Genomic DNA, 72,089 nt, shown 5'->3' with positions numbered 1-72,089 from the left:
CTTTACACAGATACCCATGCATATGTAGTGTAGATCCTTGCTTGCGAGTACTTTGGATGAGTACTCACGGTTGCTTTGCTTCCCCTTTTCCTTTCTCCCTGGTTGTCGCAACCAGATGCTGCAGCCCAGGAGCCAGATGCCACTGTCGACTATGACTCCTACTACACCGGAGGTGCCTACTACTACGTGCAGGCCACTGACGACAACCAGGAGTAGTTTAGGAGGATCCCAGGCAGGAGGCCTGCGCCTCTTTCGATGTGTATCCCAGTGTGTGCTAGCCATCTTATGGCAACTTGTTTAACTTATGTCTGTACTCAGATATTGTTGCTTCCGCTGACTCGTCTATGATTGAGCACTTGTATTCGAGCCCTCGAGGCCCGTGGCTTGTATTATGATGCTTGTATGACTTATTTTATTTTTAGAGTTGTGTTGTGATATCTTCCCGTGAGTCCCTGATCTTGATCGTACATGTTTGCGTGTATGATTAGTGTACGATTGAATTGGGGGCGTCACAGAGATTGAACTAGGTATGAAGATACCGACGATTGAATCTCGGGCAAGTAACATACCGATGACAAAGGGAATAACGTATGTTGTCATAAAGGTTCGACCGATAAAGATCTACGTAGAATATGTGGGAGCCAATATGAGCATCCAGGTTCCGCTATTGGTTATTGACCGGAGAGGTGTCTCAGTCATGTCTACATAGTTCTCGAACCCGTATGGTCCGCATGCTTAACGTTCGACGACGATTTGTATTATATGAGTTATGTGATTTGGTGACCGAATGTTGTTCGGAGTCCCGGATGATACCATGACATGACGAGAAGTCTCAAAATGGTCGAGAGGTAAAGATTCATATATAGGACGATAGTATTCGGACACCAGAAGTGTTTTGGGGTTACCGGGTACGTACGGCACCCGGCAAACTATATGGGCCTTATGGGCCAAGAGGGGAAACACACCAGCCGCTAAGGAGCTGGTACGCCCCCCCCCCCAAATATGGGTTGGCCAAATTGGAGAAGGAAAGGGGAAGGAGGAAAGGAAAAAGGGAATAGGATTCCCCCTCCCCCTCTTCCCTTCCTACTCCGAATAGGAATAGGAAAGGGGGAGGCCGAATTGGGAGGTGCCCAAGTAGGATTCCTCCTACTTGGGGCGCCCCCTTGGCTGCCTCTCCTCCCCTCCAACCTATATATATATATGAGGGGGGGCACCGCTAGAACACACAACAAACATTGTTAGCCGTGTGCGGCGCTCCTCCACAGTTTACGCCTCCGGTCATATTCACGCAGTGCTTAGGAGAAGCCATGCGCGGATCACTTCACCATCACCGTCACCATGCTGTTGTGCTGACAGAACTCTCCCTCGACACTTTGCTGGATCAAGAGATCGAGGGACGTTATCGAGCTGAACATGTGCAGAACTCGGAGGTGCCGTACGTTCGGTGCTTGATCGATCGGAACAAGAAGAAGTTCGACTACATCAACCGCGTTGTCAAACGCTTCCGTTTTTGGTCTATGAGGGTACGTGGACACATTCTCCCCCTCTTGTTGCTATGCATCTCCTAGATAGATCTTGCGTGAGCGTAGGAATTTTGTTGAAATTGCATGCTATGTTACCCAACAATTCGGACACCGGAAGTGTTCCGGAGGGTACCGGGTACATATCGAATCACCGGAAGGGGTTCCGGGCACCCCCGGCAAAAGATATGGGCCTTATGGGCCAAGAGGGGAAACACATCAGCCACAAGGGGCTGGTGCGCCCCTGATGAGGACATCAATACCATTGTTACACCCACAGCCCCTGCTGCTATACATACTGGACCAATTACTAGAGCTCGCGCACGCCAATTAAATTACCAGGTACTTTCGTTTCTTGGTAATGATTCTAATTTTAATGAGAATATGATGCTGCCTAAATTGGATACATTTGTTTTGCTTACAAATGTAGGGCCTAGCTTTGAGAAGGATGAACATTGGAGCAAGAACAAGCATGGAGATGATGGCATGCGCATGGGGAACAAGAACGGAGTTACAAGTGATGATTTCAGGACGTTGAAGCCACCATAATGCGTGCATGAAGCCTTGGACGAAATATATAAGATGCTACTTCATAACTTTCGTCCAGAGGCTATTCTAGGTGCTGCGTCACCTTATTATTGGGCCAGGCCCATGTAATTTCGAAATACTTGACTATAGGCTGTTTTTAGAGTCCGTATGTGTGGGGAAACAAGAGATAGGGTTGGTTTCGGACCCCTTCCCCAAGGGCCACGAAATTCCCCCCTCTTCCTCCATATATACAGCCCTTAGGGCGTCGTTTAGACTTTGGGTTTTGTTTAGATTAAAAGTTCGCCATAGCTGCAACTTCGCGTACTTCGTTTGTGTTCAACGACCAGACAAAGGCGTCACAGAACCCCACCTTGATCAATAAAGCTTTCATCTTATATTCGCAATATCCAGATTGCAATCTCAGTTTCTTGCTTGTTCTTCGTTTGCTCGCAGGAAACAGACCCTCGTGGTCAGGTTGATCGTGCTCCGGCGTGGTCAATAACCTCTCGGAGTTGGTTTAGCGATTGCTAAGGCGCGACGTCATCGCACGTTCGTAGTCGGATCGTCAAAGTCGACTTCCACCAAAGCGATATCCATCATCTCATCGAAAGACGGGACACCTTTGCCTCTATCAAGTGGTATCAGATTTCCAGGTTGCTCGGTGAGATTTTACAGTTTTTCGTAGTTTAGATCGAGTTTGTTCTTCATACCTATAGTCCACGAAAAAGCCAAAAAAAATTAGGGTTAGTTCATCCTATCCGAACCAATCTGAGCCTTTGCATAATCTTTTCTGTGTTTGCTTTGTTGAATTTGCGGTTGCATCGTCGTGTCAAGTTGCTGGTCTTAGCGTCTAGTCCTTTAGAGTTTCGAGTTCTGTTCACAGGTTGTCACGTCGCCGCTGCCATATATCACCACCGCATCATCATCATCGCTGCTGCCATATACCACCACCGCACCAACTTCATCGCCGCTGCCATATACCACCACCACATATTCACCGCCAATCCGAGTCCATATACGCCACCACATATCCGCCGCCATCACGCCAATCCGAGTACACCTGCAACATATATCCGCCACCAGTCCGAGTTCCACCAGATTCATCTCCGCCACCAGTCCGAGTTCCACCAGATTCATCTCCGCCACCAGTCCTAGTCCAAGTCCAGTATTTTGTTACTCTGTTTTGGATTTCCAGATCACGCCATACTCCGAGTCGTGACAGAGAAGGACTCCCAAACTTTTGTGTTACCCGCAGTAGAAAAATAGTTCCAGTTTCAAAAAAAAACTAAGTCTGGAAAATTCTGGCTAGGCAGTTTTTAGACCATTTGTAGACTTTTTCGAAAAAAAATTGTTGCGGAGCAAAAAAAAGAGGAAAAAAAGTGCAAAAAAGTGAAAAAAAATTAGATTGTGCTCCTCCCTTGTTTACGTGCAGCGCCGTGATTTTGTTAGTGTTCTAGGCTCGCGTCTCTAGCACGGTCTAGCCTAGGACCAGCACAGTACCGTCGTTGAGCGTTTATTCAACTTTGCATATCTGAATTGATTATTGCTGACCCTTTTTGCTACCATATTATAAGCCTTCCCAGCTCCACATACATCTACGTCGTGCGTTTGACTCTCCCTGGTAATCGCTCTATCCAAGCTTTGAGAGTTTTGACTACATCGGTTGCCGATCACCGCCTGCTGCTGGGTAAGAACTGGTAAGAATTTGAGATTCGCTTGAAGGATTTGTGACACACCACCATCACCACAACTTCCTAGTAGTCTGTAGGATCATATTCTTTTGTGTTTCTATTGCTGCTAACCATGGCAGGATCACAAGCCGATGAGACTGATTGGGAGAACATGACGAACAAGGGGTTGCATGATAAATATCAGCAAATGATGAGTGGCCAGGTGGGAGATGTGCTAAACAGATTTGAAGAGGCTATGGAGAAGATAATTGCCATGGAGAAGTCGTTTGAGACAAAGCTGGATAACAGGTTTAATGAATTGCTCAAGCGTCTTCCCCAAACACCACCGGCTGCACCTGTCGCACCTCTACAACAACAACAACCACATCTCCAACGCCGCCTTCCAAATCAAGTGGGACGAGCACAGCGCGTTCCAATTGAGACTGGTCAAAATTCGGGTGCCGCTGCACCTACTGTTGATGCTTCTTTGGCTCCTGCTGATTATGCGGGCGATTATGAGGATGAGGTTTATCAAAATCAGAACTACGTGCAGCCACCAGCACCACCTCCAGCAGGTCGACCTCAGGTATATATTCGCAACGGTAGGCCTGCACCACCACCTTAGGTACGAGATCATGACCATGTTCCTAAACTGAAATTGAATATTCCACCGTTTGAGGGTAGATACATTCCTGATGTATATCTTACTTGGGAGTTAGAAACTGAACAACGTTTTACATGTTTACAATATCCCGAGGAGAGACGGGTTGCTGCTGCTGTTTGTGCTTTCACTAGTTTTGCATGTGTATGGTGGTCTGAACATTGTAGATTATATCCTATTCCAGCTACTTGGGCTGCTTTGAAAACTGCTATGCGTACTCGTTGGGTTCCACCATATTATCAACGTGAATTGCTTCAAAAACTGCAGCGTTTACGACAAGGGAAAAATTCTGTAGAAGAATATTATCAGGAATTACAAACTGGCATGATTAGATGTGGTATTGTTGAGGAGAATGAAGCTATGCTTGCACGTTTTATGGGTGGTTTAAATAGAGAGATTCAGACCATTCTAGAGTATAAGGAGTATACTAATATCACTCGTTTATTCCATCTTGCTTGTAAAGCTGAACGTGAAGTGCAGGATCGACAAGCATTGGCGCGAACTAACTTTTCTGCAGGTCGACCTTCATCATGGACACCGCGTGCATCTTCTACTTCCACTGCACCAGCACCTCCATCAGGTTCCACCTCCAGCCGTGATACAAGAAAGCAGGCACAACCACCACTATCTGCCAAGAGCGCACCTGCCGGGCCTGCACAGAGCTCTTCTTCTTCCATGGCATCAACAGGGCACACAAGTGATATTATTTGTCGTCGTTGTAAGGGAAGAGGACATTATGCGCGAGAATGCAAATCTCAGCGTGTAATGATTGCTACTGAGGATGGTGGGTATGAGTCCGCTAGTGACTATGATGAGGAGACTTTGGCTCTTATTACACGTGAAGAACATGGTGGAGATGATTCTGAAAATGAGACGCAATACATGGCTCCTGAAGACGCTGACAGGTATGAATGTTTAGTTGCTCAACGTGTTTTGAGTGTGCAGGTCACACAAGCAGAGCAAAATCAGAGGCATAATTTGTTCCATACAAAGGGAGTTGTGAAGGAACGTTCTGTTCGCGTCATCATAGATGGAGGGAGCTGTAACAACTTGGCTAGCATGGAGATGGTGGAGAAACTATCTCTCACCACAAGACCACATCCACATCCTTACTACATCCAATGGTTCAACAACAGCGGCAAGGTTAAGGTAACACGTACTGTTCGTGTGCATTTTAGTATCTCTACATATGCTGATTATGTTGATTGTGATGTGGTACCCATGCAAGCATGTTCCTTATTACTTGGTAGACCATGGCAATTTGATAAAAATTCTGTACACCATGGTAGAAACAATCAGTATACTCTTGTTCATAAGGATAAAAATATTACTTTGCTTCCTATGACTCCTGATTCCATTTTGAAAGATGACATTAATAGAGCTAATAAAGCAAAACAGGAGAAAAATAAGAGTGAAAATCAGATTGTGGCAAAAGAATTTGAGCAACAAATGAAACCTAATAATAAACCATCTAGTGTTGTTTCTGAAATTAAATTGAAAAGTGCATGTTTACTTGCCACAAAATCTGATATTGATGAGCTAGATTTCAACAAATCTGTTTGCTATGCTTTTGTGTGCAAAGAGGCATTATTTTCATTCGAGGACGTGCCTTCCTCTTTGCCCCCTGCTGTCACTAACATTTTGCAGGAGTTCGCTGACGTCTTTCCACAAGACGTGCCACCGGGATTACCACCTATTCGAGGGATTGAGCATCAAATTGACTTAATTCCCGGTGCATCGCTACCCAACCGTGCACCATACCGTACCAATCCAGAGGAGACGAAGGAGATTATGCGTCAAGTACAGGAGCTGCTCGACAAAGGTTATATACGCGAATCTCTTAGTCCTTGTGCTGTTCCTATTATACTTGTGCCTAAAAAGGATGGTACATCGCGTATGTGTGTTGATTGTAGAGGCATTAATAACATTACTATTCGTTATCGTCATCCTATTCCTAGGCTAGATGATATGCTTGATGAATTGAGTGGCTCTACAATATTTTCCAAAGTTGATTTGCGTAGTGGATACCATCAAATTCGTATGAAACTGGGAGATGAATGGAAAACAACATTTAAAACTAAGTTTGGTTTATATGAGTGGTTAGTCATGCCTTTTGGGTTAACTAATGCACCTAGTACTTTCATGAGACTAATGAACGAAGTTTTACGTGCTTTTATTGGACGATTTGTGGTAGTCTATTTTGATGATATACTGATTTATAGCAAATCTTTGGAAGAACATTTGGAACATTTACGTGCTGTTTTTATTGCTCTACGTGATGCACGTTTGTTTGGTAACCTTGGGAAGTGCACCTTTTGCACCGACCGAGTATCTTTTCTTGGCTATGTTGTTACTCCACAGGGAATTGAAGTTGATAAAGCCAAGATTGAAGCTATTGAGAGTTGGCCGCAGCCCAAAACGGTCACACAAGTGAGGAGTTTCCTTGGCCTCGCTGGTTTCTATAGGCGTTTTGTGAGAGATTTCAGCACCATTGCTGCACCTCTCAACGAGCTTACAAAGAAGGATGTGCCTTTTGTTTGGGGTACCGCACAGGAAGAAGCCTTCACGGTATTGAAAGATAAGTTGACACATGCTCCTTTACTCCAACTTCCTGATTTTAATAAGACTTTTGAGCTTGAATGTGATGCTAGTGGAATTGGATTAGGAGGTGTGTTATTACAAGATGGTAAACCTGTTGCATACTTTTCTGAAAAATTGAGTGGGCCTAGTCTGAATTATTCTACTTATGATAAAGAACTATATGCTCTTGTTCGGACTTTAGAAACATGGCAACATTATTTATGGCCCAAAGAATTTGTTATACATTCTGATCATGAATCTTTGAAACATATTAAAAGTCAAGCTAAACTGAATCGTAGACATGCTAAATGGGTTGAATTCATTGAAACTTTCCCTTATGTCATTAAACACAAGAAGGGTAAAGAAAATGTTATTGCTGATGCATTGTCTCGTCGCTATACTATGCTGTCACAACTTGACTTCAAAATATTTGGTTTGGAGACCATCAAAGATCAATATGTGCATGATGCTGATTTTAAAGATGTTTTGCAGAATTGTAAAGAAGGAAGAACCTGGAACAAGTTTGTCGTTAATGATGGATTTGTGTTCCGTGCTAACAAGCTATGCATTCCAGCTAGCTCTCTTCGTCTTTTGTTGTTGCAGGAGGCGCATGGAGGAGGATTAATGGGACACTTTGGCGTGAAGAAGACGGAGGACGTACTTGCTACACATTTCTTTTGGCCAAAGATGAGACGGGATGTTGAGCGTTTTGTTGCTCGCTGCACTACATGTCAAAAAGCTAAGTCACGACTCAATCCTCATGGTTTATATATGCCTTTGCCTGTACCTAGTGTTCCTTGGGAGGATATATCTATGGACTTTGTTTTAGGTTTACCTCGAACAAAGAAGGGGAGGGATAGCATATTTGTTGTCGTGGATAGATTCTCAAAAATGGCACACTTTATACCATGTCATAAAAGCGATGATGCTGTTAATGTTGCTGATTTGTTCTTCCGTGAAATTATTCGTTTGCATGGTGTGCCAAATACTATTGTTTCAGATCGTGATACTAAATTTCTTAGCCACTTTTGGAGATGTTTATGGGCTAAGTTGGGGACTAAACTGCTTTTTAGTACTACTTGTCACCCCCAAACTGATGGACAAACTGAAGTAGTCAATAGAACATTGTCTACTATGCTTAGGGCTGTTTTGAAGAATAATAAGAAAATGTGGGAAGAATGCTTGCCTCATATTGAGTTTGCTTATAATCGTTCATTGCATTCTACTACTAAGATGTGCCCTTTTGAAATTGTGTATGGTTTCCTACCTCGTGCACCTATTGATTTGTTGCCTCTTCCATCTTCGGAGAAGGTTAATTTTGATGCTAAACAACGTGCTGAATTGATCTTAAAAATGCATGAGTTAACTAAGGAAAACATTGAGCGTATGAATGCTAAATATAAACTTGCTGGAGATAAGGGTAGAAAACATGTTGTGTTTGCACCTGGAGATCTTGTTTGGTTACATTTGCGTAAGGATAGATTTCCTGATTTGCGCAAATCAAAGCTAATGCCACGTGCTGATGGTCCTTTTAAGGTGTTAGAGAAAATAAATGATAATGCATATAAACTTGAGCTGCCTGCAGATTTTGGGGTTAGTCCCACTTTTAACATTGCAGATTTGAAGCCTTATTTGGGTGAGGGAGATGAGCTTCCGTCGAGGACGACTTCATTTCAAGAAGGGGAGGATGATGAGGACATCAATACCATTGTTACACCCACAGCCCCTGCTGCTATACATACTGGACCAATTACTAGAGCTCGCGCACGCCAATTAAATTACCAGGTACTTTCGTTTCTTGGTAATGATTCTAATGTTCATGAGAATATGATGCTGCCTAAATTGGATACATTTGTTTTGCTTACAAATGAAGGGCCTAGCTTTGAGAAGGATGAACATTGGAGCAAGAACAAGCATGGAGATGATGGCATGCGCATGGGGAACAAGAACGGAGTTACAAGTGATGATTTCAGGACGTTGAAGCCACCATAATGCGTGCATGAAGCCTTGGACGAAATATACAAGATGCTACTTCATAACTTTCGTCCAGAGGCTATTCTAGGTGCTGCGTCACCTTATTATTGGGCCAGGCCCATGTAATTTCGAAATACTTGAGTATAGGCTGTTTTTAGAGTCCGTATGTGTGGGGAAACAAGAGATAGGGTTGGTTTCGGACCCCTTCCCCAAGGGCCACGAAATTCCCCCCTCTTCCTCCATATATACAGCCCTTAGGGCGTCGTTTAGACTTTGGGTTTTGTTTAGATTAAAAGTTCGCCATAGCTGCAACTTCGCGTACTTCGTTTGTGTTCAACGACCAGACAAAGGCGTTATAGAACCCCACCTTGATCAATAAAGCTTTCATCTTATATTCGCAATATCCAGATTGCAATCTCAGTTTCTTGCTTGTTCTTCGTTTGCTCGCAGGAAACAGACACTCGTGGTCAGGTTGATCGTGCTCCGGCGTGGTCAATAACCTCTCGGAGTTGTTTTAGCGATTGCTAAGGCGCGACGTCATCGCATGTTCGTAGTCGGATCGTCAAAGTCGACTTCCACCAAAGCGATATCCATCATCTCATCGAAAGACGGGACACCTTTGCCTCTATCACCCCCCATATGGGCCGGCCAAGGTGGAGAAGGAAAGGGGAAGAAGGAAACGAAAGAGGGGGAATAGGATTCCCCCTCCGATATATATGGTATGGGACGGCTAGGGAGGAGCCCAAGTAGGATTCGGTCCTACTTGGGGCGCCTCCTGGCCTTTCCCCTCCCCCTCCCACCTATATATATGAGGGGGGAGGGCGCCTAGCACACCCGAGACAATTGTTTAGCCGTGTGCGGCGGCCCCCTCCACCGTTCACAACCCCGGTCATATTTTTGTAGTGCTTAGGCGAAACCCTGCAAGGATCACTTCACCATCACCATCACCACGCCGTCGTGCTGATGGAACTCATCTACTACCTCGACGTCTTGCTGGATCAAGAAGGCGAGGGATGTCACCGAGCTGAACGTGTGTAGAACGCGAAGGTGCCGTGCGTTCGGTACTTGATCGGTTGAAGCGCGAAGAAGTTTGACTACATCAACCACGTTAAGAAATGCTTCCGCTTACGGTCTATGAGGGTACGTAGACACACTCTCCCCCTCGTTGCTATGCATCTCCATGGATAGATCATTGCGTGTGCGTAGATTTTTTTTCCATGCAATGATACCCAACAATAACTGCTATGGCTCTCGTACATGCAAAAACCAAGAGCTTTAGAGGAAAACACATGTGTTGCCTCTAGGACTAGCTCAAGTGTCACATGATGGTTCTGTTTTCCTGATCATGGGCATACGTAAGTGTAACAATGATGTCGACAACATCGAGGGCACAATGGTAGAAGAACATTCGTGTTGAATTGACCCAAGTTGTATGTTATACTAAGAGATGAAACCGTCACAAGTTTCTAGTCCATAACATGAGAAAGTTAACGTACGCACAATTCCTAAGACCATGAGAGTATCGAGTCACTCCATACTGAACGATTGAGGGAGTCCTAGATTATGGGATCCTCGAGCATCCGGCCTATGTGACATGGGCCGGACTGATGGGCCGTGAAGATACAAGATAGACGGCCCTCCCCCGTGTCCGGATGGGACTCTCCTTTGCATGGATGGCAAGCTTGGCGTTCGGATGTGCAATCTCCTTTCTCTGTAAACCGACTCTGTACAACCCTAGGCCCCCCCGGTGTCTATATAAACCGGAGGGTTTAGTCCGTAGAGGCTATCACAAATCATACAGGCTAGACATCTAGGGCTTAGCCATTACAATCTCGAGGTAGATCAACTCTTGTAACCCCTATACTTATCAAAGTCAATCAAGCAGGAAGTAGGGTATTACCTCCATTAAGAGGGCCCGAACCTGGGTAAACATCGTGTCCCCTGCCTCCTGTTACCTTTGATCCTCAGATGTACAGTTTGGGACCCCCTACCCGACATCGGCCAGTTTTGACACCGACATTGGTGCTTTCATTGAGAGTTCCACTGTGCCGTCAACAAAAGGCTCGATGGCTCATTCGATCATCTACAATGATGCTGTTTCGAGGGAGACTTTTCTCCCCGGATAAATTTTCGTGTTAGGCGGCTTCGCGCTACGTGCCAACTCGGTTGGCCGCCTTGAACAGATCGACAGCTAGGCCCCTGGTCGTCAGATCAGTTTCGGAAATCTGAACTATGTCGCCGATATCCGAGGAGACTTGATCTTCGAAGGGTTCGTGGCCTCGATCACCGCTCTGGCCTTAGATCCGGAGCAAACTATCAGGTCCGAGGATGGGAGTTTGGAGCCCACCGGACTCTTCGCTGCAAACTGCATCATCGAGGATCCGGAGGCGACTGTGTCCACGGCGAGCTCGGAATCAAACCGGGTTCTCCCTAGCATTGAAAGGCTAGACTCGCCCCCGAACTCCAGATCCGAACTCTCGAAGTCCATGCCAAGCAAGCATGGCCAGGAGGCCTTCGCCCCGGCCAGCCCCGCGGACTCTCGTTTCCCCGTCCAAACCTCGCTCTTAAACGAGGCTCTGGACTTAATGCGATCCCTCGCCATTACAGAGGAATCACTTCCCAACTACGCCCAGCCCAAACTAAGGGCTGAGAGCGGGGAATTTTACGTCCCACCCACCACCCACTTCATAGCCACTGTCGAAGATTTAACCGACATGCTAGACTACGCCTCCGAAGACATCGACGGCATGGATGACGATGCCGGAGACCAACAAGGCCAAGACCCGCCGATCACCGGACGTTGGACGACCACCTCCACATATGACGTGTATATGGTGGACACACCCAAAGAGGATGACGACGGCGGCAGGAAGGATCTGGTCGAGGACAAGCCTGCCGAGGTGCCCCCAAAGCATCGACGTCAGCGGCGCCGCCAAAAATCACGTCGCGAAAAAGACAGCAATACCGGCACCGGAGATAATAACACTCCGGAGAACGCCGAAGACCTCGAAGCCCCTATCGAGCCAACATCCGAACATGATGATTGGGAGGATGGGCAAGTTAACCCTGACGATTCAGTCGGGAACAAGGACTCGAGGATAGTAACTATCTACCACCCTCCGAGGATGATGTGAGCCTCGGCGACGAAGACTTCATCGTGCCAGAGGAACCCCTCGAGCAAGAGCGCTTCAAGTGCCAGCTAATCGCAATAGCGAGAAGCCTCAAAAAGAAGCAGCAACAGCTCCAAGCCGAACAGGATACACTCAATGATAGATGGACCCAGGTCCTAGCTGCCGAAGAGTATGGCCTTCAGCGCCCAGCAAAGAGTTATCCGAAGCATCGGCTACTACCACAGTTTGATGACGAGGCCCTCGATCCAATACCATCAAGACATGACCGCGCTGATGAACCAGACCGGCCACCACATGGACGGGACAGAGCGGCCACTCAGGCCGAACACCAGCCCGCACCACTCCGCCGTGGAGGCAGAGAGACAGCGGCCCCAGGATACACCTACAACCTACGGCAGGACCTAGACAATAGAGAAGGCCAAGCCAGATCAATCTATGGATCAAGTGGGCGTGCCCCAACGCGAGAAGACGGCCATCAGGCCTGGCGCGACAGGCACAACCTCACCTAGGCCGAAAACCACGTACAGACTTCATCCGAATTGCGTTGTGACGTCGCCCGATACAGAGGCGCCGCACACCCCTTATGCTTCACCAATGAGGTAATGGAGCACCAGTTCCCAGAGGGGTTCAAACCCGTGAACATTGAATCGTACAATGGAACGACAGATCCTGTGGTATGGCTCAAAGATCTTCTTCTCCACATCCACATGGCTCGCGGTGACTATCTCCACACCATCAAGTACCTCCCCCTAAAACTCAAGGGACCAGCATGGCACTGGTTAAACAGCCTCCCAGAAAACTCTATTGGTAGCTGGGAAGAATTGGAAGATGCCTTTAGAGACAACTTCCAAGGTACCTATGTTCGGCCCCCAGACGTCGATGACCTCAGTCACATAGTCCAGCAACCCAGACAGTCAGCTCGGAAACTCTGGACCAGGTTCTTAATTAAAAAGAACTAAATTATCGATTGTCCGGACGCTGAATACCTCGCGGCCTTTAAACACAGCGTCCGTGATGAGTGGCTCGCCCGACAGCTCGGCCAAGAAAACTGAAGTCCATGGAAGCTCTCACCGCACTTATGACCCGCTTTTGCACGGGAGAGGATAGCTGGCTAGCTCGTAGAAGCAACAGCACCAGCGACCCCGGCACCTCCGAAGCCAGAGACGGCAACGGTAGGCCACGATGCAACAAACATAGGCGTCGAAGCAACAATGAAAATACTGAAGATACGACGGTCAAAGCCGGATTCAGTGGCTCTAAACCCGACCAGCGGCATACGTACCGCGCGTACATAATTACGCACTAAAGATACCATGGGCAAAGACGGAGGCGCAATAAAAACAAGGTCCTCAATAAAGGCTCGACCCTATCCAGACCCTCATATTCTCCCCTTTTTTTCTTCTTATTTTTATTTTTCAGGTTCTTTACAAACCGCACCACTTTTTGATGGTACCAAGGGCCCTTTTCCAGGCCCCTTATGTATACTTGATCGTTGATCCTCTCAAAGGATCATACACCAAGGCAAAAAAGCGGCACATACGTGCGGCAGAGTATCCAAAGGATCTTCAAGATCATCTTTTCCTTCTTAGGACCTGTATACAACTTTCCCTTGTTCTCGGCATGTAAAATAGCCCCGATGCTTATGGCATCTTCTGTAAAAATACGTTTTGACGTATCAATTAGACTATAATGGATACAGATTCGCCCAATCTTGTTAGGTATTGGCTTATTTCTTACTCTATATTCCCTCTTTATGTTGGATTGGCGTATACAGCCCGACACGATTTAAATCGCCAGGGGCTCTATTAAGCTATATATAAAGCGGAAAGCCCGAACACTCTCAGAGTAGACTTCGGCGTCCCGAATACTACATTATATGCATCGGCTCCGAATCATGTCTTTAGTCAATAGTTGGGTTGCCCGGCTCCTGTGTTTACTACCTTACGTTCGGCTTGTTCGGCTAAGGTAGTAAAGCGAGAACTACTGCGATTGTGTTTCTGGTTCGCCCGGTCTAACACCTCAGTAGAGAAAGCTGAAAACTGACTGTCATGATGCGGCGAGAGCTGGTCAGCAATTCGGCGACTTACTAAATCCCTAGCGATTTCTTCCGTATTACACGAAGGACTGGCTCTCTTCCAGTCACGCGCATAAGGCATCCAAGTACGGATAGCCGCATACGCAGCAGGGGCTATCTTACAGTTCCATTGTCAAACTCCTATGGCTAAGTGAGAGTGATAAAGCCGCATAGTCCGATTGCCTGGTTCGCCGCACTGACACCTCCTTTACGGACCAAGACGTTGGGTCAAGGGTGGTCATGTGTTATTCCAAACACCCCCGTAGTATCTACGTGGGGGCTGCAGCCGACGACTGGCTAACTCTCAGGGATAAAAACGGCCACACAGGAGGAAAAATACTTTAAGATAAAAGGCACAAATATATTACAAAGCTTAAGTTCATGATACAACGCCTGGTCAAGTCAGATACATTTACTCGAACATAATATCCTTCGAGCATTGACCCTCTATCAAACGGGCACCCTCTAGTACGTCTTTGAAATAGTGCTCCGGCTTGCGGTGGTCCTTGCCTCCTGGCGGGCCCTCGACTGCCACGATGGCAGCCTTCATTTTCACCCAGTGCGTCTTGACACGGGCGAAGGCCAGTCGCGCACCTTCTATACATGACGACCGCTTGACCGCGTCAATTCGGGTCAGCGCGTCGACGAGCCGCTGCACTAGGCCAAAATAGCTGCTTGGGACGGGTTCGGCTGGCCACAGCCGGACTATGACATCCCTCATGGCCAATCCGGACATCCTATGCAGCTAAGCTATGTTCAGAAATTGAACACTTACCGGAGTGGCTGGATGATTGCAGTCGAGGCCGATGTCCTCGGACGTCTTCGGCCATGACTTCTGAGCTTTGAAGAGCAGCTTCCAGATCTCTTTGTGCGTCGTGCCAAAGAATCGTTGCAGGGTCCGTGGCCCTTCCGGATTAAACTCCCACATACGGAGAGGCCGTCGCTGGCAGGGAAGGGTTCGGCGGACGAGCATTACCTGGATCACGTCAGTGAGGCTGGTGCCCTGTTCTATGATATTTTTAATGTGCTTTTGCAGCGTCCACACCTCGTCGGATGATCCCCAGGCCAGACCCTTGTTGGTCCATGACGCAAGCCGCATCGGGGGGTCTGGATCTAAATGCAGGAGCGGCCGCCCACTTGGTGCCGCGGGGCTCGGTGATGTAAAACCACTCCTGCTGCCATATCTTGACGGTCTCCACGAAGGCCCCTTTGGGCCAGGTAACCTTGGGGAGCTTGCTCACCATGGCGCCGCCACAATCCGCGTGCTGCCCGTCGACCACATTTGGCTTCACATTGAAGCTCTTGAGCCACAGGCCGAAGTGTGGGGGGTGCAAAGGAATGCCTCACACACGACGATAAACGCCGAGATGTGGAGGAAGGAGTTCGGAGCTAGATCGTGAAAATCTAGCCCGTAATAGAACATGAGACCGCGAACAAAGGGGTGGAGAGGAAACCCTAGTCCGTGAGGAAGTGGGGGATGAATACCACTCTTTCGCTGCGCTCCGGAGTGGGGACGACCTGCTTCGGGGCCGAGAGCCTATGTGTGATCTCCGCAGTTAAGTACCCCGTCTCCCGGAGCTCCTTGTTGTTCTTCTCCGTAACGAAGGTAGCCACCCACTTGCCTTGTGAGCCGGATCCGGACATGGCTGGAGTGTTTAGGTGGCGATGGAAAAGATCGAAACTTGGGTGCTGGAGCTCGAGGATGGGAGGGCAGAGGAAGAAGAAGGCGTGGGGTAAAAAGATGGGTCCTTATCCTCTTATATAAAGGCAGTGAATATCAAGCGCCCCCTCACGAGCCTTAAAACTCGCCTATTCCCAAGGGGTCATGCGAACGGCACGGTTGGAATACCCAAACCCATATTAATGAGAATCCCGCGATAAAGGGACACGATCTCTGCTTTGACAAGACGTGTCAATGGAGGCTGTGCCTTGAAACTCGAAGCGGGAGGCTAAAAAACGGTTCGGAATAATAATAAGGCCGGACGTAACATCTCGCCGAAAAAGTTGTCAGTGGACATGACTTATTTTGTTTGAATATTTTGCCCTTGTGGTTTAGGGTTGTAACTGTTATACAGAGCCGAATATAGTTCTCTTATTCAACTACTTTGGAGTATTCAGAGGAGGAACCCGCCTTGAAATGCTGAAGACAATCTGCGCGTCGGACACATCGTCATTGAAGCTTGGTTCAGGGGCTACTGAGGGAGTCCTAGATTATGGGGTCCTCGAGCATCCGGCCTATGTGACATGGGCCGAACTGATGGGCCGTGAAGATACAAGATAGAAGGCATTCCCCCGTGTCTGGATGGGACTCTCCTTTGTGTGGATGGCAAGCTTGGCATTCGGATGTGCAATCTCCTTTCTCTGTAAACCGACTCTGTACAACCCTAGGCCCCTCCAGTGTCTATATAAACCGAAGGGTTTAGTCCATAGAGACTATCGCAAATTATACAGGCTAGACATCTAGGGTTTAGCCATTACGATCCCGAGGTAGATCAACTCTTGTAACCCCTATACTCATCAAAGTCAATCAAACAGGAAGTAGGGTATTACCTCCATTAAGAGGGCCCGAACCTGGGTAAACATCGTGTCCCCTGCCTCCTGTTACCTTCGATCCTCGGACGCATAGTTCGGGACCCCCCTACCCGAGATCGGCCAGTTTTGACACCGACAACGATGTCCTTTGGGGTTGTTCTAACATCGACCGTAACAAGGTGGTCATAACAACAACTTACAAGTTCATCAGAAAAGTATGATGAGGGACTAGATAGCTTGAGACTAGGATTTTCTCCTCTGACGATGGAGATATTCTTAGGGCCCTCTCGGTGTGACGGTATCCATCATAGTCTGGCCAGACAAAGCATGACTTGATCACGGGGATGTCAAAACACAAGAACGAGAAAAGAAAAGAAAATCGGTAATGAGATAACTGGGATAGTGACAATGTGTTTGATGGGGATGCCGGTATATCTCATCTTGGGTTTTGTAAAGTATCATGAAGCAAAAGGAATAGCATATGGTAGCTACAAGTTCTCACTCGATAATCATTCAAGTGAGTATAGGTGTCAATATGGATGTCCATGCTTCCACTATTGATCATTGATCGAAAGGTTTTGGGTTATATCTATATTTCACCGAACCTGCAGGGTCACACGCTTAATTAAGAACCATTGATATGTTGAGTAGTAGATGAGTTAGGAGCATAGGAGAATATCATCAGAAAAGTTTCAGAGTTAACAAAATTGTTTGGAGAAAACCGAATAGATGGAAAAAGTTCTGGAGGATGTAATAATAATATAGGGGAGCTCCAGAATTTATTGGGAGCCCCTGGAAATTTTATAGGCACCATGGGCTGCCTAGAATATGTTAGGCCTGTTAGGGGGCGGCCACATGGGACTTAAGGCCCATATAGGTGGCGCCCCTAGCCTTGCCTCCAAGCTAGGGGTGTGGCTATACTATGTGGAGAGGCCCCATGATGTAGGGTAGGACCCTACGTTTCCCAATCTTTCACACATGGAGGGGATCAAGAGAGAGACACTCAAGAACACAAGAGGAACCCTCAAAACAAGATCCATACACATTCACTAAATAAGCAAACACACAATAGACCCACAAAGGTACAAGGTCAACTACGGAAAAGAGAGTAGCCTATTGTTGGAGGTATGCCCTAGAGGCAATAATATTGTATTATTATACTTCCGTGTTCATAATTAAGAGTTTACATTCTATGTTATAACTGCTATGATCCTGGTATATGCGATTCAGTGGAAAACTCATATGCACATGTAGAATGATAAATGGTAAAATAAGATTCCTAGTCTCACCTCTAAGACTAGCTCAAGTGCTTTTTGTGATCTCGTTTTCCGGATCTTTAGATATTGTTAAGAGTAACGATAGTCGCAAAACAACATTGAGAGTATGATGTTAGAAGAACGATCATATTGAATTGACCCAAATCTGATGTAGGGTAGAACCCTAGATGCCCGATCTTTCACGATTGGAGCAGATCCCACGAAGAACATGAGGGGAAACGCGAAGGAAATCACGAGGGGAAACGAGAGGAAACACTCAAATAGACAAGAAACGATCACACATGTGCTAGATCCTCGAAACACAAAGAGATACACGATCCAAGATCAACAAAGGACGATACAAACAATAACTAGTTCATCTCCGTGAGGAGGCCTTGAGTCCGCGAGGGATCTTCCCGTGAGGGGTCTTGAATCCAAGATGGATCTTCTCCGTAGAGGCCGTGGTCTCTCTCGGTGGAGTAGATCCGGATGGATGAGCAAAGATCTATCTCAAATGAGCTAATCCTTTGCTAACCCTAGAAAGAGGGAGGAGGAGGAGTATATATACTCTAGGTGGGCGAAGGGGTACACGGGCCTCGGCCCTTTACTATGCGCAGACAAACGGGGCCGGACGTCCGGGCGTCGGGCCGGATGTCCGGGCCTTCCCGAGGGGCCGGATGTCCGGGCTGGGGGGGGGTCAACCTTGGTGCTCTCTGGATAGGGGGCGCCCGATTTCCGGGCTTCGGGCCGGATTTTCGGGCTGGGCCGGATGTCCGGGGCCTGTAGATACTTGGCGGCTGGGCGGCCGCTGTGGGTGATGCTCCAGGGGCCGGAAGTCCGGGGTTATGGCCGGGTGTCTAGGTCCTGGGAGCTGTTCTTGACTCCTTTTGTTGGTTCTCTTCATCCATGAACTTGGGCACTTGTCCGTCTTCACGTGCATCTCTTGGTACCTGATCATGCACACCATTTCCGTTTGAGGTAGTAGCCATGTCTCACATGATTCATATGGAAGTTCATTAAGGAGAGATGTCACCTCGGTCTCGAGAGCTCTAGCACGTGCTCGTGTCATCGGTCCTCTTGGCACTTGGTGAGACGATGATAGGCCATGGGGATGACCATAGGATGCTCCGCATCATCACCCCTCCCTTGGGAAAGATCTGACCTCATATCAAAATCCTCATCACCATGGTACGGGGAGAGATCTTTGACGTTGAAGATGTCGCTCATGGAGAACTTGTCGCGTGGGATGTCCATCTTGTAGGCATTGTTGTTGTAGCGTTCAAGCACCTTGAAGGGTCCATCGGCTTGTGGTAGAAGTTTTGACTTGCGTTCGTTGGGGAAGCATTCCTTGCGAAGGTGTAGCCACACAAGATCTCCAATGTTGAATACCATGGGTTGCTTGTTGATGTTGAGCTTGGTCGCGAGTCTTTGTACTTGGCGCTCGATGGTGTGCCTTGTATCTTCATGCATCTTCTTGAGGTAGCTCACTTGGGCACTCGCGTCCATGTTAATGCGCTCTTGTAGTGGTAGAGGAAGAATGTCCAATGGGGACAACGGGTTGAAGCCGTAGACGACCTCGAAGGGGGACTTGCCGGTAGTTGAACGTCTTGCACAGTTGTAGGCGTACTCGGCGATGGTTAGGCACTCCTCCCACTGCTTGATGTTCTTCTTGATCAACATGCATAGTAGAGTGGAGAGTGTTCGGTTTGTCACCTCCGTTTGGCCGTCGGTTTTAGGATGGTATGCCGAAGAGAACAAGAGCTTGATTCCAAGCCTAGCGCATAAGGTCTTCCCAAAGTAGCTTAAGAACTTGATGTCGCGGTGCGAGACAATCGTCTTTGGCACTCGATGTAGGCGCAAGATTTCCCTACAAAAAAGATTTGCAACATGTGAAGCATCGTCTATCTTGTTGGATGGTATGAAATGTGCCATTTTAGAGAATCGGTCCACAACAACAAACACGAAATCCTTTCCATTTTCTAGTTCTAGGCAAACCAAGGACAAAATCCATGCTAATATCTTCCCATAGGTGATATGGAATTGGAAGGGGTATATAAAGACCATGGGATTGAGCTTTAGACTTAGCTTTGCGACATGTAGAGCATCAGTTGGTGAAGCGTGAGACATCGCGGAACATCTTAGGCCAAAAGTAGTTCTTGGAGAGCATAGCAAATGTCTTGTCGCGTCCAAAGTGTCCCATTAGTCCTCCTCCAGGAGATTCTTGCAAAAGTAACAAATAAAGAGAAGACTCGGGAATACATAGTTTGTTAGCTTTCATAAGATATCATCTTTGATATAATAACGTTCCCAAGATGTATGCGTCAAAGATTTGGCATATGGAATAGAAAAAGTAGGATCCTACGCATACAAGTCTTTTATGTGCTCAAAGACAATAACATTCAATTCAAGTTTGGTAACAAGCATGCATATGCGGGAAAGAGCATCTGCCACAACATTTTCCTTACCTTTGGTATATTTGATGACATAAGGAAATGACTCAATGAACTCACTCCACTTAGCATGACGCTTGTTCAACTTAGTTTGACCCTTGAGGTATTTAAGCGTTTCATGGTCGGTATGAATGACAAATTCATGAGGGCGAAGATAATGTTCCCATTCATGCAAAACTCACACTAAAGCATATAGCTCTTTGTCATAGATGGGATAATTGAGTTGCGCGGCGGAATTTTTTTCACTAAAGTAAGCTATGGGGCGCTTCTGTTGTGTTAACACACCTCCTATGCCATTACCACTAGCATCGCAATGAATTTAAAATGGTTTGTCAAAGTTGGGTAATGCAAGCACGGGAGCATGAGCAAGCAAATTTTTAAGTTCATTAAATGCGGTGTCTTGAGATGGTCCCCAAACGAATGGTGCATTTTTCTTACTCAAAGCATGTAAAGGGATGCAATTGTGCTAAAATCCTTAACAAATCTACGGTAGAAACCGGCTAAATCAAGGAAGCTACGCACTTGTTGCAAGTTGGTTGGTTGGGGCCAAGTTTTAATAGCATTGATCTTAGATTCATCAACATGAACACCTTTAGAAGAGACAACAAAACCCAAGAAAACAAGCTTATCAACACCAAAAAGGCATTTATCCATATTAGCATAAACACGCTCTTTTCTAAGAGTTTGCAACACGGTTCTAAGATGGGTGACATGATCTTTAAGAGATTTGCTAAAGAGAAGAATGTCGTCAAAATAGACCACACCAAATACTCAAATATAGGGTAAAGAAAAAAATGCATGACTCGCATGAAAGTACAGGGTGCTTCGGACAAACCCATTGGCATAACTAGCCATTCGTATAAGCCAAATTTGGTCTTAAATGCCGTTTTCCATTCATCACCTTCTTGGATGCGTATTTGGTAATAGTCACTCTTAAGAACAATCTTAGAGAAAATGGTGGCTCCGCTAAGCTCATCTAGCATATCATCTAGGCGTGGAATGGGGTAACGATAACGCACGGTAATAGCATTGATAGGACGACAATCGGAACACATGTACCATCTTTCTTGGGAACAAGGATTACCGGGACGGCACAAGGACTCAAGCTTTCTCGTACATGGCCGTTGTCGATGAGTCGTTGTACCTGCCGTTGGATCTCCTTGGTTTCCTCGGGGTTGACGCGGTAAGGAGCCTTGTTAGGAAGGGGTGCTCCGGGGATGAGGTCGATTCGGTGCTCGATGCCTCGTAGAGGAGGTAGACCCGGAGGTAGCTCATCGGGGAATACATCTTGGAATTCCTGCAATAGAGAAGATAACACTAAAGGTAGATTGTTAGAGTTGTTAGTTTTGGGTGCCTTGTCCTTGCACAAAAGAACATAGTGCATGACACTTGATGGGTTCTCACACACTTCTCTCATCTCACTTTTGGTGGCAAATAGGACTAAGTTCTTCTTGTTGCTCATCGTGGAGGCACTCAATTTTGGCTTGTGGCGCTCACTCTCTTTTTGGTGGTTCGCCCTCTCACTATTCTCTCCACGATGGGTGGCTTGCTTGTCGGCGATCACTTCGATTGGAGACATAGGTCGTAGCACGCACTCCTATCCTTTCATCTTGAAGCCATAGTGATTTGTACGCCCGTTGTGGATGACGCCTCGGTCAAATTGCCATGATCGCCCAAGAAGGAGGTGGCAAACGGACATCGGAACGACATCACACTCCAAAGTGTCTTCGTATGCTCCGATCTTGAAGGAAACTTGCACCATATGCTCGACTTGGGTTGTGACGGAGTCGCTTAGCCATTGGACTTTGTAGGGATGTGGGTGCTTCATCTTGACCAATTGGAGCTTGGAGCATAGCTCTTCACTTACCAAGTTATGACAATTGCCTCCGTCGATGATGATCTTCACAGACCTTCCATTGATGCCAGCCTTGGTGTGGAAGATATGACATCTTTGGTCTTCGTCTTGTTGATATTCAAGTGTCAAGATCTTGGAGACAACGAGAGTGGGGCTCGAATCCTCATCACAAAAGACTTGATCATCTTCATCTTTGTTCACGCATCGGTGCATGGCCACTTGCTCAAGGGCTTCCATTTCCTCTTCACTCATGGAGTCATAGCTTCTGTCGTCATTGAGGATCATGGTGCACTTGTTGGTACACTCAAAGGACTTGTGGCCTCGGCCGCCGCAAGTGAAGCACTTGATGGAACTTGTTTTGACGGTCTCATCGGTTGGAGTTGTGGATGATGAAGCTCTCTGCTTGAAGTTGCTTGTAGTATGAGGACGACTTGAGGTTGTCGAAGATTTCTTGAAACTTGATTTGTCGCCGTTGCTTGTAGAAGGCTTGGTTGAGGTAGAAGGTGTTGGAGTTGTTGAAGCTTGGGTGTTGGAGAAACCATAGCTCTTGGAAGAGTACTTGGCGTACTTGAAGTCATCTTGCACTTGTCGTTCCGCCTTGGTAGCTTGATGCACTAGCTTGATGAGGTTTGAGTAAGGTTGGAAGTTGTCGATCTTCTTGATATGATGATTGAGTCCATTCAAGAAACGTGCCATAGTTTGCTCATCATCTTCTGTGACATTGGCTCTTATCATGGCAACCTCCATTTCCTTGTAGTATTCTTCAACACTCTTGGTTCCTTGCTTGAGGAGTTGCAATTTCTTGAGGAGCTCGCGGTTGTAGTATGTTGGCACAGAGCGTGCTCTCATGACATCCTTAATTTGATCCCAAGTGGTGATGGGTGGTTCACCTCTTGCTTCTCGGCGCTCGATTACTTGTTCCCACCATATGAGGACATAGTCTTGGAACTCAAGGGATGCCATGGTGATCTTCTTCTCTTCCTCATAATTGTGCAAACGAAAAATCTTGTCGACCTTCAATGCCCATGATAGGTACTCTCCGGGATCATTGCTTCCGGTGAACTTGGGCATGGTGAACTTGAGCTTGCCGTAGCGTTGCTCTTCATTGTGTTGGGATCGGGGATGATGACACCCATGTCATGGAGGATTGTCAACCTCATGTTGCTCTTGGCGAGGAGGGTTGTCATTGTCGAGTTGCTCTTGGCGAACTTGTGGTTCTTATCAAGCTTGCGTAGGAACTTGAGGAGCTCATCGGGGAAATCGTGCTTGATAGTTCTTCTCTTGGACTTCTTCGCGAAGTGCCTCTTTGATGCGGAGCATCCTACGATCATCCCCATGGACCTACCATCATCTCATCAAGAGCCAAGAGGACCCATGACATGAGGACGAGCTAGAGCTCTCGAGAACGAGGTGACTTCCTTCCTTAGTGATATCACATATGATCCACTCGAGACATGGCTACTACCTAAGTCCGATATGCTATGCATGATCAGGTGTCAAGAGGACCCTCACGAAGATGCACATGAAGACGGACAAGCCGCCAAGTCCATGGATGAACAGAACCAACGAAAACGGGCAAGTTCACTTTCCAGGCCCCGGACATCCGGCCCCTGAAGATGTCAACAACAACAGCAACCCAGCAATCGAAGTGCTACAGGGCCCGGACATCCGGCCCCATGCCCGGACATCCAGCTGCTCCCGAAGCCCCGGAAATCCGGCCTCTTCGCCCGGACATCCGGCCCCGCCTATCCAGAGAGCACAGAACGCCTCCACGCCAGCCCGGACATCCGGCCCCCAGCCCGGACATCCGGCTCCTCCTGAAGGCCCGGACATCCGGCCCGACGCCCGGACATCCGGCTCCGCCTGTCTGCGCACAGTAAAGGGCCGAGGCCCACGTACCTCTTCGCCCCCTAGACTATATATACTCCATCCCCTTCCTCTTTCTAGGGTTAGCATTGGTTTAGCTCATAGTTGAGATAGAGCTTTGCTCATCCATTACGGATCTCCTCCTCGAGAGAGACTGCGGCCCCTCTTCGGAGAAGATCACCTTGGATTCAAGACCCCCTCTTGTGTGACCCCCATCAAGACCTCCTCACGGAGAAGAACCGGTTACCATTTGTATCATCCGTTGTTGACTTTGGACCTTGTATCTCACCTTTGTGTTCATCGATCTAGCGCATGTGTGATCTATTCTTGTTGGTTGAGTGATTTCTCTCGTGTTCCCCTCGTGTTTCCCTCGTGTTACCCCTCGTGTTCATCGCGTTATTCGTAGGGATCCGCTCCTTTCGTGAAAGATCGGCCACCTAGGGTTCCACCCTACATCATCTTGGTATCATGAGCCACGTTGATCATGATTTCGGAGCCCCCTCCTTTTGTTTTCTAGCTTGATTTTGTTGATTTCGTCCTAAATCCGAAAATTGCCCCACAAAAATAGCCCCAAATTTTTTTGTGATTTGTTGGCGTGATGATGTTTTGTTGGATTTGATTCGCGGATTTCGTGTGTTGCAGGTAGATCTAGCTTTTCCCCATCTTTTCCCCAAATTCCGTCCACAAAATCTTCTGAATTTTGCCCCGGATTTGACCTCTCCACACGGTGTTCTTCGAGTTCGTCCACGGATCCCGAGCCCGGACATCCGGCCCGACAGCCCAGACATCCGGCCCAACCCGGACATCCGGCCTTCAGCCCGGACATCCGGCCCCTGACAGCATCACTTCCATCCTCCACTCCGCTTTCCGCCTAACTTTCGTCCAATTTTGTTCCGGAGCCCACATACACTTCCGCATACCACCACCACTTCCGCATAGCACCACCATAGCCTTTCCTGCTACCAACTCCGACAATTTTGATCCGTTTTGCTTTGAGAATTTGAGTTGTGGTTTCCGTGTCCTATTGTGTTTCGGCTATCTAGGTACGGTTCGGCATCAACATCACCACCGCTCATCTTCGCCAAGGACTACTACGAACGGCTACATCACAATTGTGGTATCAACCTCACCTTGGTATCACTTTGGTATTGTGATATCATCATACTCTCTTGCATTTGCATTGTTAACCCCATAGCCTTACTTTTGCGTAGCTTACCCATCGAGAGTGTCTCGTGGAATATTGCCGGCAACGTGACTTCTGCACATTAGTGATCATACTTCCCATAGCATACATACCATCATCGTGTTGCATATCTTGGTATCATCTCTTGTGTCACAAAGTTGTCTTTCGCATACAGAATTGCTATCTTGGTTCGTGAAACATTGCATGAGAAAAGAGCTCAAACAACAAAGAGCCAAACAAGCTTTTAAGCAAAAGGGAAAGATAAGCAAAGAGCTTATAAGCAAGAACCATAGCATCATACAACATTAATATTATCATACTCGATCATCTTGGATCAAAGCATAGGAACATCATACATATAGCATACTTGGGATAGAAGTCGTTGCATTTTTGCTTAGTAGGTTGTGCACAAGTTCGTATCCGCCTATTGTGCAATCGTGCTAGCGTCTCTCTAGTGTTGTGCAACAAGAGCATCTTGGTGGATTCCACATTTTGGCTCACCCTTGGTTGCACAACCCCACATTATCTATTTGCGTGTGTGTTTCCGTGTACCATATCTTGCTATTGGTCTACTTGTTGCATTTGCAAATTTGTGAATCTTTTCCAACATTATTGAGTCTCACTTACAATTGCATCAAATTTTGTGCCACTGTCCTAACCAAGCTCCACCATAAGCTTTTACTTGTGTAGGTGTGAGAACCGACAAGAATTGGTACCAATTGTGCTATTTCCTTGTTACACATTGGAGTGATCTTTGATCCATTTTCAACATCGGCCAAGGTACATTTGGTATTGGTTCTTCTTTTTCTCCCACTCACATATCTTTGTTTGGAATGATGGATAGGCCAAGTACTTCTACCAACCCACTCTTCTTGGAGCAAGACAACGACATGTCATCCTACGTCACCAAGACTCAACTATTTGGTGCACACCGAGCTTTGCATCAAGAACAACTTGCTTTGGGCGACCGCATCGACAATCTCGCTACCGACCTACGACAATCCGAGCAACGTACAAGAGACTACTTCGACACATCCATGAGTTCCCTCAAAGAAGATATCCGAACCATGATGGTCTGCTCTTCTACAACTTCGTCCTCTTCAAGACGGAGCCGCTCAAGTCGTCACTCCGATGACACCCTCTCCGGTTCAAGTACACCGACATCGAATACTCTTCGTCGTGCCGCGCGTCAAGACCGTCAAGCTAACCGCAATCCTCTACACGACACCGACTCTCAAGAGCATCAACATCGTCAAAACCAAGCTGCTTTCGCACAAGCACAAGAACAGCAACGCCAACGACAACAAGAACAAGAGGAGCGAGCGTGACAACATCAAGATGCACAAGACGCCGAGGCGCAACGTCGAGAACAACAACTACGTGAAGCTTAAGCACTTGAGGCGCAACGTGCCCTTCAAGATTCAAGTCGTGCCGTAGCCAATCGAGGCCGACAAGCTCGACTACATCAAGAAGCACTTCGCGACGAGCTCAAGAAAGGATTTACCAAGCACGTGTGCATCGATAAGCTCCTCGTCAAGATCGACAAGTTCCTCGTCAAGATCGACAAGCTCCTCCTCAAGCGAGACAAGAATGTCAAGTCCATCGAGAGCAAGAAGACAATGGACCCCGTCCTCGCCAAGAGCAACTTGAGCTCGACAACCCTCCTCGCCAAGAGCAACATGAGGAAGACAACCCTCCTCGCTAAGAGCAACATGAGGAAGACAACCCTCCTCGCCAAGAGCAACATGAGATTGCCAATCCTCACCGACATGGGCGTCATCATCCCCGACCCCAACACAATGAAGAGCAACGATATGGCAAGCTAAAGTTCACCACGCCCAAGTTTACCGGAAGCAATGACCCCGAAGAGTACAGATCATGGGCATTGAAGGTTGAAAAAATCTTCCGCTTGCACAACTACGAAGAAGAGAAGAAGATCGCAATGGCATCCCTTGAATTCCAAGACTACGTCCTCATTTGGTGGGAACAAGTCATTGAGCGCCGAGCGACAAGAGGTGAACCACCCATCACCACTTGGGCACAAATGAAGGATGTCATGAGAGAAAGATTCGTGCCAAACTACTACAATCGCGACCTCTTCAAGAAACTCCAACAACTCAAGCAAGGAACCAAGAGCGTTGAAGAATACTACAAGGAAATGGAGATTTCCATGATACGAGCCAATGTCAAAGAAGATGATGAGCAAACTATGGCACGTTTCTTGAATGGACTCAATCACCCTATCAAGAAGATTGCCGACTTCCAACCATACTCGAACCTCATCGAGCTAGTGCATCAAGTTACCAAAGCGGAACGGCAAGTACAAGACGACTTCAAGTATGCCAAGTTCTCATCCAAGTCCTATGTCCTCTCCAACAATCAAGCTTCGACGACTCCAACACATTCTACCTCAACCAAGCCATCTACAAGCAACGGCGACAAGTCAAGTTACAAGAACACTTCGACAAGCTCAAGTCGTCCTCCTACTACAAGCAACTTCAAGCCGAAAGCTTCATCATCATCTACTCCAACCGATGAGACCATCAAGACAAGTTCCATCAAATGTTTCACATGCGGTGGCCGAGGCCACAAGTCCTTCGAGTGCACAAACAAGCGCACCATGATCCTCAACGACGACGGAACCTACGACTCCATGAGTGAAGCAGAAATGGAAGCCCTTGAGCAAGTGGCCATGCACCGACAAGTGAACAACAAAGACGAAGATGATCAAGTCTTTTGTGATGAAGATTCAAGTCCCGCTCTTGTTGTCTCCAAGGTCTTGACTCTTCAACATCAACAACACGAAGATCAAAGATGCCATATCTTCCACACAAAGGCCGGCATCAATGGACGGTCCGTCAAGGTCATCATCGATGGAGGTAGTTGCCATAACTTAGCAAGTGAAGAACTATGCTCCAAACTCCAATTGGTCAAGATGAAGCACCCGCACCCCTACAAGGTTCAATGGCTAAGCGACACCGGCACCATCCAAGTCGAGCATAGGGTACAAGTCTCTTTCAAGATCGGCGCCTATGAAGACACTTTGAAGTGTGATGTCCTTCCGATGACCGTGTGCCACCTCCTTCTTGGACGGCCATGGCAATTTGACCGAGGTGTCATTCACAATGGGCGTACAAATCACTATAGCTTCAAGATGAAAGGGAAAGAGTTTGTGCTACGACCTATGTCTCCAAGCCAAGTACTCGCCGACAAGCAAGCCACCCATCGTGGAGAGAATAGTGAGAGAGCGACCCACCAAAAAGAGAGTGAGCGCCACAAGCCCAAATTGTGTGCCTGCACGATGAGCGACAAGAAAAACTTAGTCCTCTTTGCCACCAAACGTGAGATGAGAGAAGTGTGTGAGAACCCATCAAGTGTCCTACACTATGTCCTATTGTGCAAGGACGATGCACCAAAAACTAACAACTCTCGCAATCTACCTTTGGTGTTATCTTCTTTATTGCAGGAATTCCAAGATGTTTTCCCCGATGAGCTACCTCCGGGTCTACCTCCACTACGAGGCATTGAGCACCGAATCGATCTCATCCCCGGAGCACCGCTTCCAAACAAAGCTCCCTACCGCGTCAACCCCGAAGAAACCAAAGAAATACAAAGGCAAGTAAAGCATCTCATAGATCATGGACATGTGCGTGAAAGTTTGAGTCCTTGTGCCGTACCGGTCATTCTTGTGCCAAAACGAGACGGTGGTTTTCACACGTGTTCCGATTGTAGACCTATCAATGCTATCACCGTTCGATATAGGTACCCCATTCCACGCCTTGATGATATGCTTGATGAACTTAGCGGTGCCACTGTCTTTTTCAAAATTGATTTTAAAAGTGGTTACTATCAAATCCGCATACAAGAGGGTGGTGAATGGAAAACCGCTTTCAAAACCAAGTTTGGTCTATATGAGTGGTTAGTCATGCCTATGGGTTTATCGGAAGCACCCGGTACTTTCATGCGTCTTATGCATTACGTGGTTCGCCCTTACATTGGTGAATTTGTTGTTGTCTACTTTGATGATATCCTTGTGTTTAGCAAATCTCTCAAAGAACATGTCACCCACCTTCGCACCATGCTACAAACTCTTCAAAAAGAGCAACTTTATGCTAATATGGAAAAATGCCTATTTGGTGTTGATAAGCTTGTTTTCTTGGATTTCGTAGTATCTTCTAAGGGTGTTCATGTTGATGAATCTAAGATCAATGCTATTAAAACTTGGCCCCAACCAACCAATTTGCAACAAGTGCGTAGTTTTCTTGGTTTAGCCGGTTTCTACCGTAGATTTGTGAAGGATTTTAGCACCATTGCTTCAACTTTGCATGCTTTGAGTAAGAAAAATGCACCGTTTGTTTGGGGAACATCCCAAGACATCGCTTTCAATGAGCTTAAGAATTTGCTTACTCATGCTCCCGTGCTTGCATTACCCAACTTTGACAAACCTTTTGAAATTCATTGCGATGCTAGTGGTAATGGCATAGGAGGTGTGTTAACACAAGAGAAGCGCCCAATTGCTTATTTTAGTGAGAAACTCTCCGGAGCGCAACTCAATTACCCCATCTATGACAAAGAGCTATATGCTTTAGTGCGAGTCTTCCGTGAATGGGAACATTACCTTCGCCCTCACGAGTTCATTATCCACACCGACCATGAAATGCTTAAATACCTTAAGGGTCAAACTAAGTTGAACAAGCGTCATGCTAAATGGAGTGAGTTTACTGAGTCTTTTCCTTATGTCATCAAGTATATTAAAGGTAAGGAAAATGTTGTGGCGGATGCGCTTTCCCGTATATGCATGCTTGTCACTCAACTTGAATTGAATGTCATTGGTTTTGAGCACATAAAAGACTTGTATGAGCATGATCCTACATTTGCTATTCCTTATGCCAAGTGTTTGACGCATACTTCTTGGGCTCGATATTACCTCAAGGATGGTTATCTTATGAGAGCTAACAAACTTTGCATCCCCGAGTCTTCTCTTCGCTTGTTGCTTTTGCAGGAATATCATGGAGGCGGACTCATGGGACACTTTGGACGCGACAAGACATTTGCTATGCTCTCCAAGATTTACTTTTGGCCTAAGATGTTTCGCGACGTCAATCGCTTCACCAACCGATGCTCTACATGTCGCAAAGCTAAGTCTAAAGCCCAATCTCATGGCCTCTATATGCCACTTCCAATTCCATATCAACCATGGGAAGATATTAGCATGGATTTTGTGCTTGGTTTGCCTAGAACTCGAAATGGCAAGGATTCCGTTTTTGTTGTTGTGGACCGATTCTCCAAAATGGCACATTTCATTCCTTGCAACAAGATAGACGATGCTTCACATGTTGCAATGTTGTTTTGTAGGGAAATCTTGCGCCTTCATGGAGTGCCAAAGACGATTGTCTCGGACCGCGACGTCAAGTTCTTGAGTTACTTTTGGAAGACCTTGTGCGCCAAGCTCGGAATCAAGCTTTTGTTCTCTTCGGCATACCATCCACAAACCGACGGCCAAACGGAGGTGACGAACCGCACGCTCTCCACTCTACTACGCGTGTTGATAAAGAAGAACATCAAGGAGTGGGAGGAGTGCCTACCTATCGCCGAGTATGCCTACAATTGTGCAAGACATTCGACTACCGGCAAGTCCCCCTTTGAGGTCGTCTATGGCTTCAACCCATTGTCACCATTGGACATTCTACCTCTACCGCTACAAGAGCGCATAAACATGGACACGAGTGCCCGAGTCAACTTCCTCAAGAAGATGCATGAAGATACAAGGACCACCATCCAGCGCCAAGTACAACGACTCGCGACCAAGCTCAACGTCAACAAGCAACCCATGATGTTCAATGTTGGAGATCTTGTGTGGCTACACCTTCGCAAGGATCGCTTCCCCAATGAACGCAAGTCCAAGCTACTACCCCAAGCGGATGGACCCTTCAAGGTGCTTGCACGCTACAACAACAACGCATACAAGATCGACATCCTACGCGACAAGTACTCCGTGAGCGACATCTTCAACACCAAAGATCTCTCCCCGTAGCATGGTGATGAGGATTTCGATCCGAGGTCGGATCTTCCCCAAGGGAGGGGAGATGATGCGGAGCATCCTACGATCATCCCCGTGGACCTACCATCGTCTCATCAAGAGCCAAGAGGACCCATGACACGAGCACGAGCTAGAGCTCTCGAGAACGAGGTGACTTCCTTCCTTAGTGATATCACATATGATCCACTCGAGACATGGCTACTACCTAAGTCTGATATGCTATGCATGATCAGGTGTCAAGAGGACCCTCATGAAGATGCACGTGAAGACGGACAAGCCGCCAAGTCCATGGATGAAGAGAACCAACGGAAACGGGCAAGTTCACTTTCCAGGCCCCGGACATCCGGCCAAGGCCCCGGACATCCGACCCCTGAAGATGTCAACAACAACAGCAGCCCAGCAATCGAAGTGCTACAGGGCCCGGACATCCGGCCCATGCCCCGGACATCCGGCTCCTCCCGAAGCCCCGGAAATCCGGCCTCTTCGCCCGGACATCCGGCCCCGCCTATCCAGAGAGCACAGAACGCCTCCACGCCAGCCCGGACATCCGGCCCCCAGCCCGGACATCCGGCTCCTCCTGAAGGCCCGGACATCCGGCCCGACGCCCGGACATCCGGCTCCGCCTGTCTGCGCACAGTAAAGGGCCGAGGCCCATGTACCTCTTCGCCCCCTAGACTATATATACTCCATCCCCTTCCTCTTTCTAGGGTTAGCATTGGTTTAGCTCATAGTTGAGATAGTGCTTTGCTCATCCATTACGGATCTCCTCCTCGAGAGAGACTGCGGCCCCTCTTCGGAGAAGATCACCTTGGATTCAAGACCCCCTCTTGGGTGGCCCCCATCAAGACCTCCTCACGGAGAAGAATCGGTTACCATTTGTATCATCCGTTGTTGACTTTGGACCTTGTATCTCACCTTTGTGTTCATCGATCTAGCACATGTGTGATCTATTCTTGTTGGTTGAGTGATTTCTCTCGTGTTCCCCTCGTGTTTCCCTCGTGTTACCCCTCGTGTTCATCGCGTTCTTCATAGGGATCTGCTCCTTTCGTGAAAGATCGGCCACCTAGGGTTCCACCCTACATCACTCTTCTTGTTCGCGCCTATGGCGGTTGCGTGCGGCAACGGCGCGGCTTGTGTCATTGAGTGCACGTTGTGCCTCAAGTGCTTGCGCTTCTCGGTGTAGTTGTTCTCGGTGTTGTGCCTCGGCATCTTGCTCGTCTTGGTGTTATCTCACTCGTTCTTCCTCTTGTTGGCATAGACGTTGTCGTTCTTGTGCTTGCGCAAAGGTAGCTTGGTTTTGGTGATGCCGATGTTCTTGAGAATCGGTGTCGTGAAGAGGATTGCGGTTTGCTTGACAGTCTTGGCGCGCGACTCATCAAAGAGTGTTTGATGATGGAGTATTTGAGCCGGAGATGGTGTCGTCGGAGTGTCGACTCTAGCGGCTCCGTCTTGAGTAGGACGATGAGGTAGAAGAGCGGTTGACCATCATGGTTCGAATATCCTCCTTGAGAGAGGCCATGGATGTGTCGAAGTAGTCTCTTGTATGTTGCCGGATTGTCGCAAGTCGGTGGCATGGTTGTCGATGCGGTCGCCCAAAGCTTGTTGTTCTTGATGCAAAGCTCTTTGTGCACCGAAGAGGTGGCTCTTGGTGACGTAGGAGGTCATGTCGTCGTCTTGCTCGATGAAGAGTGGGTTGGTAGAAGAACTTGGCCTATCCATCATTGCAAGAAAATATGTGAGTGGGAGAAAGAGAAGAACTTATACCAAGTGTACCTTGACCGATGTTGAAGATGGATCAATGATCACTCAAATGTGTAACAAGGAAATAGCACAATTGGTACCAATTCTTGTTGGTTCCTCACACCTACATAAGTAAAAGCTTATGGTGGAGCTCGGTTAGGATGGTGGCACAAAATTTGATGCAATTGTTAGTGAGCTTCAATAATGTTGGAAAAGATTCACAAATTTGCAAATGCAACAAGTAGACCAATAACAAGATTTGGTACACGGAAACATACACACAGATAGATAAATGGGGTCATGCAACCAAGGAATGAGCCAAAATGTGGGGTCCATGAAAATGCTCTTGTTGTACAACACTAGAGAGACGCTAGCACGATTGCACAATAAGCGGATACGAATCTTGTGCAGAACCTACTAAGCAAAAATGCAATGACTTCTATCCCAAGTATGCTATATGTATGGTATTCTGATGATATGATCCAAGATGATCTAGTATGACAATCTTAATGTTGTATGATGCTATGGTTCTTGCTTATAAGCTCTTTGCTTATCTTTCCCTTTTGCTTAAAAGCTTGTTTGGCTCTTTCTCTTTTGAGCTCTTTCTCATGCAAAACTTCACGAACCAAGATAGCAATTGTGCATGCGATGACAACTTTGTGACACAAAAGATGATACCATGCTATGTACCAAGATGATATGGTATGTATGCAATGGGAGCTATGATAACTAATGTGCACAAGTTACGTTGCCGACAATACTCAAAGGCTAGTCTCGATAGGCAAGATACGCAGAATTCGGCTATGGTGGTTATCAATGTAATGGCAAGTAGTAGACCAAGATGTCATCAAGATTACCGTCCTTGCTTACGGTTGGGGGTGTCAAAATTGTTGAGCGGTTGTTGTTGATGACGAGTCCGTGGCAAAGATGAGAGTCGGTGATGTTGATGTCGAACCGTCCCTAAGTTGCCGAAACGCGTTCGGAAACGGAAACCGCAACTCAAATTCTCAAAGCAAAACATGTCAAAATTGTCGGAGTTGGTAGCGGGTAAGTGGTGGAGTTTGCGGAAGTTTAAGTAGGCACCGGAACAAAATTTGGCAAGAGTTAGGCGGGAAATGGAGCGATGATGGAAGTGATCCTGTCAGGGGCCGGATGTCCGGGCTTGAGGGCCGAATGTCCGGGCTCTGGATCCGTGGACAAACTCGATGAACTTCGCGGTGGAAAGTCAAATTCGGGAGATTTTCTGGATGGAAATTGGGGGAAAGATGGTGGAAAGCTAGATCTACCTGCTACACACGAAATCCGCGGATCAAATCCAAAAAACTTCATCACACCAACAAATCACAAAAAATTTGGGGGGCTATTTTTGTGGGGAATTTTCGAATTTGGGACAAAATCAACAAAACAAGGATAGAAAACGAAGAGGGGAGGCTCCGAAATCGTGATCAACGTGGCTCATGATACCAAGATGATCATGAGCAAGCTGGCTCTGATCCAAGATGATGTAGGGTAGAACCCTAGATGCCCGATCTTTCATGATTGGAGCGGATCCCATGAAGAACACGAAGAACACGAGGGGAAACGCGAAGGAAATCATGAGGGGAAACGAGAGTAAACACTCAAATAGACAAGAAACGATCACACATGTGCTAGATCCTCAAAACACAAAGAGATACATGATCCAAGATCAACAAAGGACGATACAAACGGTAACTAGTTCATCTCCGTGAGGAGGCCTTGAGTCCGCGAAGGATCTCCCCGTGAGTGGTCTTGAATCCAAGATGGATCTTCTCCGTAGAGGCCGCGGTCTCTCTCGGTGGAGTAGATCCGGATGGATGAGCAAAGCTCTATCTCAAATGAGCTAACCCTTTGCTAACCCTAGAAAGAGGGAGGGGAGGACTATATATAGTTTAGGTGGGCGAAGGGGTACACGGGTCTCGGCCCTTTACTGTGCGCAGACAGACGGGGCCGAACGTCCGGGCGTCGGGCCGGATGTCCGGGCTGGCAGGGTCGACCTCGGTGCAATTTGGATAGGGGGCGCTGGATTTCCGGGCTTCAGGCCAGATTTTCGGGCTGGGCTGGATGTCCGGGCTATGGCCAGATGTCCGGGGCCTGTAGGTACTTGGCGGCTGGGCGGTTGCTGTGGGTGACGCTCCAGGGGTTGGATGTCCGGGGTTAGGGCCGGATGTCCGGGCCTTGGGAGCTGTTCTTGACTCCTTTCGTTGGTTCTCTTCATCCATGAACTTGGGGACTTGTCCATCTTCACGTGCATCTTCGGTAGGGACTTCTTGGTACCTGATCATGCACAACATTTCCGTTTGAGGTAGTAGCCACGTCTCACATGATTCATATGGAAGTTTATTAAGGAGAGATGTCACCTCGGTCTCAAGAGCTCTTGCACGTGCTCGTGTCGTCGGTCCTCTTGGCACTTGGTGAGACGATGATAGGCCCATGGGGATGACCATAGGATGCTCCGCATCAAAACTTGTTTGTTATACTTGGAGATAGTATCGTCATAAGTCAATTGCTATAACATGGAGTGTTAACATGTGTTTAGTTACTTAGACCATGAGAGTATAGTACTCACTTCTTAATGTACGGTGAGCTTTGGGGTTGCTCAAACATCATCTGTAACGCGGTGATCATAGTGACAACTTACAGGTTCATCGGTAAGTTTGACAAGGGACATGATAGGTTGAGAGTGGAATTTGCTCCTCCGACGATGGAGAGATATTCTTAGGGACCTCTCGGTGTGATGGCATCCATCATCGTTTGGCCAGACACAGGTGACAACGTCACGAGGGTGCCATAACATGTCAACGAGAAAGAAGAACAAAACCGGTAACAAGGAGACCGGTATAGTGAGCATGTGTATGACTCAAGAGGATAGTGATACATCTCACCTCGGGTTTTGTAAAGTGTCGCGAAGCAAAGGGAACATCACATGATAACCAAAGGTTCACTCGAATGTCATTCGTGTAATCATAGCAATTGATATGGATGTCCACGGTTCCGCTATCGGTCATTGAACAAAGGAGTTTCGTTCATGTCTATGATTTACCGAACCTACGGGGTCACAAGCTTAAGGTAATCATAATCTATTGAGTGTTTGTAGGATGAGAGTATCGAGGATTTATTTGTGGAATCGTTTCATTAATATTCAGAATAGTTCCGAGAGGAACCGGAAGCATTTCAGGGTCATCGAAAGGGTTTCAGAGCTTACCGGGCAATACGGGTATTCCCCGATAAATAATATATATGTGGAAAATGTTTCTTGTGATGTTAAAGTAATAATAAAAGTCTCTAGTAATTGTTAGAAGGCTTTTATATTTAATTTAATATCAATGGGCCTTAAAAGGCCAAACGGTGGAAGGCAAGTTGGGCCACAAGGGCCCATTATGGGTGGCGCCCCCTCTCCCATGGAAAGAGGGGAGGGAGGCTGAATTGGATGTTTTTTCCTCCTTGGACGGCGCAAGGAGGAAGGGAAACCTTCCCCCCTTGTGGCGCAACCCTCCCCTCTTTCCCAACCTATATAGGATTTGGTGCTTTTTCTATACAAGTTTTGGAACCTCCTCTAGTTCCTCTAGTTCTAGTTATAGTTGATCCTAATTGGTCTTATTAGAGCTAGACCTAGTTCCTTGAATCCTCAAAATTAGAAGCCCAGTTTGGTTCTAATCTCCTCCCTCTAATTCTCTGGTGACGATTAGCTCTGGACGGTGAAGCGTTGCCGTATCATGAAGACCGTACACTTGCAACCAAGTAGAGAGGCCGCCCGTTTGGTTTTCCGTTCGAGTGATCGTTCGTGGGCGGTTTGCGGGATCGTTCATCTATGGTTCGAGGACTCCAAGTACAATCTACACCGATTTGTCTACTTCCGCTGCACTCCAGAGTCGGTAAAGATCGTGATCCAAACCTTATATGCATCTTCATATTGTTCCTGGGTGATCGTACGTAGGGCGAAAACTTTTTGTTTTCTACTACATTCCCTAGTAGTGGCATCATGAGCGGTTCTATGAGTAGATGTAGGTTTCGATCTAGATCACATGTGGACGTGATGGTTTGATGTTATTGTCATGCTTCCCTCGAGTGTTGCTTCAGGCCAGTTCGATGACGGCATGATTAGCTTTCTACAAAGTTCTAACAATTGATCGACTCTGGCTGTCGACGATCTACTAACAATTCTTCGAGCTTCATCATAGTTAAGAATAGTGAACTGTCGCATACGCAACACTACAAAAAAATACACTTCCGTGATGATACGTGCTTGTCGCAGTAGGTCACGTTTTCTATCATGCATGTACATCCATGACGATTTTATGACAGAATCAAGATAGTCATACCTGTGCTGTCATGGAAGTGTTCCATGACATTACCCAAATTATCATCACGGAAGTGTCCACTTCCATGACGATAAATGGCGTGTCATGGTAGTGCTTTCGTCAAGGGTAACTGACACGTGGCGTCCATCATAACAGGTCGCCATTAAGCTATCAGGTCTTGTTTTGGATCCGATAACCCATTAACAATCCGGACCAATGGGGATTTTCCATGCGTAAAATTCTCAATGGCCAGAGGAACCACTTGTCGGCTCACCATTGGGACAGATGTCATCCACTCATTGGACAGGAGGTGCCTATGATACGTCAACACGTGGCAAGGCCCAACAGAGGCCCATTCCGGTGAAAAGGCCGGCCCGTTTGACTTGGTCAAAAGGTAGCGGGCCAGCCCATGGAAAGCCTGTTAACGACCTGTTCATATATAGCCCATTTATGGCCCGCTAACTCACGACCCATTACGGCCTATCCGAATTAAGCCCAGTAGCGTCATATGGGCCGTACAATATGATTCTAGCCCGTTGTAACTTCCGGTCCATGTATGGCCCATGATGTCTTTCGGCCCATATGAGGCCCTTTGTAACTCTTGGCCCATTAGCGGCCCGTTGTGTGATACGTCTCCAACATATCTATAATTTTTGATTGTTTCATGCTGTTATATTATCAATCTTGGATGTTTTATAATCATTTTATAGTCATTTTATATCATTTTTGTGGTACTAACCTATTGACATAGTGCCAAGTGCCAGTTGTTGTTTTTTCCATGTTTTTTACATCGCAGGAAATCAATATCAGACGGAGGGTGGCACAACCCACCAGGGCGCGCCAGGAGGCCCAGGCTCGCCCTGGTGGGTTGTGCCCACCTTGGGTGCCCCCCGGACCGCCTCTTTGCTCTATAAATACCCCAATATTCCAGAAACCCTAGAGGCATCGGCGAAATATTCATCCAGCCGCCGCAGAGTCCAGAACCACCAGATCCAATCTAGACACCATCTCGGATGGGGTTCACCACCTCCATTGGTGCCTCTCCGACGATGCGTGAGTATTTCTTTGTAGACCTTCGGGTCCGTAGTTAGTAGCTAGATGGCTTCCTCTCTCTCGCTGAATTCTCAATACAATGGTCTCTTGGAGATCCATATGATGTAACTCTTTTGCGGTGTGTTTGCTGGGATCTAATGAACTTCAAGTTTATGATCAGTTATATCTTTTTATATCCATGAAAGTTATTTGAGTTTCTTTGATCTCTTATATGCATGATCTCTTATAGCCTCGTATTTCTTCTCCAATATTTGGGTTTTGTTTGGCCAACTTGATCTATTTATCTTGCAATGGTAAGAGGTGCTTTGTAGTGGGTTCGATCTTACGGTGCTTGATCCTAGTGACAGAAAGGGAAATGACACGTATGTATCATTGCTGCTAAGGATAAAACGATGGGGTCTATCTCTACATAGATAGATCTTATCTACATCATGTCATCGTTCTTATTGCATTACTTCGTTTTCCCATGAACTTAATACACTAGATGCATGCTGGATAGCGGTCGATGTGTGGAGTAATAGTAGTAGATGCAAGCAGGAGTCGGTCTACTAATCTTGGACGTGATGCCTATATAATGATCATTGCCTGGATATCGTCATGATTATTTGAAGTTCTATCAACTGCCCAACAGTAATTTGTTTACCCACCGTTTGCTATTTTTCTCGAGAGAAGCCACTAGTGAAACCTACGGCCCCCCGGTCTTCTTTCTCATATATTTGCCTTTGCGATCTATTTTTCCTTGCATTTATTTTCAGATCTACTATACAAAAATACCTTGCTGCGTTTTATTTCTATTTATTTTATTTGGCGTTCGATATATCAATCTACTACAAATTTACCTCACGTCCTTTGCCTATCTTGAGGCGCCGTACCCCGGAAGGGATTGACAACCCCTTTAACACGCCGGGTTGCGAGGATTTATTATCTGTGTGCAGGGGCTGTTTACATTGTGTTGCTTGGTTCTCCTACTGGTTCGATAACCTTGCTTTCATATCTGAGGGAAATACCTACTGCCGCTGTGCTGCATCATCCCTTCCTCTTTGGGGAAATACCAACGTAGCTTCAAGCGACATCAAAAGGAATTTCTGGCGCCGTTGCCGGGGAGGATCTTCAACACATACCAGTTTCCTGATCACAAATCTCATCTCCTCGCAATTCACATTATTTGCCATTTGCCTCTCATTTTCCTCTCCCCCACTTCACAAAAATTTGCTGTTTTATTCGCCCTCTTTTTCGTTCGTCGTTTTCTCGTCAGATCTCTTGTTTGCTTGTGTTGCCATGTGCCTTCTATTTGCTTGCTTCTTCACTTGCTAAAAATCTATTGATATGGATCCTCATCCACTTGCTAATCTTTTCAAAAGATCTGATTATGTTGAACCAATTGCTAGTGAGTTGAGTGCACTTGATTATCTTTATGAAGTTTTGCTTGAGATTCGTGAATCTGAAAATTGTGATGAAGAAATTTATGAAGTGATTCATGATAGCTCCTTGAATGAAAAGCATGATTGCAATGATTGTACTATAAATTCTATTAATGTCAGTTGTGCAATTAATATGCAAAACCCCAAGCTTGGGGATGCTAATTTTGCTATGTCCACTACTTGTTGCAATGATTATGATCGGGGTGATGATTGTTATGATCTCGAAATTTTTTAAATCTCATGATGAATATGTTTGAGAGAATATTAAAAGTTGGTTTGGAAGAGTGTCAACTTTAGCTAAAAATAATCCCACATATTTGGAGAGTGTTCAATCTTATGAAATTTTTGATAAAAGTGAGCTTGGAGAGGTCATGACTTTATTTGATGATAATCCCACTATTTTGGAAGAGTGTCAACTTTGCATGCATGTGGATCATGAAGAGAATACTTTACGTGATAGTTATATTATTGAATTTGAATATGATCCCACATGTAATTATTATGAGAGAGAAAAATATGGTTGTAGAAATTTTCATGTTACTAGATTACCTCTCGTTATGTTGAGATCGTCAATGTTTTATTCCTCTTCTTTGCATATGCTAGTTTTTGCTTGCCATGATAATTTGTTTTCTTATAAAATGCCTATGCATAGGAAGTATGTTAGACTTAAATATGTTTGCCACATGTTTCATGATGCTCTCTTTGTGTTTCAATTCTTATCTTTTGTGTGAGCATCGTTGAAATCTTATGCCTGGCTAGGGGCGTGAAACAATAGCGTTGTTGGGAGGCAACCCAATGAATAAATTTTCTTTTTTCTTTCTTTTTTGAGTGTTAGAACAATTATGCTACTGTTATGATTGTGTTTTTTGTGTTTTAATTAGTGTTTGTGCCAAGTAGAACCGATATGATCTTCTTGGGCGATAGTTGTTTGATCTTGCTGAAAAAGACAGAAACTTTGCACTCACGAAAACAATTCTCATTTTTTATCATAAAGAGCTTTTGCCCTGATTCTTTTTGCAGAAGATTACTATAAAAATTTCCCAGGTCGTCCTAGTTTTTCAGAATTTTTGGAGTTCCAGAAGTTTTCGAAAAAGTCAGATTGCTACAGACTGTTCTGTTTTGAAAGATTCTGTTTTGTTTGTGTTGTGTGCTTATTTTGATGGCTCTATGGTTTTATTTGATGAGTTTTTGCCATAGAAAAGTTGGAATAAAGTAGACATAATACAAAAACAAAATATGAATTGGTTTGATACAGTACTTATAGTAGTGGTTTGCTTTCTTATACTAACAGATCTCACGAAGGTTTTGTTGAGTTTTATGTGATTGAAGTTTTCAAGTTTTGGGTTATCTTACGATGGACGAAGGAAGGATAGAAGAGCCTAAGCTTGCGGATGCCCCGGCATCCCAAGCTATTATCCAAAAATGAGCAACCAACTAAGCTTGGGGATGCCCCCGGGTGGCATCCCCTCTTTCTTCCAATGACTATCGGTATTTTACTCGAAGCTATATTTTTATTCGTTGCATGATATGTGTTTTGCTTGGAGCGTCTTGTATGATATGAGTCTTTGCTTTTTTTTATTTTGTGTTTTAAGTCATCAATCCTTGCTGGACACACCTATTTGAGAGAGCCAAAATTATGTCATGACTTGTTAGAATTGCTCTCTATGCTTCACTTAAATTTTTTATGAGCTATGGACTTGCTCTAGTGCTTCACTTATATCTTTTTGAGCACGGTGTTCTTAGTATTTTTTTTGAAGTAATGCTCTCTTAATTCACTTAGATTTATTTGATAGTTAGTAAAATTTTCAAAGAAATTCTCTCTTGCTTCACTTAAATCATTTTGAGAGAAAAAAAAGAATTATGCTCATGATCTTCACTTATATTTGTTTGAGCTTATGAAAAGAAACACATGAAAATTAGTCCCAAAGTGATAGATATCCAAGAAGGATCTAATAAAAACTTTCATGAAGATCATTGGACAAAATAAACTTGATTCTTAGTAATAGTTTTGAGATATGATGATCTGATATGTGAGTTATGTTGATGAGTAATCATGCTTTAGTAAGAATATTGGTGTTAAGGTTTGTGATTCCGTATGCGTACGAAAGTCAATAGTCATGCAATGAAATTATATCCTACTTGTGGTACATTATTCGGTGTTATTTATGCTTAATGCTTGCTTATGAGATTATCCATTTCTTGGCTGGTCGCTTCTCAATCTTTTGCTAGCCTTCATTTTGCACTAGATCTCTACTTGTGCATCCAAAATCCTTTCAACCAGTTTTGCCACATAAGTCCATTATATCTACCTATATGCGGTATTCTTTTGCCGTTCTAAGCAAATTTGCATGTGCCATCTCTAATTTTCAAAATAAACTTCTCTTTTGTGTGTTTGTTTCGCTCGTGGAGCGGTGAGGGGTCGTTAATATTTTCCATGCTGGATGTGTTATTCTCACGATGAGTGTTTATTCACTTGTCATTGCACGAGAGTAAGGCAAAGGTCTTAGGGATGCCCAGTCTCGAAATGCAAAAATGAATTTACTTGATGTTGTCAAATAATAAATTCCTTGGAAAGTGTTGGTATGGAGGGCACCCGTGGATACGGTTAGCCATGGAAAGTGAAAGTAAGGTGGATAAAGGAATAAACTTATTTTCTGTTTGGGAACCGCCTATGGCATATCTAGGATGGAAAGTGTTGAGAAAGTCGTTTTCGTTGGTGGGATGGATACACCTCCCAAAATGTTTTATCTCTAATTTTTCGCTTTGAGCTCTGGCACCTCTACAAATCCCTACTTCTCTCTGCGAAGGGCGTTTCTTTTACTTTATGCAATTTTTTTTGAATTTGAGTCTCCATCTTCTCTCATAAAAAGCACCAACTAGGAGGCAATATGACCGTACTTAAGTATTGGGTGTAGCTAATATTCGAGTGTGTTTCATGAATGCATCAATGGTTGAGCATGATGGGCCAGGGATAACTTATTTTAGCGTTGATATTTTGAAAGAAATGGTTGCTTGTTAATATGCTTGAGTATCTAAATTATTATGTCAAAACTAGACTATTACTTTGAATCACATAAAAGTCCAATTGTCCATGCTATAAGGAAAAGAATATGATATGACATGATAGACAGCATTCCACATAAAAAATTCTGTTTTTATCACTTACCTACTCGAGGAAGAGTAGGAGTTAAGCTTGGGGATGCTGATACGTCTCGAACGTATCTATAATTTTTGATTGTTCCATGTTGTTATATTATCAATCTTGGATGTTTTATAATCATTTTGTAGCCATTTTATATCATTTTTTGGTACTAACCTATTGACATAGTGCCAAGTGCCAGTTGCTGTTTTTTCCATGTTTTTTACATCGCAGGAAATCACTATCAGATGGCGTCCAAATGCCACGAAACTCCACGATGATTTTTATGGGCCGGAAGGAACACAACGGGCCCTGGCTGCGTCTGGGGGGTGCCCCGAGGGGGGCACAACCCACCAGGGCGCGCCAGGAGGCCCAAGCGCGCCCTGGTGGGTTGTGCCCACCTCGGGTGCCCCCCGGACCGCCTCTTTGCTCTATAAATACCCCAATATTCTAGAAACCCTAGAGGCATCGACGAAATATTCATCCAGCAGCCGCAGAGGCCAGAACCACCAGATCCAATCTAGACACCATCTCGGATGGGATTCACCACCTCCATTGGTGCCTCTCCGATGATGCGTGAGTAGTTCTTTGTAGACCTTCTGATCCGTAGTTAGCAGCTAGATGGCTTCCTCTCTCTTGCTGAATTCTCAGTACAATGGTTTCTTGGAGATCCATATGATGTAACTCTTTTGCGGTGTGTTTGTTGGGATCTGATGAACTTCAAGTTTATGATCAGTTATATCTTTTTATATCCATGAAAGTTATTTGAGTTTCTTTGATCTCTTATATGCATGATCTCTTATAGCCTCGTATTTCTTCTCTGATATTTGAGTTTTGTTTGGCCAACTTGATCTATTTATCTTGCAATGGGAAGAGGTGCTTTGTAGTGGGTTCGATCTTACGGTGCTTGATCCCAGTGACAGAAAGGGAAACGCCACGTATGTATCGTTTCTACTAAGGATAAAACGATGGGGTCTATCTCTACATAGATAGATATTGTCTACATCATGTCATCGGTCTTATTACATTACTCCGTTTTCCCATGAACTTAATACACTAGATGCATGCTGGATAGCGGTCGATGTGTGGAGTAATAGTAGTAGATGCAGGCAGGAGTCAGTCTACTAATCTTGGACGTGATGCCTATATAATGATCATTGCCTGGATATCGGCATGATTATTTGAACTTCTATCAATTGCCCAACAGTAATTTGTTTACCCACCATTTGCTATTTTTTCTCGCGAGAAGCCACTAGTGAAACGTACGGCCCTCGGGTCTTCTTTCTCATATATTTGCCTTTGAGATCTATTTTTCATTGCATTTATTTTTAGATCTATTAAACCAAAAATACAAAAATACCTTGCTGCGTTTTATTTCTATTTATGTTATTTGGCGTTCGATCTATCAATCTACTACAAATTTACCTCACGTCCTTTGCCTATCTTGAGGCGCCGTACCCCGGAAGGGATTAACAACCCCTTTAACATGTCGGGTTGCGAGGATTTGTTATCTATGTGCAGGGGCTGTTTACGTTGTGTTGCTTGGTTCTCCTACTGGTTCGATAACCTTGGTTTCATATCTGAGGGAAATACCTACTGCCATTGTGCTGCATCATCCCTTCCTCTTTGGGGAAATACCGAAGTAGCTTCAAGCGACATCATTGTTAAACTGGCCCATAATGAACAGTGTACCACTTTATACCCATTAATGGCCCATTATTCCATTGGGCCGTTTCCAACCCGTGTTATCTTTGGGCCTTCTCAGGGCCCATTTATGGTGCATTTCTAGCATTCGGTTAGTTATGACCCGTTACTGGCCTTTTCTGCTTGTGGGCCAAATTCAGCCCGTGGTTACAGTCGGCTCCTTTGTGGCCCATTAATCCGTTGGGTTGTTTTCATAGCATCATCAAATACGACCGATTAACAACGACCCGTTATGGTCGGCCCATGAACGGATGATTCCAACTCTAGCGCATTTACGACCCATAATGCGGTCTGTTATTGGCCCATGTTTGGCCAATCGATCATACAACCCGTAGCAGGCCCATTGATGCTATGACCCGTAGAAGGCCCATTGTTTCCACGCCCCGTAAGGCCCATTGTTTCCACGGCCCGTAAGGCCCATTGTTTCAATGGCCCGTAGAAGGCCCATTATTTCTATGGCCCGTAGGAGGCCCATGGTCATTACAGTAAATATGTAGCCCATGGTTATTATGGCCTAGTTTTAAAAAATAGGTTATTGCGGCCACTAGCAAACCGCGGAAAAAGAACTGCACTGACTACAAGCAAACAAATAAACAAGACAACAAGGAAATAAATAAGCAAGCAACTTACGCTAGGCTATAACGGCTATTACACTTATTACATCCACTGGGCATCAAAGTTTGCCACCAGTGCAAATATAGGGAACAAAGCAGCATATCACATACACTGGTTGTCAAAGTTCGCGACTAGTGCAAATAAACGCCACATCAAAACAAGTTCAGAACTGAAACCACTTCAGAAGAGCTCAAGAAACAATATCCTAGGTACCCATAATGCTAGCAGATGGTTAGCAAGCTTAAGGTTTCTCTTGTTTGGCGCTTAAATCCTCCAGCGCTTGCTGTTGCACCAGAAAGTATGCATCTGAATTCTGCAGGGACTTCCTCAGTCCTTTTGGCTTCGTGTCGCAACACATCTGATCGATGTCTTTCAACTTGAAGTTGAGACTCAAGAAGATGAACTGATTCAGGCAGCGAGTTCGAAGAGCTTGTGCCAGCAGTAGTGGCCAGTAACTCGAACACTACATCAAGACAGGAATTTTGGGTTGTCTCACTGTCGTCAAGATAGTTTTAATTGAAAGTGCTATTTATCGACTAGAGGGGGGTGAATAGGCGATTTTTATGAAAGTCTTCAAAACACGAGGTCTTTTGAAGACAAACAAGTAATTGAACCTATATGATATACAGCGGAAGATGAACTAAACTAGGCAGGCCATATTTAAGTAAGCAATGTAGAGAAAAGCACGAAGACTAATAGCAGCTAGGTAGTATGGATCGGAATGGAAGACAGTATGAAGCCGACCAGGTAATAGTCTTTGCATAGTGAAGTCAATCATATCAGACAAATAAGCAATGACTTCACAAAGACAAACTGAAATGTAAAGAAGGTAGAGGATAGAATCAGTAGCTTGGTGAAGACAAGGATTTGGTAGACCAGTTCCAATTGCTGTGACAACTGTACGTCTGGTTAGGGAGGCTAAGATTGAACTTAGAAGACCGTGTCTTCACCTTATTCCCCTTGAGCTAAGGACACCCAGTCCTCGCCCAATCACTCTGGTAAGTCTTTAAGGTAGACTTCCAAACCTTCACAGACTACGTTCACTGGCGATCCACAATGACTCTTGGATCCTCAGAACATGACGCCTAACGGACTGGAGGATGCATAGTCCTCAAGTGTAACAAGTCTTCAGGTCACGCGGACAGAAAGACTTCAGTGATGCCTAACACTCTTTGGCTATAGGTGTTTTTGGCTTTGTCCTCACAAGGATCTCTCTCTCAAAGGCTTCGGAGGTGGGTTGCTCTCAAACGACAAAAGCCGTGCACAACTCTAAGCAGCCACCAATTTATGGTGGAGGGGGTGGAGTATTTATATCCAGGAGGCAACCCGACATGATATGTCCAAAATGACCCTGGGTCACTAAGGAACCAACACGTGTCCAACGGTCGGATTTCAAACACACGCGGCAGCTTGGCCTGGGCTACAAGCAAAGCTGTCTCATCCAACTCTGGATAAGATTTACTCTTATTGTCTTCGCTCGAAGACATAGGATTTTGGTTGAGCATCACATCAGTCATCTGACTTTGTTCACTTGGACCCCACTTAATAGTGCGGTGGTTCCTATGACTCAATAAAGAAGAAAAGGAAACTACAAAAGAAACTATGTCTTCGCACTCCATAGTCTTCAAGTGAATGTCTTCACAGGTCATTATCTTCAACATGAATGTCTTCACGAACCACCATTGTCTTCAATGTCTTCATACATTTTTAGGTGTCATCTCTGGTAGGTAAACCCAATCAATGAGGGACTACTACCTATGTTATCCTGCAATTCTCACAAACATATTAGTCCCTCAACCATGTTTGTCGTTAATACTCCAAAACCAACTAGGGGTGGCACTAGATGCACTTACAATCTCCCCCTTTTTGGTGATTGATGACAAACTGGCTGAAGTTTTCAACGGGGATAAAAATATGTGAAAGTTAAAGTACATGGGCATTGGCTTCATAGCTTGGAAGCGACCCCCCGAAGATGTGCATATATAAATGTTTTGCTTTTGAATGAAAATGCAAATGCACATGGCAGGTTTTGTTTTGTGGAGATCCTCTTCAACACATGAAGACAATTCATCATGCATACATAAAAGTAATGAAGTGATGAGGACATTAATACCATTGTTACACCCACAACCCCTACTGTTACATATAATGGACCAATTACTAGAGCTCGCGCACGCCAATTAAATTACCAGGTACTTTCGTTTCTTGGTAATGATCCTAATGTTCATGAGAATATGATGCTGCCTAAATTGGATACATTTGTTTTGCTTACAAATGAAGGGCCTAACTTGGAGAAGGATGAACATTGGAGCAAGAACAAGCATGGAGTTGATGGCATGCGCAAGGGGAACAAGAACAGAGTTGCAAGTGATGATTTCAGGACTTTGAAGCCACCATAAGGAGTGAATGAAGCCTTGGACGAAATATACAAGATGCCACTTCATAAATTTCGTCTAGAGGCTATTCTAGGTGCTGCGTCACCTTATTATTGGGCCAGGTCCATGTAATTTCGAAATACATAAGTATAGGCTGTTTTTAGAGTCCGTATGTGTGGGGAAACAAGAGATAGGGTTGGTTTCGGACCCCTTCCCCAAGGGCCACGAAATTCCCCCCTCTTCCTCCATATATACAGCCCTTAGGGCACCGTTTAGACTTTGGCTTTTGTTTAGATTAAAAGTTCGCCATAGCTGCAACTTCGCGTACTTCCTTTGTGTTCAACGACCAGACCAAGGCGTTACAGAACCTCACCTTCATTAATACTTATATTCGCAATATCCAGATTGCAATCTTAGTTTCTTGCATGTCCTTCGTTTGCTCGCAGGAAACAGGCCCTCGTGGTCAGGTTGATCATGCTCCGGCGTGGTCAATAACCTCGGAAGTTGGTTTAGCGATTGCAAAGGCACGACGTCTCGCACGTTCGTAGTCGGATCGTCAAGGTCGACTCCCACCAAAAACGATAGCCACCATCTCATCGAAACATCGGGACACCTTTGCCTCTATCAAGTGGTATCAGATTTCTAGGTTGCTCGGTGAGATTTTACAGTTTTTCGTAGTTTAGATCGAGTCTGTTCTTCATACCTATAGTCCACGAAAAAGCCAAAAAAAATTAGGGTTAGTTCATCTTATCCTAACCAGTCTGAGCCTTTGCATAATCTTTTCGGTATTTGCTTTATTGAATTTGCGGTTGCATCGTCGTGTCAAGTTGCTGGTCCTAGCGTCTAGTCCTTTAGAGTTTCGAGTTCTGTTCACAAGTTGTCACGCCGCCGCCGCACCATCGTCATCACCGCTGCCATATACCAGCATTGTCATCACCGCTGCCATATACCACCATCGTCATCACCGCTGCCATATACCACCATCGTCATCGCCGCTACCATATACCACATATCCACCGCCATCACGCTAATCCGAGTCCACCTCCATCACAGATTCGCCACCAGTCCGTGTTCCATCGCCCTGCAAATATCCGCCACCAGTCCGAGTTTCCACCAGATCCATCTTCGCCACCAGTCCTAGTCCGAGTCCAGTAGTTGTTGCTTTGTTCTCGATTTCCAGATCACGCGATACTCCGAGTCGTGACAGAGTAGGACTCCCCAACTTCCGAGCCATCCGCAGAAGAAAAATAGTTCCAGTTTAAAAAAAGAGAGGAAAAAAGTGCAAAAAAAAGTGGAAAAAGAAAAAAAATTAGAGTGTGCTCCTCCCTTTTTTACGTGCAACGCCGTGCTTTTGTTAGTGTTCTAGGCTCGCGTCTCTAGTACGGTCTAGCCTAGGACCAGCACAGTACCGTCGTTGAGCGTTTATTCAACTTTGCATATCTGAATTGATTATTGCTGACCCTTTTTGCTACCATATTATAAGCCTTCCCAGCTCCACATACATCTACATCGTGCGTTTGACTCTCCCTGGTAATCGCTTTATCCAAGCTTTGGGAGTTCTGACTACATCGGTTGCCGATCACCGCCTGCTGCTGGGTAAGAACTGGTAAGAATTTGAGATTTGCTTGACGGATTTGTGACACCCACCACCACCACCACTTGTTAGTAGTCTATAGGATCATATTCTTGTGTGTTTCTATTGCTGCTAACCATGCCAGGATCACAAGCCGACGAGATTGACTGGGAGAACTTAACGAACAAGGAGCTTCATGATAAGTTTCAGCAAATGATGACTGAACAGGTGCAAGATGTGCTGAACAATTTTGAAGAGGCCATGGAGAAGATCACTGGACTTGAGAAGACATTCAAAACAAAGCTCGATAACAGATTTAATGAACTGCTTGCGCGTCTTCCACCATCGGCTGCACCTGCCGCACCTCTGCAACAACAACTACTACTACTACCTCCACGTCGCGAAACAGCCCTCCGCCGAGCGAGCCGTGTCCTTCTTCAGCCTGGCCAAACTGTTGGTGCTGCTGTTGATACTTCTGTGGCTCCTGCTGCTGATGCGGAGGATGATTATGCGGGAGATTACGAGGATGAGGTTGATCAAAATCAGAACTACGTGCAACCACCAGCACCACAACCACCAGGTCGTCCACATGCAAATAATGGCAATGTTAGGGCTCCTCCTCAGGTACGAGATCATGACCATCTCCCTAAACTGAAATTGAATATTCCACCATTTGAGGGTAGATATGTTCCTGATATATATCTTACTTGGGAGTTAGAAACTGAACAACGATTTACATGTTTACAATATCCTGAGGAGAGACGTGTTCCTGCTGCTGTTTGTGCTTTCACTAGCTTTGCATGTGTTTGGTGGTCTGAACATTGTAGATTATATCCTGTTCCAGCTACTTGGGCTGCTTTGAAAACTGCTATGCGTACTCGTTGGGTTCCACCATATTATCAACGTGAATTACTTCAAAAATTGCAGTGCTTAAGAAAAGGAAAGAATTCTGTAGAAGAATATTATCAGGAATTACAAACTGGCTTGATTAGATGTGGTATTGTTTAGGGGAATGAAGCTATGCTTGCACGTTTTATGGGTGGATTAAATAGAGAAATTCAGACCATTCTAGAGTATAAGGATTATAATAATATCACTCGTTTATTCCATCTTGCTTGTAAAGTTGAACGTGAAGTGCAGGATCGACAGGCATTGGCGTGAACTAACTTTTCTGTAGGTCGACCTTCGTCATGGACACCACGTGCATCCTCTACCTCCACTGCACCATCACCTCCTTCAGGTGCCACCTCCAACCGTGATACAGGAAAGCAGGCACAACCACCACTATCTGCCAAGAGCACACCTGCCGGGCCTGCACAGAGCTCTTCTTCTTCCGTGGCGTCAACAGGGCACACAAGTGATACTATTTGTCGTCGTTGTAAGGGAAGAGGACATTTTGCGAGAGAATGCAAATCTCAGCGTGTGATGATTGCTACTGAGGATGGTGGGTATGAGTCCGCTAGTGACTATGATGAGGAGACTTTGGCTCTTATTACACATGAAGAACACGGTGGAGATGATTCTGATCATGAGACGCAATACATGGCTGCTGAAGATGCTGACAGGTATGCATGTTTAGTTGCTCAACGTGTTTTGAGTGTGCAGGTTACACAAGCTGAGCAAAATCAGAGGCATAATTTGTTCCATACAAAGGGAGTTGTGAAGGAACGTTCTATTCGCGTCATCATAGATGGAGGGAGCTGCAACAACTTGGCTAGCATGGAGATGGTGGAGAAGCTATCTCTCACCACAAGACCACATCCACATCCTTACTACATCCAATGGTTCAACAACAGCGGCAAGGTTAAGGTAACACGTACTGTTCGTGTGCATTTTAGTGTCTCTACATATGCTGATTATGTTGATTGTGATGTGGTACCCATGCAAGCATGTTCCTTATTACTTGGTACACCATGGCAATTTGATAAAAATTATGTACACCATGGTAGAAACAATCAGTATACTCTTGTTCATAAGGATAAAAATATTACTTTGCTTCCTATGACTCCTGATTCCATTTTGAAAGATGATATTAATAGAGCTAATAAAGCAAAACAGGAGAAAAATAAGAGTGAAAATCAGATTGTGGCAAAAGAATTTGAGCAACAAATGAAGCCTAATAATAAACCATCTAGTAATTGGTCCAGTATGTATAGCAGCAGGGGCTGTGGGTGTAACAATGGTATTGATGTCATCATCAGTCTATTTTGATGATATACTGATTTATAGCAAATCTTTGGAAGAACATTTGGAACATTTACATGCTGTTTTTATTGCTCTACGTGATGCACGTTTGTTTCGTAACCTTGGGAAGTGCAGCTTTTGCACCGACCGAGTATCTTTTCTTGGCTATGTTGTTACTCCACAGGGAATTGAAGTTGATAAAGCCAAGATTGAAGCTATTGAGAGTTGGCCGCAACCCAAAACGGTCACACAAGTGAGGAGTTTCCTTGGCCTCGCTGCTTTCTATAGGCGTTTTGTGAGAGATTTCAGCACCATTGCTGCACCTCTCAACGAGCTTACAAAGAAGGATGTGCCTTTTGTTTGCGGTACCGCACAGGAAGAAGCCTTCACGGTATTGAAAGATAAGTTGACACATGCTCCTTTACTCCAACTTCCTGATTTTAATAAGACTTTTGAGCTTGAATGATAGAGGCAAAGGTGTCCCGTCTTTCGATGATATGATGGATATCGCTTTGGTGGAAGTCGACTTTGACGATCCGACTACGAACGTGCGAGGACGTCGCGCCTTAGCAATCGCTAAACCAACTCCGAGAGGTTATCGACCACGCCGGAGCACGATCAACCTGACCACGAGGGTCTGTTTCCTGCGAGCAAACGAAGAACAAGCAAGAAACTGAGATTGCAATCTGGATATTGCGAATATAAGATGAAAGCTTTATTGATCAAGGTGGAGTTCTGTGACGCCTTTGTCTGGTCGCTGAACACAAACGAAGTACGCGAAGTTGCAGCTATGGCGAACTTTTAATCTAAACAAAACCCAAAGTCTAAACGACGCCCTAAGGGCTGTATATATGGAGGAAGAGGGGGGGAATTTCGTGGCCCTTGAGGAAGGGGTCCGAAACCAACCCTATCTCTTGTTTCCCCACACATACGGACTCTAAAAACAACCTATACTGATGTATTTCGAAATTACATGGGCCTGGCCCAATAATAAGGTGACGCAGCACCTAGAATAGCCTCTGGACGAAAGTTATGAAGTAGCATCTTGTATATTTCGTCCAAGGTTTCATGCACGCATTATGGTGGCTTCAACGTCTTGAAATCATCACTTGTAACTCCGTTCTTGTTCCCCATGCGCATGCCATCATCTCCATGCTTGTTCTTGCTCCAATGTTCATCCTTCTCAAAGCTAGGCCCTTCATTTGTAAGCAAAACAAATGTATCCAATTTAGGCAGCATCATATTCTCATGAATATTAGAATCATTACCAAGAAACGTAAGTACCTGGTAATTTAATTGGCGTGCGCGAGCTCTAGTAATTGGTCCAGTATGTATAGCAGCAGGGGCTGTGGGTGTAACAATGGTATTGATGTCCTCATCATCCTCCCCTTCTTGAAATGAAGTCGTCCTCGACGGAAGCTCATCTTCCTCACCCAAATAAGGCTTCAAATCTGCAATGTTAAAAGTGGGACTAACCCCAAAATCTGCAGGCAGCTCAAGTTTATATGCATTATCATTTATTTTCTCTAACACCTTAAAAGGACCATCAGCACGTGGCATTAGCTTTGATTTGCGCAAATCAGGAAATCTATCCTTACGCAAATGTAACCAAACAAGATCTCCAGGTGCAAACACAACATGTTTTCTACCCTTATCTCCAGCAAGTTTATATTTAGCATTCATACGCTCAATGTTTTCCTTAGTTAACTCATGCATTTTTAAGATCAATTCAGCACGTTGTTTAGCATCAAAATTAACCTTCTCCGAAGATGGAAGAGGCAACAAATCAATAGGTGCACGAGGTAGGAAACCATACACAATTTCAAAAGGGCACATCTTAGTAGTAGAATGCAATGAACGAGTATAAGCAAACTCAATATGAGGCAAGCATTCTTCCCACATTTTCTTATTATTCTTCAAAACAGCCCTAAGCATAGTAGACAATGTTCTATTGACTACTTCAGTTTGTCCATCAGTTTGGGGGTGACAAGTAGTACTAAAAAGCAGTTTAGTCCCCAACTTAGCCCATAAACATCTCCAAAAGTGGCTAAGAAATTTAGTATCACGATCGGAAACAATAGTATTTGGCACACCATGCAAGCGAATAATTTCACGAAAGAACAAATCAGCAACATTAACAGCATCATCGCTTTTATGACATGGTATAAAGTGTGCCATTTTCGAGAATCTATCCACGACAACAAATATGCTATCCCTCCCCTTCTTTGCTCGAGGTAAACCTAAAACAAAGTCCATAGATATATCCTCCCAAGGAACACTAGGTACAGGCAAAGGCATATATAAACCATGAGGATTGAGTCGTGACTTAGCTTTTTGACATGTAGTGCAGCGAGCAACAAAACGCTCAACATCCCGTCTCATCTTTGGCCAAAAGAAATGTGTAGCAAGTACGTCCTCTGTCTTCTTCACGCCAAAGTGTCCCATTAATCCTCCACCATGCGCCTCCTGCAACAACAAAAGACGAAGAGAGCTAGCTGGAATGCATAGCTTGTTAGCACGGAACACAAATCCATCATTAACGACAAACTTGTTCCAGGTTCTTCCTTCTTTACAATTCTGCAATACATCTTTAAAATCAGCATCATGCACATATTGATCTTTGATGGTCTCCAAACCAAATATTTTGAAGTCAAGCTGTGAAAGCATAGTATAGCGACGAGACAATGCATCAGCAATAACATTTTCTTTACCCTTCTTGTGTTTAATGACATAAGGGAAAGTTTCAATGAATTCAACCCATTTAGCATGTCTACGATTCAGTTTAGCTTGACTTTTAATATGTTTCAAAGATTCATGATCAGAATGTATAACAAATTATTTGGGCCATAAATAATGTTGCCATGTTTCTAAAGTCCGAACAAGAGCATATAGTTCTTTATCATAAGTAGAATAATTCAGACTAGGCCCACTCAATTTTTCAGAAAAGTATGCAACAGGTTTGCCATCTTGTAATAACACACCTCCTAATCCAATGCCACTAGCATCACATTCAAGCTCAAAAGTCTTATTAAAATCAGGAAGTTGGAGTAAAGGAGCATGTGTCAACTTATCTTTCAATACCGTGAAGGCTTCTTCCTGTGCGGTACCCCAAACAAAAGGCACATCCTTCTTTGTAAGCTCGTTGAGAGGTGCAGCAATGGTGCTAAAATCTCTCACAAAACGCCTATAGAAACCAGCGAGTCCAAGAAAACTCCACACTTGTGTGACCTTTTTGGGCTGCGGCCAACTCTCAATAGCTTCAATCTTGGCTTTATCAACTTCAATTCCCTGTGGAGTAACAACATAGCCAAGAAAAGATACTCGGTCGGTGCAAAAGGTGCACTTCCCAAGGTTACCAAACAAACGTGCATCACGTAGAGCAATAAAAACAGCACGTAAATGTTCCAAATGTTCTTCCAAAGATTTGCTATAAATCAGTATATCATCAAAATAGACTACCACAAATCGTCCAATGAAAGCACGTAAAACTTCGTTCATTAGTCTCATGAAAGTACTAGGTGCATTAGTTAACCCAAAAGGCATGACTAACCACTCATATAAACCAAACTTAGTTTTAAATGCAGTTTTCCATTCATCTCCCAATTTCATACGAATTTGATGGTATCCACTACGCAAATCAACTTTGGAGAATATTGTAGAGCCACTCAATTCATCAAGCATATCATCGAGCCTAGGAATAGGATGACGATAATGAATAGTAATATTATTAATGCCTCTACAATCAACACACATACGCGACGTACCATCCTTTTTAGGCACGAGTATAATAGGAACAGCACAAGGACTAAGAGATTCGCGTATATAAGCTTTGTCGAGCAGCTCCTGTACTTGACGCATAATCTCCTTCGTCTCCTCTGGATTGGTACGGTGCACGGTTGGGTAGCGATGCACCGGGAATTAAGTCAATTTGATGCTCAATCCCTCGAATAGGTGGTAATCCCGGTGGCACGTCTTGTGGGAAGACGTCAGCGAACTCCTGCAAAATGTTAGTGACAGCAGGGGGCAAAGAGGAAGGCACGTCCTCGAATGAAAATAATGCCTCTTTGCACACAAAAGCATAGCAAACAGATTTGCTGAAATCTAGTTCATCAATATCAGATTTTGTGGCAAGTAAACATGCACTTTTCAATTTAATTTCAGAAACAACACTAGATGGTTTATTATTAGGTTTCATTTGTTGCTCAAATTCCTTTGCCACAATCTGATTTTCACTCTTATTTTTCTCCTGTTTTGCTTTATTAGCTCTATTAATGTCATCTTTCAAAATGGAATCAGGAGTCATAGGAAGCAAAGTAATATTTTTATCCTTATGAACAAGAGTATACTGATTGTTTCTACCATGGTGTACAGAATTTTTATCAAATTGCCATGGTCTACCTAGTAATAAGGAACATGCTTGCATGGGTACCACATCACAATCAACATAATCAGCATATGTAGAGATACTAAAATGCACACGAACGGTACGTGTTACCTTAACCTTGCCGCTGTTGTTGAACCATTGGATGTAGTAAGGATGTGGATGTGGTCTTGTGGTGAAAGATAGCTTCTCCACCATCTCCATGCTAGCCAAGTTGTTACAGCTCCCTCCATCGATGATGACGCGAACAGAACGTTCCTTCACAACTCCCTTTGTATGGAACAAATTATGCCTCTGATTTTGCTCTGCTTGTGTGACCTGCACACTCAAAACACGTTGAGCAACTAAACATTCATACCTGTCAGCGTCTTCAGGAGCCATGTATTGCGTCTCATTTTCAGAATCATCTCCACCATGTTCTTCACGTGTAATAAGAGCCAAAGTCTCCTCATCATAGTCACTAGCGGACTCATACCCACCATCCTCAGTAGCAATCATGACACGCTGAGATTTGCATTCTCTCGCAAAATGTCCTCTTCCCTTACAACGACGACAAATAATATCACTTGTGTGCCCTGTCGATGCCATGGAAGAAGAAGAGCTCTGTGCAGGCCCGGCAGGCGTGCTCTTGGCAGAGAGTGGTGGTTGTGCCTGCTTTCTTGTATCACGGCTGGAGGTGGCACCTGATGGAGGTGATGGTGAAGTGGAAGTAGAAGATGCACGCGGTGTCCATGATGAAGGTCGACCTGCAGAAAAGTTAGTTCGCGCCAATGGCTGTCGATCCTGCACTTCACGTTCAGCTTTACAAGGAAGATGGAATAAACGAGTGATATTATTATAATCCTTATACTCTAGAATGGTCTGAATCTCTTTATTTAATCCACCCATAAAACGTGCAAGCATAGCTTCATTCTCCTCAACAATACCACATCTAATCATGCCAGTTTGTAATTCCTGATAATATTCTTCTACAGAATTTTTCCCTTGTCTTAAACGCTGCAATTTTTGAAGTAATTCACGTTGATAATATGGTGGAACCCAACGAGTACGCATAGCAGTTTTCAAAGCAGCCCAAGTAGTTGGAACAGGATATAATCTACAATGTTCAGACCACCAAACACATGCAAAGCTAGTGAAAGCACAAACAGCAGCAGGAACACGTCTCTCCTCAGGATATTGTAAACATGTAAATCGTTGTTCAGTTTCTAACTCCCAAGTAAGATATATATCAGGAACATATCTACCCTCAAATGGTGGAATATTCAATTTCAGTTTAGGGAGATGGTCATGATCTCGTACCTGAGGTGGTGGTGCCGGCCTACCGTTGCGAATATATACCTGAGGTCGACCTGCTGGTGGTGGTGCTGGTGGCTGCACGTAGTTCTAATTTTGATCAACCTCATCCTCATAATCGCCCGCATAATCGTCATCCTCCTCAGCCGCCGCAGGAGTAGGAGCCAAAGAAGCATCAACAGTAGGTGCAGCAGCACCCGAATTTTGACCAATCTCAATTGGAACGCGCTGTGCCCGTCCCACTTGATTTGGAAGGCGGCGTTGGAGATGTGGTTGTTGTTGTTGTAGAGGTGCGACATGTGCAGCCGGTGGTGGTTGGGGAAGACGCTTGAGTAATTCAGTAAACTTGTTATCCAGCTTTGTCTCAAACGACTTCTCCACGGCATCTATCTTCTCCATAGCCTCTTCAAATCTGTTTAGCACATCTCCCACCTGGCCACTCATCATTTGCTGAAATTTATCATGCAACTCCTTGTTCGTCATGTTCTCCCAATCAGTCTCATCGGCTTGTGAACCTGCCATGGTTAGCAGCAAAAGAAACACAAAAGAATATGATCCTGCAGACTACTAGAAGTGGTGGTGATGGTGGTGTGTCACAAAACCTTCAAGCGAATCTCAAATTCTTACCAGTTCTTACCCAGCAGCAGGTGGTGATCGGCAACCGTTGTAGTCAAAAACTCTCAAAGCTTGGATATAGCGATTACCAGGAAGAGTCAAACGCACGATGTAGACTTATGTGGAGCTGGGAAGGCTTATAATATGGTAGCAAAATGGTAAGCAATAATCAATTCAGAGATGCAAAGTTGAATAAACGCTCAACGACGGTACTGTGCTGGTCCTAGGCTAGACCATGCTAGAGACGCGAGCCTAGAACACTAACAAAATCACGGCGCTGCACGTAAACAAGGGAAAAGCACACTCTGGAATTTTTTTTTCGCTCTTTTTTTTTGCGCTCTTTTTTTTTTGCGCCTCTTTTTTTTTGCGAAAAATCACTATAATGGCGAGTGTCTCAAAACTCTTCCCAGGTCAAACTGACAGGATGGGCACAAATTTTTTTGACTATTTTTTTTTCGGAAATCAGGGCAGCGACGACGAAAAAGTGCGACAAAAAATCACTATGATGGCGAGTGTCTCAAAACACTACCCGGGGCCTAAAAATAGGATAGGGAAAAAATATTTTTGGTTGCCGAAATTTTGGCCTAAAAACTGCCCGGGGGTCTCCAGACTCTTTTTTTTTTCCGAGACCTACTCAGGCAAGGAAACACGAAACGGAAAATATATGGATCTCTAAAACCAACCGAATATGAAAAGAACTCGGATTGGTGGTGGATATATGGCGGTAGGATATGGCAGCGGTGGTGGTATATGGTAGCGGTAGTGGTATATGGATACGGATCGGTGGTGGTATATGGATACGGATTGGTGGTGGTATATGGATACGGATGCAAAGCGGTGGCGGATAAGCAATGGTGGTAGATGGCAAGGCGATGATGATGGTGCGGCGGCGGCGTGACAACTTATGACCAGAACTCGAAACTCTAAAAGACTAGGCTCTAAGACCAGCAACTTGACACGACGATGCAACCGCAAATTCAACAAAGCAAAAACCCTAAAAAGATTATGCAAAGGCTCAGATTGGTTCGGATATGATGAACTAACCCTAATTTTTTTGTGGCTTTTTCGTGGACTGTAGGTATGAAGAACAGACTCGATCTAAACTATGAAAAACTGTAAAATCTCACCGAGCAACCTGGAAATCTGATACCACTTGATAGAGGCAAAGGTGTCCCGTCTTTCGATGAGATGATGGATATCGCTTTGGTGGAAGTCGACTTTGACGATCCGACTACGAACGTGCGAGGACGTCGCGCCTTAGCAATCGCTAAACCAACTCCGAGAGGTTATCGACCACGCCGGAGCACGATCAACCTGACCACGAGGGTCTGTTTCCTGCGAGCAAACGAAGAACAAGCAAGAAACTGAGATTGCAATCTGGATATTGCGAATATAAGATGAAAGCTTTATTGATCAAGGTGGAGTTCTGTGACGCCTTTGTCTGGTCGCTGAACACAAACGAAGTACGCGAAGTTGTAGCTATGGCGAACTTTTAATCTAAACAAAACCCAAAGTCTAAACGACGCCCTAAGGGCTGTATATATGGAGGAAGAGGGGGGGAATTTCGTGGCCCTTGAGGAAGGGGTCCGAAACCAACCCTATCTCTTGTTTCCCCACACATACGGACTCTAAAAACAACCTATACTGATGTATTTCGAAATTACATGGGCCTGGCCCAATAATAAGGTGACGCAGCACCTAGAATAGCCTCTGGACGAAAGTTATGAAGTAGCATCTTGTATATTTCGTCCAAGGTTTCATGCACGCATTATGGTGGCTTCAACGTCTTGAAATCATCACTTGTAACTCCGTTCTTGTTCCCCATGCGCATGCCATCATCTCCATGCTTGTTCTTGCTCCAATGTTCATCCTTCTCAAAGCTAGGCCCTTCATTTGTAAGCAAAACAAATGTATCCAATTTAGGCAGCATCATATTCTCATGAATATTAGAATCATTACCAAGAAACGAAAGTACCTGGTAATTTAATTGGCGTGCGCGAGCTGTAGTAATTGGTCCAGTATGTATAGCAGCAGGGGCTGTGGGTGTAACAATGGTATTGATGTCCTCATCATTGAATGTGATGCTAGTGGAATTGGATTAGGAGGTGTGTTATTACAAGATGGTAAACCTGTTGCATACTTTTCTGAAAAATTGAGTGGGCCTAGTCTGAATTATTCTACTTATGATAAAGAACTATATGCTCTTGTTCAGACTTTAGAAACATGGCAACATTATTTATGGCCCAAAGAATTTGTTATACATTCTGATCATGAATCTTTGAAACATATTAAAAGTCAAGCTAAACTGAATCGTAGACATGCTAAATGGGTTGAATTCATTAAAACTTTCCGTTATGTCATTAAACACAAGAAGGGTAAAGAAAATGTTATTGCTGATGCATTGTCTCGTCGCTATACTATGCTGTCACAACTTGACTTCAAAATATTTGGTTTGGAGACCATTAAAGATCAATATGTGCATGATGTTGATTTTAAAGATGTTTTGCAGAATTGTAAAGAAGGAAGAACCTGGAACAAGTTTGTCGTTAATGATGGATTTGTGTTCCGTGCTAACAAGCTATGCATTCCAGCTAGCTCTCTTCGTCTTTTGTTGTTGTAGGAGGCGCATGAAGGAGGATTAATGGGACACTTTGGCGTGAAGAAGACGGAGGACGTACTTGCTACACATTTCTTTTGGCCAAAGATGAGACGGGATGTTGAGCGTTTTGTTGCTCGCTGCACTACATGTCAAAAAGCTAAGTCACGACTCAATCCTCATGGTTTATATATGCCTTTGCCTGTACCTAGTGTTCCTTGGGAGGATATATCTATTGACTTTGTTTTAGGTTTACCTCGAACAAAGAAGGGGAGGGATAGCATATTTGTTGTCGTGGATAGATTCTCAAAAATGGCACACTTTATACCATGTCATAAAAGCGATGATGTTGTTAATGTTGCTGATTTGTTCTTCCGTGAAATTATTCGTTTGCATGGTGTGCCAAATACTATTGTTTCAGATCGTGATACTAAATTTCTTAGCCACTTTTGGAGATGTTTATGGGCTAAGTTGGGGACTAAACTGCTTTTTAGTACTACTTGTCACCCCCAAACTGATGGACAAACTGAAGTAGTCAATAGAACATTGTCTACTATGCTTAGGGCTGTTTTGAAGAATAATAAGAAAATGTGGGAAGAATGCTTGCCTCATATTGAGTTTGCTTATAATCGTTCATTGCATTCTACTACTAAGATGTGCCATTTTGAAATTGTGCATGGTTTCCTACCTCGTGCACCTATTGATTTGTTGCCTCTTCCATCTTCGGAGAAGGTTAATTTTGATGCTAAACAACGTGCTGAATTGATCTTAAAAATGCATGAGTTAACTAAGGAAAACATTGAGCGTATGAATGCTAAATATAAACTTGCTGGAGATAAGGGTAGAAAACATGTTGTGTTTGCACCTGGAGATCTTGTTTGGTTACATTTGCGTAAGGATAGATTTCCTGATTTGCGCAAATCAAAGCTAATGCCACGTGCTGATGGTCCTTTTAAGGTGTTAGAGAAAATAAATGATAATGCATATAAACTTGAGCTGCCTGCAGATTTTGGGGTTAGTCCCACTTTTAACATTGCAGATTTGAAGCCTTATTTGGGTGAGGGAGATGAGCTTCCGTCGAGGATGACTTCATTTCAAGAAGGGGAGGATGATGAGGACATCAATACCTTTGTTACACCCACAGCCCCTGCTGCTATACATACTGGACCAATTACTAGAGCTCGCGCACGCCAATTAAATTACCAGGTACTTTCGTTTCTTGGTAATGATTCTAATGTTCATGAGAATATGATGTGCCTAAATTGGATACATTTGTTTTGCTTACAAATGAAGGGCCTAGCTTTGAGAAGGATGAACATTGGAGCAAGAACAAGCATGGAGATGATGGCATGCGCATGGGGAACAAGAACGGAGTTACAAGTGATGATTTCAGGACGTTGAAGCCACCATAATGCGTGCATGAAGCCCTGGACGAAATATACAAGATGCTACTTCATAACTTTCGTCCAGAGGCTATTCTAGGTGCTGCGTCACCTTATTATTGGGCCAGGCCCATGTAATTTCGAAATACTTGAGTATAGGCTGTTTTTAGAGTCCGTATGTGTGGGGAAACAAAAGATAGGGTTGGTTTCGGACCCCTTCCCCAAGGGCCACGAAATTCCTCCTCTTCCTCCATATATACAGCCCTTAGGGCGTCGTTTAGACTTCGGGTTTTGTTTAGATTAAAAGTTCACCATAGCTGCAACTTCGCGTACTTCGTTTGTGTCACAGAACCCCACCTTGATCAATAAAGCTTTCATCTTATATTCACAATATCCAGATTGGAATCTCAGTTTCTTGCTTGTTCTTCGTTTGCTCGCAGGAAACAGACCCTCGTGGTCAGGTTGATCGTGCTCCGGCGTGGTCAATAACCTCTCGGAGTTGGTTTAGCGATTGCTAAGGCGCGACGTCATCGCACGTTCGTAGTCGGATCGTGAAAGTCGACTTCCACCAAAGCGATATCCATCATCTCATCGAAAGACGGGACACCTTTGCCTCTATCAGTCCACTTAACTGTTTGTGATGAGGAGGAACAAAAGAAACGGGCAGCCAGATGAAGGTGTGTGCGATATACAGCATACGGTTCACTCGGATGAACTGTTTGTGATTAGGCAACACAAAAGAAATGGTCAGCCAGATTCAAGGTGTGTGCGATATACGGCATGCGGTTCACATGGATGAATTGTTTGTGTTGAGACAAGAGAACAGAAACGGTTCAATATAACAAGGAGTGTGTGATACGCGGCAAACAGGTCTGTAATCAGAAATGTGTGCGAAGACCAATAATAACACAGACGGTTGCTGCTAATAAGATATGTGTGTTGTGCGATGGGATTGCATACAGAACAACAACATTATATACACACTTATAAGGACATGGTTGCATAACCAAATTAAACATCCACTTACATAGGTGGCTACTACAACCATGGCATTTGCACACACGAAAGTAAACTATTACATGCATAATTACATAGGTGGCTACTACACACATGACATTTCCACACACCAATAAAGTAAACTATATATTACATGCATGATTAACTAGCATAAATGATCATCTGATCATTATTTACTTCTTGTGACGCTTGCTCTGCTTGTGGCTCGATCCGGGCTCGTCGATTTGGGTAACGAGGCACTTCTTCATGTCAACGATCCGCCTGTGCATCTCGTAGCATGTGTACACGCTCTTGGCCGCGAACCTGAGGTGAGGTTCCTCCAGTTGCCACATCCAGGCCTTGTGCCAGGATACGGGACTTGTTCTCTGGGGATCCTGCTTCATCTTTTCATAGTAGGGGTCGATGATGGCCGAGGCGAGTTCCACCAGGGAGTCCTGCTTCGTGCTGCCCCAGACCCTGTAGTGGTCACGGATTTCAACAAGGTTCTTGTAGGCCAAGTCTGTAACACTGAGCGCTTTTACATCATCTTTGGTTTCCACCGTGGCGAACTTGTAGTCGGTGCTGTTGACAAACCAGTTGAAACGGTCGCAAGGCTCTGTGGCCATGCAGTAGTGGTAGATGAGGACATGATGGCGCACGCACAACTGGGCGACGACAACCTTCTGATCTATGCCGGGACGACTGGCAGTGTACTCAAGGTCGATGTCGACCACCTTGTACTTGTCTCCAGCAAGCAACTGCTCAACGCTGTTGATGTAGTCGTCTACCACAGCCGGGTCGATGGTGTACACCACGAGAGATCCGTCTCCCTTGCGTGGGTCTCCACTCTATGCTCGTCGAACTCCATTGGAGCGCCGCTGGACATCCCCTCTCTATGTGTCATCGTGGGTATGCTTGTTGTGTTGTGGGGCGCAATCGAAAGGTTGAAGAGACTAAGGATATAATGGCTGTGGGAATAAAAGGGGAAGCCGGACGGCCAGGAATATCGGCAGGCCCTGATGGCAGTTCTAATTTGCAGCGCGTAACTCTATCGTGCCGCACATAACTGCATCACGTGGCAACGCGCGCGGCGCAACCGCATGCATACGGGGCCCCTGACGTTATCGTGCGCATGCCCAACCGTTGGCAGAGCGCGCGCGGAGGGACGCGAGCAGAGCGCTCCGCGGTCGCCTCAACGGCGAGCAACCATATATATATGCATATAGCAGTTGAACATGCAAGGAAAAGCTATCAACATGCAGACTGCGTCGACGGACACGAGCGGAGCACGCCAACGGACGCAAGCAGAGCGCGCCAACGGACACGAGCAGAGCAAAATAAGAATTAAGGCCACGATGATGCGATCGCAGTGGTGGTTACAGGAGGCAAGAAGAAAGATGCATCCATCAACGTACGACCTCCTCCTCCTCAACCCAGTGCGCTGGCCGGGCCACCGACTGGCGGCTAAGGATCGGCGGCTTGTGTGGCGAGGTCAAGGTGCTTCTCAGCTAAGGCATCCAAGGCTTCCAGCCGGCTGAAGAAGGCCAACATCGTAGCATCCTCACTGGCCTTGTAGATACCTATGTACACGATTCGCTCATACACATGGATGTGTAGGTCGACAGTTTCCTGCAAATGGAGGCGCCTCGCGGCGAGCGCGACCTCCAGGTGGACATTCTTCGTGGCGTCGGCGGGCAGTAGCAGGGCCACCAGTGCTTGAAAGAGGTTCCGACCATGGAGGCCGATTAGGGTGGCAGGCAATGAGGAGCCCGGGCGCGTGGGTTGGAGGAGTACCGCGATGTCGTCCGCGAGCTTCTTGACGACGGTGAACTTGTTGGTGGTTCGAACGATCATCTGGTCCAACTGAGAGTCGTAGTTGGCGTCGACGACGGCCATCCACCAGCTGGTCGCCAACACCGTATGGAGACGATCCACGGTGCCATGCCACAGGCAGGTGTCGTGGACCATCTGGCACAGCCGCTGGCTGCTCGCGCTCATCGCCGCCATGGGTCTGGAGTGGGCACTTTTGCGCTTATTAGTGTAGGTGCTTAGGCAAATGCTTAGGTGCGTACGATGTGGTAGATGCTTTGGAATGGAGGGGCGCCTTTATATGAGTGCAAACTGCGTTGCATTCACATCGTGCTGCCTCTTTTCCCGGTCCTCCCATTACTTCCCTCATGCATTCACACGATGCTAATTGAAGGAGGATGCATCATTGGTCGTTCAACATTTCAGGAACCGCTACCTCTCCCTCGTCTGCATTAAAGCCGTATCGGGAACTGCCCCACCCGCTGTCAAATCAAATAGTACTGCACCGCCCGCTGCACGCCTGGCTGAACACGCCTCCTCGCCTCCATCTATGCTTAATTACTGAATTTTAGTTGCAAAAATTAGATACTGCTAGTGATTTTTAGCTTCATATTTTGACAAATCGCAGTGTTACAAGGTTGGCAAATGACAATGTTACTAGATCAACAAATGCCAATCTTTCTAGTTTGAAAAATGGCAACATACCCAATATGACAGATGCAAATCGCACCAAATTATTTGTAAGTGGTTCACACGGGTCATCCAAAACAACCGTTTGTGTTCAAGAGATGCACAAATCGTGCTCTCACTTTTCATACGGGTGTTCTATCTTAAACCATCATGCTTGTTGTGAGAAGCTCTGGTTTGTGAGAAGCATATCCCCAAGCCTGCCCCATATGGGACAAAAACTTTACCACGGCATGTTGATGCCGCTCCATGATAGCATGCCAAGTTTCATGAATTTTAGACGAGTTTTGGATTTACTAGAATTTAAAAACCCTCAATGTTTGCGGCCGAGTGACGGTGGCAGGGTGTTTGACATTCATTCCCATTTCTTGCGCATGCACCCAAGGACAAAGATTTGATTTTTCAACCAATTTATATGCACTGGAGGATGTGCATGTAGTTCAAATTTGAATTATGCACATAAATGCATTGAAAACTCACTTAATGCATAAAAATGTCCAAACGAACCATGAAAAATCATAAAAAATAACACAACACTCCTGTTGTTCTATGGTTACACGAGAAAAAATTTGAAAGCAATAAGAGGCAATGGATATCGCTTTGCCCCCAAAGTTGGGGTGTTTTCTATCTGAAACCATCATGCTTGTTGTGAGAAGCTCTGGTTTGTGAGAAGCATATACCCAAACCTGCCCCAAATGGGAAAAAAACTTTACCACGGCATGTTGATGCCGCTCCATGATAGCATGCCAAGTTTCATGAATTTCAGACGAGTTTTGGATTTACTAGAATTTAAAAACCAGGTATCTCAATGTTTGCGGCCGAGTGACGGTGGGAGGGTGTTTGACATTCATTCCCATTTCTTGCATGGGACCTAAGCATGCACCCAAGGACAAAGATATGATTTTTCAACCAATTTATATGCACTGGAGCATGTGCATGTAGTTCAAATTTGAATTATTTACATAAATGCATTGAAAACTCACTTAATGCATAAAAATGTCCAAACGAACCCTGAATAATTCAAATTATTTTATAATCACTGCAGATAAAAGGTCTAGCAATTCAAACACCGTCCATGGCTGCTGTGACCCCATTATGTAATTCAAATCAGGATGAAAATCAAGTAGATCCCACACAGTTTATTATAACCAACCGTGTGAGATGCAGCACAAAATATCTTGGAGCATCGTACCGTGAGAAGGTGCGACGGCTACAGTCCACAACCTGCTCTGAATAAGGGACCGTGTCTGATGACACTTTGCGCGCCAGTTTTTTGGTTGAAGCGATTCCATATTTTCGGCTTCCGCAGAAATATCTACCTCCCCTCCCCTCCTCCTTACCAAAAGCCACATTTCCCCTGTTTCCGCCTTCCTTTGCAAGTTGAAAACTTCACTCCTTGCTTGCAGCGCTGCCGCCTCCTCGCCGGCGACCCTCCTTCACGCTACTCGGCCTCGGATATCCAGGCAGGTAATCCACACCCGACCCCCATCCTCCTCCTCCTTCCACATCCCACATGCCCCGACCGCCGGCGCGAGCGCGAGACCTTCCACCCAAATCACCGACCCCTCCACCAAATAAGCGCTGGCCTAAGCCATGGTGCACGTAGTATAGCCAGGACCTCAAGGAGCATTTGGTAGCGGAGAAGCAAATCGCGGCCGCACGCGTGGATGAGGTTGCGATGGCTGCCATTCGTGCCGACCCCCAGGTCTTGGAGGAGCACCTCGCCGTCGAGGCCATCGTTGACGCCTCGCGCGCCGACGCAGCGATGCGGTTGGCTGCTTTAAACGACAGTTCGTGGCGTTTTCTCGAGGCCACCGTCGGTGCCTTCGACGAAGACTACGAGGTGTTTTCTCAGCGTGCACGTGCTTACCTCATCTCGAGAGCCATCAAGTTGGTGCCCAGAGCAGCTCAGGCAACTCACCACTACAATGAGGGCACCATGACACGGAGGCCTCGCCCTCTTCCATGTCCAAGGAGGCAATCGTCATCGATATCTCCGACAATGAGGAGTAGCTTGTCTTATTAGCTCACTATAAGGACCCATGTTTAGTTTGCTAGCTACTGCCTTTCCTCAACAAATTCTAGTGAATTGTGCTATCTACTTTTACCATGCAATCTTCTGCTATAGTATATATGTTCTATATGTCATGCAATGTGGTGTTCAGTTAACTGCTTGGTTCAATTCTGCAAATGTGATGTTCAATTCTTCAGGGTGCAATATTTCCAAGTTGTTAAGCATGCTTGGTTTGGTTAACTGTCTGATCTTCTATTAGGAGTATGTTATATTGTTCAATTGGTGTTTAGTTAAGTGCTTGGTTCGTTTGTTGTGGCTTGGTTCACGTATTGTGGTGTTTAGTTAACTGCTTGGTTCAATTCTGCAATGCGATGTTCAATTGTTGTGGCTGCATTCTATTATTGTATACCATGTGAGGAATAAATCGAATTTGGCTGTACTAAATACATGAGAAACAAATACAATTGTTATATTTCCAAGTTGTTAAGCATGCTTGGTTTGGTTAACTGTCTGATCTTCTATTAGGAGTATGTTATATTGTGCAATGTGGTGCTCAGTTAACATTTGGTTCATTTGTTGTGGTGTTTAGTTAACTGCTTGGTTCAATTCTACAATGCGATGTTCAATTGTTGTGGCTGCATTCTGTTATTGTATACCATGTGAGGAATAAATCGAATTTGGCTGTACTAAATACATGAGAAACAAATACAATTGCTATATTTCCAAGTTGTTAAGCATGCTTGGTTTGGTTAACTGTCTGATCTTCTATTAGGAGTATGTTATATTATGCAATGTGGTGCTCAGTTAACGTTTGGTTCATTTGTTGTGGTGTTTAGTTAACTGCATGGTTCAATTCTACAATGCGATGTTCAATTGCTCTGGCTGCATTCTCTTATTGTATACCATGTGAGGAATAAATCGAATTTGGCTGCACTTAATACATGAGAAACATATACAAGTGCTATATTTCCTAGTTCTTAATCATGCTTGGTTTGGATAAATGGGTTTTCCACCTGGCTTAAATTAATCTGATGAATCTGCAATGTGCTTATTTTTTATCAACATATTTTACTGATAGCATGCGAACCCTTACTTAACCTGATGACTAACTACCTTATATGTGTTGCAGGGTGTTGGTGTTGCTGTGTGCATGTGTTGGTGTGCGTGTGTTAGTGTTGGTTGTGTGCATCTTAGCTATGTAGAGGCCGGGTGTGTGCTCATTGTGTTTGTATCCTCTTGATGCTCCATTTTGAGACAATAAAATCCACCCTTTATCGAAAAAATATGTGTTGCAGGGAAACAATGGGAAGCACTGAGGTTTACAAGATGGTACTAACTATTATACCTTGCCTTTTTTATTCCTTTGCCCCATTTCCAATATAGAGAAGATATTTATGCACATCCTTGTTTTCAGGCTTCACTGATGATTACCTCTCAAACCACCTCTGTGGTCAGGAGGCGAGGAAAGTTTTCATACAACACCCATGGTTCAATATTGAAGTGTTCCTGAAGAGGTCGAAGGATGCAAAGACCTTCAACATGAATGAAGGCTCAATATTCGCCTTCCGCTTCAGTAGTTTTCCAGATGAGATGCATCTCTCTATGTACCGTCTATGATGCTAATTTCGAATGGTTCTAGATGTTGCATGTGAAACTTGCTGCTGGTGCAGTTGTGTAATGGGTGGCTGAGTGCTGAAGCTATATCATGTTGTAGTACGATGTATTTCAATTATGAAATACTGCTTCCTTAATATGAAAATGGAATATATTATGTGCTTAATATGAATGTCAATTAGATTAGTAAATGCATTATTAATAATAGGGCAATTAGCCCGCTAATTGGGTTTTCCTATTGCAAACGGTTAATGAGAAAACACCATGGGCGATGACCTCAGGCAACGCACACAGTTTCTAGGAATAAACCGTGTTGGATCAATGAACAATCACACACGACATTCTGTTGAAAACTGTTTGCGTTACGCCACCTTGCGCAAACATTTTGCTTGGAGTGACTATGTGGGATGTATATACGAACGGAAACGTTTAGCCGTGACTGATTGTGTGGGATGTACTTACGATCGGAAATGATTTCGCCTGTATAATTGTATTTTTTGAGCACTACTGTACGTACTTCTGTATTTGAGTGCTCGCCGGTCGCACAAGACCTCATTTTGCCGAGCGTGTGTGCCAGGATGGCATATCCCCGATGGTTTCTGGGTCGTGTGGGAAGGACCCCCCTATTGCCCACACTCACTTGGCGACGGTTCCGAATGCCGTCGCGGAAAGGGGTTAAAAACCGTTTGTTTAGGACCAACGCGTACCAGTGGAAGACTATCAACTCATATGCTTCTCCCCCTTTTGTCATTAAGGACCAAAAAGGTTTGAAGACATAGTGTCTACTCGTTCCCAGTCGGTGAAGATGTTGGGGCAACATGGTCGATGTTGGAGTTGGGTGGTGCAGAGGGGCCTGATGCAGAATCGTGATGCAGTGAAGCCATCGCTGGTGAAGTGGGGTCATCTGCGTCATCTATGGCTCGCGCAACAACAGTGGGAGCCGAAGATGAATAGTCAGAATCTTCAAGGGAAGGAGTTGGACGACAGCTTGCTGATTGGGGAGGCCTGGAATCAAACTTGAAATGTGCAGTGAAGCCATCTTCTCGAAGATCGTCTTCAGAACAGAGCATTGTGAGGCTCTTCCAGGACCGCCGACAGGCTTCATGTGCAACAAAAGAATTCTTGGTTGCAAGGTTGCGAATATGATTGACGTCAATGAGCAGACTCTGCATCTGGCGCTTCAGCCAGTCATGATGCCTATCCTGCTTCTGGTGAAGTGATACAAGAAGCTCTTTGTCATTCAAGACACGAGCACACTTCTGTGGCCTTTGAGCTACCGTGCTGGCTGTTGCATTAGTGTTTGCATGATGCAACAGACGAAGTTGACCAGCAAGAGGACCAGCAGGAGCAGGACGATTTGGCACATGAACACCTTCAATAGGCTGAGTGAAGCTTTGAAAGGCAGCATTATCTTCGCGTATTGGCTCCTTGGTAGGCACAGGATAAATAGCTTCATGAGACATGTCTCACTACTGCAGGAGACTGCTAACGCGACACTACGATCAGAGACCCTTTGCCGAAACTGTGTGTGATGCCATAATCACAGACGGTGGTGTAAAAAACCGTCAAAAAAGGTGCAAAACGTTTGCGATGGCGGAGCCATCAAACATGGTTCAGATTTTAGTTGCGTGTGCGATGAAGGACACACGATTAATCCATTCAAACTGTCTGTGATGAGGCAGAGCAACAGAAACGGGCAGCCATAACAATGTGTGTGCGATGCTGGACACATGGTTAATCCATTCGAACTGTTTGCGATGAGGTAGAACAACAGAAACGGGCAACCATATCAATGTGTGTGCGATATACGGCATGCGGTTAACTCGGACGAACTGTTTTTGATTAGGGAACACAATAGAAACAGTTCAACTTAACAAGATGTGTGTGATATGCGGCATACAATTCACATGGATGAACTGTTTGTGATGAGCCAGAAGAACCCAAACGAGTCGTGTAAACAAGATGTGTGTGATACGTGGCAAATAGCCGACTCGTATGAACTGTTTGTGATGAGAAATTAGAACACAGACGGTCAATACAGTTACTTCGTGTGCGATTCTGTCTGTGCAAAAAACTTTGAAAGATGCAAACTAGTTGCTTGCGGTGGCGGAGTATCGCACACGATGCATCTGCGAGTACTCGTGTGCGATGATTAGTATGTCACACATATGTTTCCTTATGTTAACATGTGTGTGAATTTGCAATATGGACAGTTAATATACAAATGCCTTCTGGACATCGGGCACACGCTTAAACTCAATGAACTATGTACGATACTAATACTTTCCATGAAAATTTATGTACTTGGGTAACAGCATTTGAGAACATATATATAGTGGTTACACTATTCGACAAAAGGAAGATCTTCGTAACACGGTTTTGACAACCATATGGTCCATATCTACATACATAACATAGTAACAACTATCACATTTTAAGAGGCTAAGGTCCAACAACCATATGGTCCATATCCACATACTTAACATATATAGTAACAGCTAGCACATTTTAAGAGGTTGAGGGCCAACAACCACAACTATCCACTGGAAGCAGCTTGATCACGGCGACTCGGCATCTCGTCAATGAAAAGGAAGAGCCCTCGTGTGCCTTGGTAGAGCATGAGTAGAACAGTGTCTCCAAGTTTCCAATATGGATGCATTGCCACGAGAAGCGAGAACTTGTTAATTTGAATGGTTCCATTTTGCGGGAAATGCAGTACGTTGCAATCACTTTGGCATTATTAGCAGGCACAAGTGTAATTCGACCACGCCGGGAAATCGATCCAGGAACTGCTACAGGGGGCAATTTCTGTTGACATGTAGAATAAAAAACAATTGTAACATATCGTTGAAGATATATATAGTTTATGAGCATCAACATTGAAATAAGACTTCTACCAGCGCTTTGTGCACACAATTGGTCTTGTTCAGTGTGTGCACCATAGGTCTAATTAATCCCATCCAAAATCTAGCGTTCATACGCTGTGCTATCTCTGTCAGATTATCAACAAAGTTTATGACATGCTTCAAGTCCTTCCAGTGAAATTTGGTACGCTTAGTAACATACAGATTGTTCACTATGCATCCAACATATCCTGCTTAAAAGGTGGAAAGGTATTATTTATTCAGAACATGGCAGAATAGATAGTGCACATAAATTGGTAAATAGAATTTGTTACTGCCTAGGAACGGAGTCAGAATATGATATCATAATTGGTTGCTTAAATAGTGATCAATTGGTTGCTTAAATAGTAGTATGA

Source organism: Triticum aestivum, chromosome 3D (assembly GCF_018294505.1).
Source record: "Triticum aestivum cultivar Chinese Spring chromosome 3D, IWGSC CS RefSeq v2.1, whole genome shotgun sequence".
NCBI classification, from domain to species: domain Eukaryota; kingdom Viridiplantae; phylum Streptophyta; class Magnoliopsida; order Poales; family Poaceae; genus Triticum; species Triticum aestivum.
The sequence above is the reverse complement of the archived record's forward strand: the minus strand, read 5'-3'. Positions refer to the sequence as shown.